The sequence below is a fragment of the Sphaerodactylus townsendi genome, linkage group LG06 (assembly GCF_021028975.2).
Source record: "Sphaerodactylus townsendi isolate TG3544 linkage group LG06, MPM_Stown_v2.3, whole genome shotgun sequence".
Classification (NCBI taxonomy): Eukaryota; Metazoa; Chordata; class Lepidosauria; order Squamata; family Sphaerodactylidae; genus Sphaerodactylus; species Sphaerodactylus townsendi.
In genome coordinates, this window is record NC_059430.1 from 128,800,008 (window position 1) to 128,869,795 (window position 69,788).

A 69,788-nucleotide genomic window follows, 5' to 3' on the forward strand; every position below is an offset into this window, starting at 1 on the left:
CCGAACCAGAGCAGCGGTTTGATTTCCGAACCACAGCTGGGGGAGCACCAAACCGGCAGGGCCTGCCAGTTACTGATTAATTGGAAGGGCTGCTTAAACAATTATTCCATTTTGTGCACCCATTCTCTCCTTCTCTGGACGAACCAGCCTTCCAGCATAGAGAGGGGGATGCAAAACACTGGGGGGGAAAAGCCCCTTGGAACCATCTATGCTTGTCTGTTAATGTTTCTGAACAGGCCTCGGTGGATCAGGAACCAGCATTTATGTTCTTAGGGATCTGCCTCTTCCCTTTGCCGGTTCCAGCTTCCCTTTGGACGAGACACAGAGGTGAATAACATTTCCTCGGGCTCTTCCTCTTTCCCTCGATCTCCCCCCTCTTGCCTTCCTCCCTCCCCCCCAATCCTTTTTTTTTCTTTTGATCTCTTTTCAAATTCTTTCAGGGCATTAGGACCAGGTGGAAACCGCTTTCTCTCTCTTCCTTTTTCAGCTTTGGAGTCTGCTTTCTCTCCCCCCCCCCTCTCCCCCAGCTTGTGGCCCTGCATCATCCGTGCAAGAAACCCATTCTGAGCACCCAGGTGTCTGGTTAGTATCCGGCCGGGCCCCTGAAGCAGTTCTGAACAGGTGCAGGGAGGGGAAACCAGTAGGGCTGGTGGACTGGGCAGAGGTGGGGAAAGGGAGCAGGGGGGTGGGGATTGAAGCGGGGGGGGGGGGTTAGGAGGCGATTCTAATTTCTACAAGCTGGAAAAATGGCTGCTTAGTTTCTCATCTTTATGGTGATGGTGACAGTCTTTATCATATATTTATCAATAAGACCTATGCATATCTCTATATGCGCCTTGAAATTTTGAATAATGGGGACGGGAGAGTCTGCCAGGGTGAAATGGCAACCCGTTGGCAATAACGGACAGCGATTCACAGTGAGTCATTCTTTTGATATATCTTTTTTTTATTCACCACCCACCCCTCCTGTGAAAATTAGAGGTGGGGGGGTGAACGGGCGTCTTCTTTCTGAAAGAACGAGATGTCATTTTAATTTACAGCGTTGGAGAGGGGGAGAGAAACGTCCCCTCCATTCATAAAAAAAAAATCCCTTGCATGTTTTTAAAACCTATCTTTGGCACGCTTTAATATTTCTTTTCTCTTTTTTTAAATCTCTGCCTGACAGCTGTAACTGCATCCTTTCCCTTTTTTAAGTGATGTTTTGTGCATCTGTGCATCTGTCTGTGTGTGTGTGTGTATATATATATATGTGAGAGTGTGTGTGTGTTTTCTTCAATGAGGCTTGGTTTTTCCTGACCGTGATGGTGGGTCTTTTTTATGAATGAAATTCAATCCCACCAAAAAAAAAAAAAAGAGGGTGGGGGTCTATTTGTTTGTGAATCAGTGCTATTTGCATCGGGAGTCATTCATAAAAAGGCGAGCTGGAGCGATAAGATTCATCATGGTGGGCTACATTTTCTCTTTCCTTGCCAGTCAGTTTTGATGGGAAGGGGGCCAGAGGGGGGGGGGGTCTGTTAAGCCTGTTGTGTCATAGTGTGTGTGTGGGGGGGGGGACTGGGCATGTCTTTTTCTGTCTTTTTTTTAAGCTGGGGGGAGGGGGAATAAGATCTTCTGTTTTTCTGCATATTTTCCCCCTTCGGTCTTGTATTTGCCATATCTTATATCTTATATCTATATGATATGTGTATGACACACATATTAACCCCCCCCCCTCCTGTTCACCTGTTGTTTATTCAAGAGACAGGGACAAAGAACCTAGTCTGGGTCATGTGACCCTCCATTCACAAAAATCCAGCCCAGGGTTTCCATTGAGATGGGCTGAAGGAACAGGCAGTTGGGGCCATAGAGAATCTTACCTTTTGCAAAGCCAGAGCACTGGCAACGGAGGCGATTGGGGGGGGAGGGCTGGGGGGGGGAGAGAGAGAGAGAAGGGTGGGTGGACTTGCAGATTCTAAGCAGACTGTTAACAACCGGCATCCTGAGTGGGGGGGTGCAAAGAAAGGGGGGGTGCAGAGATTTTTTTTGAATTCTCATTTTGCAGATTCGATACCATTGCACCCCCCCCCCCACCGACTGCACTTCTGCAAAAAGGTTTGAAATTGGAAGTATGTATTTTGAGACGAACCGTGTCACCTTTTTTCTCGCGCGTGTGCGTGCGTGGAGTGGGGGGGGGGGAGGTTGCCTCCGTGTTTCTCCCGAGGACGGTTGGGATGTGATGTTATTTCATGTTCTTTTCCTCCCACCTAAGCTTATGAATGAGGGGAGGGGTTGTGCGTGTGGAACGGTCTCCAGGATGCTGCGCTGATGAGCGCTTGGCAGGGAATGGGTGGGTGGGTTGCAAATCGGTTCTGAGTCCCCCCCCCTCCCCCCTGGAATCCTTGCCTGTGACAAGGCCACAGAGAGACAGGTGTGTGCCCCTTAGATTTCTTCTATGGCGTGTTTTATATCTCCCGTTGTGGGCTTCGCTGTGAAAGGTGCGTTGGGGAACTGCTATAATTTGAAAAGTCTTCTTCTTGCATTCTCCCCCCCCCCCCCCAATGGTGGCAGGGTTTTTTTTCTCCTGAATTCGTGTTTGCGTTACCTTGAGATGATCTCCAATTATTCGGGTTTTTTAGTTGTGTGTTTTTGTGGTGTGGTGTGTGTGTGTGTGTGTGTACAAACTTTGCATTGAATGCATTCAATGTTTTCTTCTTTTTGGTTAAAAAAAAAGAGGAGGCATATGTAAGGTTACAGCGGGGAAGAAGAAAAATGTGTTGCACTGGAAAATGGGGGGTTGATTCTGGTGTTTGTGCATTTTCGTGGCAAGGGGATCGTTCGGGTTTCATTTTTAAAAGTCTCTTCTTTTTTGGAAATTTTTTTTGTCAATTATTCTCTTTTTTCTCACCCCCCCCCCCAAAAAAAACTTGGCTTCCAAAACGGAGAATATGTGTCTCGACTTTGCTTCAACATCTTTGATCTTGTAATACATAATGTCGTTTTCCATGGCAACGCGTTGTGATGTCACCTGTATGTTGAAAACACTTTGTGCTATTTTTAATATATATATATATATGGGGGGTTGATGCTTCCTGCCTTTGACTTTTGTAGCAAAGATCTCTGTGTTTGCGAGGAGGGGGTTAGAAAATAAATCTCCGTTCATATCCTGGATAACGGGGCGCCACTGTAAATTCTCAGTGGTGTGGATCAGGGACAGATATGGGTCTGTTGGTGGTTATGTAGTTGCTCCACCTGTCTCGTTTTTCTCCTTCTTGCGACGCAAACCACCTTTTGCGCCATTAGAACAGAAAGAAAAGGGGGGATCTGGAAAGGGGAAAGCAAAAAAAAATTGAGATTTTGTTTTATTTTACATTAAATGTCCAGTTTGGGTGCTTCGAAATTTGGGTATTTTCTTTCAGTGGACAGATTGGAAGGCCTGACAGGTTGTGTGGCGGTGGGGCGGGGGGGAGCAGTTTGATAGGATTGCAGAATGGTCAAGCAATAGGGTGCTCAGGAGATATGCTTTTGTGAGTCGGAGGTTCAGAAAATGGAAGTGGTTCAGTAGTTAGAACCGAGATTGGAATGGGAGGAATGTGAGGGTCTAGGCAAGCGTTTGGTAGTTAGGCTTGAGACGATCAGGATCATAGCTACACCACACAGACTTCAGTTGGCCACACACTCATTCCTTTGCCCTATGGGGACCCAGGGAATTGAAGCTCGGGAAGAATTTGTTCCCAGGATCCTTTGGGAGGAAGCCATGACTGCTGATATGGTATAGAACCTAGGATCTGCTGGTGTGGTAGATAACCCCTCAGCACTGCTGACTCATAGCGTGGTCTTCGCCAGCCGTTCCTTTTGGTTCCATCGTCTTTAGCTCCGGGCTGCCAGCCGCAGTCGATTAATCAGTTGGATTTCGGTGATCGATTTCAACCAAACCTGCCTGATCAATGAACCAAAAAAAAAATCATCCTTAAAGAATAACAGCTGAATTTTCAACAAATTAAATTGTTACCCATTTTAGGTCAAGGATTTGCAAAAGCCGCATGCGGTGGGAGCCATCTTAGGAGAAACATCTCCTCTCCGTCCCTCGTCCAGGAAAGAATAGCCATCTTATGCCTCTTGTTTATGAAACCTTTCTCTTTGACTGGATCCAGTTCATGGGCTTTTCTTGACTTTTGTAACAGGAAACAGGCTGCCTTTTTAAAAAAAAAATTCTAGAGATGTTGCTTTATATCTGCAAGGCCTTCGTTGCGACCGAACCGGCTTCCTGCGTGCTCCGAACTGCCTCTCTCAACAGATAGAAGCACCCTTGGTCTTGGACGAAGATATCATAAGAGACCCGTCAGGGCAGACCACAAACGGGGTCCATCGTTCGGTTTCCAAACATGAAAACTGCTGGCCCCTCCCTGTTTCTCCTCAGTAGCCACAGCTAGACTGCCTCTGGATATGGAGGCTTCATTGAGGCATGTGAAAATTGTAAGGACAGGGTAGCTGCTTCCATGGGCAGCGGCCGGAGAGTCAGTGGGGAAGCTCTTGGCTCCTTCTATAGCAGTGGTGGCGAACCTTTGGCACTCCAGATGTTATGGACTACAATTCCCACCAGCCCCTGCCAGAATGGCCAATTGACCACGCTGGCAAGGGCTGATGGGAATTGTAGTCCATAACATCTGGAGTGCCACAGGTTCGCCACCACGGTTCTATTGCATCTCGTGTTTCAGGAAAGGCATTTCTCTGCCTGAGACCCTAGAACCGTGGTGGCGAAACTGTGGCGCTCCAGATGTTCATGGACTACAATTTCCATCAGCTATGCTGGCAGGGGCTGATGGGAATTGTAGTCCGTAACATCTGGAGTGCCAAAGGTTCGCCACCACGGTTCTATAGCATCTCGTGTTTCAGGAAAGGCATTTCTCTGCCTGAGACCCTGGAACCGTGGTGGCGAACCTGTGGCGCTCCAAATGTTCATGGACGACAATTTCCATCAGCTATGCTGGCAGGGGCGGATGGGAATTGTAGTCCATGAACATCTGGAGTGCCATAGGTTCGCCACCACTGCCCTAGAAAGTCATGACCAGACAGGAGCCAGCGAGGTAGTGATGAAGGTTGCCAACCCCCAGGCAAGGGCTGGAGATTTCCGTGAATTACAAGTAATCTCCACGCTATGCAAATCGCGTTTATTTGAAACGTTCATTCCACTTCTCCTGGAGAGAATGGCTCTTTTGGAAGGTGGACTGCATGACATTAGACCCTATCAAGGGCCCTCCCTTTCGGTCAACCCTGCACTCCCAGGTTCTACCGGCAAACCGCCAGGTAGGTCCCAACCGGGAGTTGGCTGCTCTCATTTAGCCTGCTTTGGGATTAAGCAATTTGGTGTGTTCATTTAACACCACAAGGGAGAGGTCATGGCTTAGCCGTCGATGCACCTGGTTGGAATGTTCTAAAACAGCCCCAAATCTTGACTTACACACACACGCACACACACACACACACACACACACACACACCTCCAAATATCTCTACACCAAGAAGCTTCCCAAGCTTTATGTTCTGTCACCTGAGGTTTTGTGATTGGGCCGAGGACAAGATTTCTTGACTCCCTCACTGAGTTATAATTCCCAGAGCTGATCGGAGTTGGTTGCCACGCTATGCCCGGTGTCGCTAAAGTCCTGATGCTGAGGTCCGGGGTCTGTGGTTTTTTTTATTAAAAAAACGTTATTGCTTTCCTTGGAATTTCTCTGACAGTGATGGTGAACCTTTTCGAGGCCGAGTGCCCGGCTTCCTGCGTGCTCCGAACTGCAACCCAAAACCCGCTTATTTATCGCAAAGTGCCATCACGGCAATTTAACCCGAATACTGAGGTTTTAGTTAAGAAAAAATGGTTGGCTCCGAGGCGTGCGTTACTCGGGAGTAAGCTTGGTGGTAGTCGGTGGCTTTACTTTGAAGCAACCGTGCAACTCTTCCAATGGGTGAATCACAGCCCTAGGAGGGTTTACTCAGAAGCAAGCCCCATTGCCAGCAACCGAGCTTAGTCCCAGGTAAAGGATCGCGCTTTAGCTCTTCGCATGAAAATCAGTGGGGTTTAACAGCACTTAACAGGGTTACCGACACTGCTTCCCCAAAACTAGGTCTTAGGTTTAATGGTAATATTTGAGCCCAGCGGCCCAGGCCAGCCTAGATGTGGGGGGGGGGGCGACTCTGTTTGCTCGTGCCCACAGTGAGGGCTCTGAGTGCCACCTCTGGCACCCATGCCATAGGTTCGCCACCACTGCTCTATGAAGAAGAAGAACAGTTTGGATTTATACGCCGCCTTTCACTCCTGTAAGGAAGCTCAAGACAGCTCACCATCTCCTTCCCTTCCTCTCCCCGCAACAGACACCTTGCGAGGCAGGTGGGGCCGAGTGTGTTCAGAGAGAACAGTGACAGGCCCAAGGTCACCCAGCAGGCTTCATGCGAAGGAGTGGGGAAACAAACCCAGTTCACCGATTAAGTCTGCCGCTCATGTGGAGGAGTGGGGAATGGAACCCAGCTCTCCAGATTAGCGCGCACCGCTCTGAATCACCACACCACATTGGCTATGTGGGCACTGTTAAGAGCTCGTGTATCTACCCTGTTTTCCCGAATATAAGACATCCCCGGAAAATAAGACATAGTAGAGGCTTTGCTGAAGTGCGAAATATAAGGCATCCCCCGAAAGTAAGACGTAGCAAAGTCTTTGTCTGGAAGCATGCCCGACGAACAGAACACAGAAAAATAAGACATTCCCTGAAAATAAGACATAGTGCATCTTTGGGAGCAAAAAATAATATAAGACACTGTCTTATTTTCGGGGAAACACGGTAATCTGGAGGAACCGGGTTTGATTCCCCGCTCTGCCACCTGAGCTGTGGAGGCTTATCTGGGGAATTCAGATTAACCTGTCCACTCCCACACACGCCAGCTGGGTGACCTTGGGCTAGTCACAGCTTCTCGGAACTCTCCCAGCCCCACCTACCTCACAGGGTGTTTGTTGTGAGGGGGGAAGGTCAAGGAGATTGTCAGCCCCTTTGAGTCTCCTGCAGGAGAGAAAGGGGGGGATATAAATCCAAACTCTTCTTCTTCTTTAGGAACCTGTTTTCTGAAGTCAACCCCATATGTTTGGATGTGGGAGCGAAATAGTCAGCAAGCAGCAGTGGCTGTCGTCACGATTGCTTATTACAGTGGTTCCCAACCGGAGGTACAGACACCCCCTGGGGTGCACGCCAGAGTGTTTGGGGGCACATGAAAAAAAAGATGCAATGATTTGGCTTATAATATGGGGGTACAATTTTAGGGAAATTTTTTGTGGAAGGGCCCATGAGTGAAAAAATGGTTGAGAAGTGCTGGCTTCTTGAATTTGTGATTTTCCTGACTGGTGGGTTGGGGGCGGGGGGTTCTGAAGACTCAAATCTCCTAAGGCAGTGATGGCGAACCTATGGCATGGGTGTCAGAGGTGGCACTCGGAGCCCTCTCTGTGGGCACACGCAAACAGAGTTCATCATTTGGGGGACGGAAAATCACACACCCCACACACACATCTAGGCTGGCCTGGGCCACTGAGCAGGACGTGCGTGCACCGCGGTGAGCACGGAGGACTCGGTTGGCGAGCCTGGTGCCTGTGCTCCGGGTAGCTGTTGCCCAAGGGGGGAGTGTGCAGAGGAGACAGAGATGCTGGAGAGGCACAGGGGAAGTGGTGTGCAGTGGAAGGACTTTCTGGAGGCTACAGCAGGCTGACCCCTGCTCGAGTGGGTGGGGCGGAGGAAGAGGGAGCCAACCAGTTTTTTTCTAAACCAAAACCTCAGCATTCAGGTTAAATTGCCGGGTTGGCACTTTGCGATAAATAAGTGGGGTTTGGGTTGCAATTTGGGCACTCGGTCTCAAAAAGGTTCGCCATCACTGTCCTAAGGTCTTAACATTCGGATCCCAAATCCTCAGCCGAACGCTCCGAGTCTGAGGCAGATATCCATCTCCATCACATTTGTTTACTCCGCCCTTCCTCTGAGCAGTTTGAGGGGACATTTGTGGTTCTCACACTGGTTCTGCGAGGTCGGGTAGGCAGAGAGGTTCTCACATGGCCAAGCATCCATTCCCTCCTTGGGTTCGTTTTTGTTTCTTTGTTCTGGTTGCTGTATTTCTAAATGTGTGCAGAATTAGTTATCCTACCTAATATGGAATAACTGCAAAGGATTTTTAATTCTGTGTAAAGGAGAGAAAGAGGGGATATAAATCCAAACCAGCAGTGGTGTAGGAGGTTAAGAGCTTGTGTATCTAATCTGGAGGAACCGGGTTTGATTCCCAGCTCTGCCGCCTGTGCACTCCCACACACGCCAGCTGGGTGACCTTGGGCTAGTCTCAGCTTCTCGGAGCTCTCTCAGCCCCACCTACCTCACAGGGTGTTTGTTGTGAGGGGGGAAGGGCAAGGAGATTGTAAGCCCCTTTGAGTCTCCTATAGGAGAGAAAGGGGGGATATAAATCCAAACTCTTCTTCTTCCTCTTCTTCTAAATGGTTTACGGCAGTGATGGCAAACCTATGGCACGGGTGCCAGAGGTGGCACTCAGAGCCCTCTCTGTGGGCACACACACACATCTAGGCTGGCCTGGGCTGCTGGGCTAAATTATTAGTCCTAAATCTAAGACCTAGTTTTGGGGAAGCAGTGTCCGTAACCCTGTTAAGCGCTGTTAAACCCCACTGATTTTCATGCAAAGAACTAAAGCGCGATCCTTTACCTGGGACTAAGCTTGGTTGCAGAGCTTGCTTCTGAGTAAACCCTCCTAGGGTTGTGATTCACCGGCTCAAAGAGTGGCATGGTTGCTTCAAAGCAAGCTACCACCAAGCTTACTCCCGAGTAACGCATGCCTCAGAGCCAACTGTTTTTTCTAAACTAAAACCTCAGTATTCAGGTTAAATTGCTGTGTTGGCACTTTGCAATAAATAAGTGGGTTTTGGGTTGCAGTTTGGGCACTCGGTCTTGAAAAGGTTCGCCATCACTGGTTTACGGGCTTGGTTCCTTCCACTCCTTTTGCGACCGAAGCAGCCGTGAACATGTAGCCCCAGAAATGCTTGCTTTTAACAGCCTTTTAGTCACAAGCCACGAGGACTAGCAACTTGCTTCGGTTTTTCTTTTGAATACAAAACTATCTGGAAGCTAAGATTCCTGGCACCCACCACAGTTTCCCAATTGGGAGGCCATATTCTGTGTTCTGTCGTTGCAAGCACGACAGTTGGGTCCGCTCTTTCCCGGCTTCTATTCATGCTTTCGTATCTGCACCTGCTGCTCTTTCGGTCGAGGACTGCTTCTTTCGCTGTCCCCGGGCTGACACATCCCTCCTTCGTGGGCTGTCTAGTGTGATTTGCTCCATAAACCACACACGTGTGTGTGTGTTTTCTCCCCTTTGACCGCGCAGACAATCTTTCCCTAATAGCTGGACCACTCTTTGCCTTCCCTTTGACTTAAATATATATATATAAAAATATATATAAATTATCCAGCTAGATATATATATGTGTGTGCATCATTTGCTGACTACCAGAAACGCAATCCCCTTTAAAACATGCCTGGGCGTATAGCTGTATACGAAGGGGAGGATAGAGAGGAAGAGGAGAAAATGGTGTACGTCGTGGCTGTGTAAGAAAATGGCTCCATCGGCTGGGTGGTTCAAAATTCTGAAAAGTTGGTGGTGGGGACATTGAGACAGGGAAATCACGCAGGAAGAAAAGTGACCGTGTACTCCTGGACTTAAAATGTAAAAATAAACATTTATAAATCCTCGCCAGCAAAAGAAGAGTCAGGTGTGCGTGAGCTCGGGCAAAAGGTAGTGCAAGACATCGGGTGAACGAAACGTCTGTGGCTGGAAATTCGGTGCCTGTTTTGTGCCGAATAATTTTTTGTTGTTGAGAGTGTCGAAATTCGGCAGATTGCTCAGGTGAACCTTCATTGGATTAATTGAGGGGAGCAATGTTCAAGTGGTGGCATTTTGAGGCTCAAGCCGCACGCATTGGGTCACAGAGATAGTCTTGGCTTCGCACGTGTTGCTGTAACGTGGTCTAGGAGAGGGAACGTTTTTCAAGACGGCCTTTCCGTCTCATGCCGAAGGGTATATTTTCTTTCTGGAATCGTGAGTTCTTCGGTGTCTTGGAAAGGAACACGTGTCGTTGGGGTTGATGTGCAAATTATATTTAAATGTAATCGCTTGCGACCCAGGCAGTGGATCAACTAAAAATTCTTTAATCGCAAATGGGGAGGAGGGGGCAGAATTACCGACGATGCTGACTCCCAGCCCTGCATAGAAGAAATCAAATCCTTTTTGGCTGCCTCTGAGACAGACCCCAAACCACTTCCAGGTACCCCAGCAGCGGTGATCTGCACCCGGGATTTGTCTCCTGTCTGGATCCCGCATTTCAGCATGTAGCTGCTTACAAGCCGGCTGGCTCAGCTCCTTCCTTTATTGCCATGGAGCTGACGTACAGCCGATCCTTGGATCCGAGTCTGTTGCGGGTGATGCATTGAAGGAGACATCCTAGCAGGTCAGCGGAACAGGTGAGCTCCACTCGGCAAGCGGAGCTAGAAAATGTGAGCGTAGGTTCTTCCGGACTTGGGTCAGGGACGAAAGAGGTACGTCTGCCTTTCACCACGATGGCATGTGCTTGTTGTGTTTTTTTACTTGGGTGTAAAGGCCTCCAAGCATGAACCGGATTCGTGACGTTCCAACAGAGTAGTTACTTACGGTGGGTGGGAGAAATGTCTCCTGGATTAAGGAGGGGCAGGTTACGTTTGGACAGGAAAAGGTTTCATGGGAGCAGCAGTGGCGTAGTGGCTAAGAGCAGTGGCTAAGAGCAGGTGCACTCTGATCTGGAGGAACCGGGTTTGATTCCCAGCTCTGCCGCTTGAGTTGTGGAGGCTTATCCGGGGAATTCAGATTAGCCTGTGCACTCCCACGCACGCCAGCTGGGTGACCTTGGGCTAGTCACAGCTTTTCGGAGCTCTCTCAGCCCCACCCACCTCACAGGGTGTTTGTTGTGAGGAGGGAAGGGCAAGGAGATTGTCAGCCCCTTTGAGTCTCCTACAGGAGAGAAAGGGGGATATAAATCCAAACTCTTCTTTGGTGGTGTGTACAGGCCCAATGGTCGGTGGACTATGCGGAGGGTCAGATGAGAAAGCCACACAGTCCACTGCTGGGACAAAACTGTTAGGCCAGATTAAGCAGGTTTATTCTACTGTCTGTCTTTCCGGTTGCCAGAAGGCTGCCAGCAAAAGCTGCAATACCACTTGATGGCCACAGATCGTGATGGCGCTGCATAGCATCTGAGAGCAGGCTAACATGTCCTGTTGTTTGCAAATGGCCGCACTAGCAAAGGAAGGGAAGTACCAGGAAAGAAGGGAAGAGAGCCAGTGTGGTGTCGTGGACGAGAGAGGTGGGCACTAATCTGGAGAACCGGGTTTGATTCCCCACTCCGCCGCATGAGTGCGGACTTTAATATGGTGGACCGGGGTTTGTTTCCCTGCCCCTCCATATGAAGCCTGCTGCGTGACCTTGGGCCAGTCACAGTCCTCTTCAAACTCTCAGCCCCACCTGCCTCACAGGGTATCTGCGGTGGAGAGAAGGGGAGGAGTTGGAAGCCACTTTGAGGCTCCTTAATGTTGAGAAAAGCGGGGTATGAATCCAAACTCTTCTTCCTCTTCCGCCCAGGTCCCAGCATTTTATGTCATGATGCTGACGGCATGTGGGTAGCAGTGGCGTAGGAGGTTAAGAGCTCATGTATCTAATCTGGAGGAACCGGGTTTGATTCCCCGCTCTGCCGCCTGAGCTGTGGAGGCTGATCTGGGAAATTCATATTCGCCTGGGCACTCCCACACACGCCAGCTGGGTGACCTTGGGCTAGTCACAGCTTCTCGGAGCTCTCTCAGCCCCACCCACCTCACAGGGTGTTTGTGGTGAGGGGGGAAGGGCAAGGAGATTGTCAGCCCCTTTGAGTCACCTGCAGGAGAGAAAGGGGGGATATAAATCCAAACTTCTTCTTCAAAGCCTCGTGGCTTCATTCCCGTGCATAGTGAACATTTGAGACCCAGCGCATCAGGAAAGCTGCTCGGCGCAAGGCGTGCTGAAATGATTGGAAGTGGCAGGAAGGTCTTTACCATTCCGTCTCTCCCCCATCAACTCCGGGGCCTTAGAGCTTTGTGCTCACAATTCTTCAGCTGAAAATATGCATCAGTTGAAAATAGGCCTCGGCATCGATGCTGTTATTGTGGAATATGCGATACATTTCTGAGGTAGGACTCGTGTGCAGCATTAGCATAAGTGGGGGATCCATTTTCAGAAACGAGCCACATAATTTGGGGTTTTTCATAGAACCATAGGGTTGAAAGAGACCCCCAAGGGCCATCCAGTCCAACCCCCTGCCTTGCAGGAACACACAATCAAAGCACTCCCGACAGATGGCCATCCAGCCTCTCTTTAAAAACCTCCAAAGGAGGAGACTCCCCCTCACTCCGAGGCAGCAGATTCCACTGTCCAACAGCCCTGACTGTCGGGAAGTTCTTCCTGATGTTTAGGTGGAATCTCTTTTCCGTCACCTTGAACCCATTACTCCGGGTCCTAGTCTTTGGAGCAGCGGAAAATAAACTTGCTCCCTCACCAACGTGACATCCCTTCAAATATCTAAACACGGCTATCATGTCACCTCTTAACCTTCTCTTCACCAAACTAAACATGCACAGCTATCTAAGTCTCTCGTAGGGCATGGATTCCAGACCTTTTACCATTTTGCTTGCCCTCCACTGGACCCCTTCCAGCTGGTGCTCAAATCCTTCCTGAATTGCAGTGCCCAAAACTGCACACAATATTCCAGGTGAAGTCTAACCTAGCAGAATAGAGAGGTACAATTACATTCCTCGATCTAGACACTATACTGCTATTGATACAGCCCAGAATCGCATTGGCTTTCTTGGCTGCCGCATCACACTGCTAACTCATGTTCAGTTTGTGGTCTACTAAGACTCCCAGATCCCTTTTGCATGTAGTGTTGTCAAGCCAGGTGTTACCCATCCTATATCTGCGCATTTCATTTTTTTCTGCCTAAATTTTACATTTATCTCTGTTGAAATTCATTTTGTTTGTTTTGGCGCAGCTGCTGAGGTCACTGCTGAGGTTGTGTGTGGCAGTCAGGGAAACTTAATGCCTGTTTTGACCTTGACCATGTTTTGTGAGCCACTAAAAAAACTGGATGCCCAGTGAGGTATGTGGGGTTGAGAGAGTTTGGAGAGAAGTGTGACTAGCCCAAGGTCAACCAGCAGTCTTCAATAGTAAGGAGGTGGAGGCCATGGGAATTAGGAATCACCCTTTACTTTCAAAGTGGGAGGCTAATTAGGTTGTCGGGTGATCTGGGAGAGTGGGACAAACAGTGGGTTCTTCAGATTAGGAATCTGCCACCTCAATGCTTGGAGGAGTAGGGAATTAGGTTCCTTCAGATTACGAGATCTGTGGGAGGTAAAAGGGGAAACAAGTGGGTTCTTCAGATTAGAATGTGCCACTCACATGAAGTATTAGGGAAACAAATTCGGTTCTTCAGATTAGAATCTGCCACTTATGTGGAGGAGTAGGGAAACAAATTCGGTTCTTCAGATTAGAATCTGCCACTCACGTGGAGGAGTAGGGAAACAAATTCGGTTCTTCAGATTAGAATCTGCCACTTATGTGGAGGAGTAAGGAAACAAATTCGGTTCTTCAGATTAGAATGTGCCACTCACGTGAAGTATTAGGGAAACAAATTCGGTTCTTCAGATTAGAATCTGCCACTCACATGGAGTATTAGGGAAACAAATTCGGTTCTTCAGATTACAATCTGCCACTCACGTGGAGGAGTAGGGAAACAAATTCAGTTCTTCAGATTAGAATCTGCCACTCACGTGGAGGAGTAAGGAAACAAATTCGGTTCTTCAGATTAGAATCTGCCACTCACGTGGAGGAGTAGGGAAACAAATTCGGTTCTTCAGATTAGAATCTGCCACTCATGTGGAGGAGTAGGGAAACAAATTCGGTTCTTCAGATTAGAATCTGCCACTCATGTGGAGGAGTAGGGAAACAAATTCGGCTCTTTAGATTAGAATCATTGGGCCAGCTGGTCAGAATCCATGTGGGAGGAGTAGGGAAACAAATTCGGTTCTTCAGGATTAGGAATCTGCCAAAACTCATGTGGAGGAGTAGGGGAAACAAATTCGGTTCTTCAGATTAGAATCTGCCACTCATGTGGAGGAGTAGAGAAACAAATTCGGTTCTTCAGATTAGAATCTGCCACTCACGTGGAGGAGTAGGGAAACAAATTCGGTTCTTCAGATTAGAATCTGCCACTCATGTGGAGGAGTAGGGAAACAAATTTGGTTCTTCAGATTAGAATCTGCCACTTATGTGGAGGAGTAGGGAAACAAATTCGGTTCTTTAGATTAGGATTTGCCACTCATGTGGAGGAGTAGGGAAACAAATTCGGTTCTTCAGATTAGAATCTGCCACTCATGTGGAGGAGAAGAGAAACAAATTCGGTTCTTCAGATTAGAATCTGCCACTCACATTTAGGAGTAGAGAAACAAATTCGGTTCTTCAGATTAGAATCTGCCACTCACGTTTAGGAGTAGAGAAACAAATTCGGTTCTTCAGATTAGAATCTGCCACTCACGTGGAGGAGTAGGGAAACAAATGCGGTTCTTTAGATTAGAATCTGCCACTCATGTGGAGGAGGAGGGAAACAAACCCGGTTCTTCAGATTAGAATCTGCCACTCATGTGGAGGAGGAGGGAAACAAACCCGGTTCTTTAGATTAGAATCTGCCACTCATGTGGAGGAGGAGGGAAACAAATTCAGTTCTTTAGATTAGAATCTGCCACTCATGTGGAGGAGTAGAGAAACAAATTCGGTTCTTCAGATTAGAATGCGCCACTCATGTGGAGGAGTAGGGAAACAAATTCGATACTTCAGATTAGAATCTGCCACTCATGTGGAAGAGTAGGGAAACAAATTCTATTCTTCAGATTAGAATCTGCCACTCATGTGGAGGAGGAGGGAAACAAATTTGATTCTTCAGATTAGAATTTGCCACTCATGTGGAGGAGGAGGGAAACAAATTCGGTTCTTTAGATTAGAATCTGCCACTCATGTGGAGGAGTAGGGAAACAAATTCGGTTCTTTAGATTAGAATCTGCCACTCATGTGGAGGAGGAGGGAAACAAATTCGGTTCTTCAGATTAGAATCTGCCACTCACGTGGAGGAGGAGGGAAACAAACCCGGTTCTTCAGATTAGAATCTGCCACTCATGTGGAGGAGTAGGGAAACAAATTCGGTTCTTTAGATTAGAATCTGCCACTCATGTGGAGGAGTAGGGAAACAAATTCGGTTCTTCAGATTAGAATCTGCCACTCATGTGGAGGAGTAGGGAAACAAATTCGGTTCTTCAGATTAGAATCTGCCACTCATGTGGAGGAGGAGGGAAACAAATTCGGTTCTTTCCAACGATTTAGAATTTGCCACTTATGTGGAGGAGGAGGGAAACAAATTCGGTTCTTTAGATTAGAATCTGCCACTCATGTGGAGGAGGAGGGAAACAAATTCGGTTCTTTAGATTAGAATCTGCCACTCATGTGGAAGAGTAGGGAAACAAATTCGATTCTTCAGATTAGAATCTGCCACTCATGTGGAGGAGTAGAGAAACAAATTCGGTTCTTTAGATTAGAATCTGCCACTCATGTGAAGGAGTAGAGAAACAAATTCGGTTCTTCAGATTAGAATCTGCCACTCATGTGGAGGAGTAGAGAAACAAATTCGGTTCTTTAGATTAGAATCTGCCACTCATGTGGAGGAGTAGGGAAACAAATTCGGTTCTTTAGATTAGAATCTGCCACTCATGTGGAGGAGTAGGGAAACAAATTCGGTTCTTCAGATTAGAATCTGCCACTCATGTGGAGGAGTAGGGAAACAAATTCGGTTCTTCAGATAAGAATCTGCCACTCATGTGGAGGAGTAGGGACACAAATTCGGTTCTTCAGATTAGAATCTGCCACTCATGTGGAGGAGTAGGGACACAAATTCAGTTCTTCAGATTAGAATCTGCCACTCATGTGGAGGAGTAGGGAAACAAATTCGGTTCTTCAGATTAGAATCTGGCGCTCATGTGGAGGAGGAGGGAAACAAATTCGGTTCTTCAGATTAGAATCTGCCACTCATGTGGAGGAGTAGGGAAACAAATTCGGTTCTTCAGATTAGAATCTGCCACTCATGTGGAGGAGTAGAGAAACAAATTCGGTTCTTCAGATTAGAATCTGCCACTCACATTTAGGAGTAGAGAAACAAATTCGGTTCTTCAGATTAGAATCTGCCACTCACGTTTAGGAGTAGAGAAACAAATTCGGTTCTTCAGATTAGAATCTGCCACTCACGTGGAGTTGTAGGGAAACAAATGCGGTTCTTTAGATTAGAATCTGCCACTCATGTGGAGGAGTAGGGAAACAAATTCGGTTCTTCAGATTAGAATCTGCCACTCATGTGGAGGAGTAGAGAAACAAATTCGGTTCTTCAGATTAGAATCTGCCACTCATGTGGAGGAGTAGGGAAACAAATTCGGTTCTTCAGATTAGAATCTGCCACTCATGTGGAGGAGTAGGGAAACAAATTCGGTTCTTCAGATTAGAATCTGCCACTCATGTGGAGGAGTAGGGAAACAAATTCGGTTCTTTAGATTAGAATCTGCCACTCATGTGGAGGAGTAGGGAAACAAATTCGGTTCTTTAGATTAGAATCTGCCACTCATGTGGAGGAGTAGGGAAACAAATTCGATTCTTCAGATTAGAATCTGCCACTCATGTGGAGGAGGAGGGAAACAAACCCGGTTCTTCAGATTGTAAATCTGCCACTCGTAATGGAGGAGTAGGGAAACAAATTCGGTTCTTCAGATTAGAATCTGCCACTCATGTGGAGGAGTAGGGAAACAAATTCGGTTCTTCAGATTAGAATCTGCCACTCATGTGGAGGAGTAGGGAAACAAATTCGGTTCTTCAGATTAGAATCTGCCACTCATGTGGAGGAGTAAATGGAGGAGGTAGGGAAACAAATTTGGTTCTTTTAGATTAGAATCTGCCACTCATGTGGAGATGAGTAGGGAAACAAATTCCGGGTTCTTCAGATTAATAGAATCTGCCACTCATGTGGAGTGAGTAGAAACAAAGTCGGTTCTTCAGATTAGAATCTGCCACTCATGTGGAGGAGTAGGGAAACAAATTCTGTTCTTCAGATTAGAATCTGCCACTCCTTATGTGGAGGAGGAAGGAAACAAATTCAGTTCTTTAGATTAGAATCTGCCACTCATGTGGAGGAGTAGAGAAACAAATTCCTGTTCTTCAAGATTAGACTGCCACCATGTGGAGGAGTAGAGAAACAAACCTCTGCCTTCAGGATTGAACCTGCCACCATGTGGAAGAGTAGGGAAACAAATCATTCAGATTAGAAATCTACACTCATGTGGAGTGAGTAGAAACAAATTCGGTTCTTCAGATTAGAATCTGCCACTCATGTGGAGGAGTAGAGAAACAAATTCGGTTCTTCAGATTAGAATCTGCCACTCATGTGGAGGAGTAGGGAAAAAAATTCGATTCTTCAGATTAGAATCTGCCACTCATGTGGAGGAGTAGAGAAACAAATTCGGTTCTTCAGATTAGAATCTGCCACTCATGTGGAGGAGTAGGGAAACAAATTCGATTCTTCAGATTAGAATCTGCCACCAAGTGGAGAGGATAGGGAAAAATCTGATTCTTCTAGATTAGAATCTGCCACTCATGTGGAGGAGTAGAGAAACAAATTCGGTTCTTCAGATTAGAATCTGCCACTCATGTGGAGGAGTAGGGAAACAAATTCGATTCTTCAGATTAGAATCTGCCACTCATGTGGAGGAGGAGGGAAACAAATTCGGTTCTTTAGATTAGAATCTGCCACTCATGTGAAGGAGTAGGGAAACAAATTCGGTTCTTTAGATTAGAATCTGCCACTCATGTGGAGGAGTAGGGAAACAAATTCGATTCTTCAGATTAGAATCTGCCACTCATGTGGAGGAGGAGGGAAACCAATTTGGTTCTTCAGATTAGAATCGGCCACTCATGTGGAGGAGTAGAGAAACAAATTCGATTTTTCAGATTACAATCTGCCACTCATGTGGAGGAGTAGGGAAACAAATTCGGTTCTTCAGATTAGAATCTGCCACTCATGTGGAGGAGTAGGGAAACAAATTCGATACTTCAGATTAGAATGCGCCACTCATGTGGAGGAGTAGGGAAACAAATTCGGTTCTTCAGATTAGAATCTGCCACTCATGTGGAGGAGTAGGGGGACAAATTCGGTTCTTCAGTTTAGACTCTGCCACTTATGTGGAGGAGTGGAGAAACAAAACCCAGTTCATCAGATTAAAATCTCGCACTTACATGGAGGAGTAGGGAAACAAGCCCAGATCTTCAGATTAGAATGCTCCACTCATATGGAGGAATAGGGAAACAAACCTGGTTCTTCAGACTAGAATCCTCCATTCTGCCGGGCCAGTGGATGACTGATCTCCAGGCAACAACGAGGCGTTCCCCTGGAGAAAATGGCTGCTTTGGAAGATGGGCTCAGTGGCCTTAAATCCCACTGACGCCTACCCACTCGAAAAAACCCTGTTCTCCTAAGCCCCCTCCCCTCAAGAAAATTGTCAGGCATTTCCCAACCTGGAGCTGAAATCCCTAGTCTGAACTGAGAGAAAGCATTCACTTTCCAGATATTTAGAAAAATCTGGAACGAAGCATCCCCTTGGAGACTGAGGAACACAAAAGGGAAGCCATCTTGCCAGACAGGTCGTTGGCTACCAGTTCTTGAATGGGACCACAGTAGTCTCCACGTGGTGTGGCTGAGCTGTAGGGGAAGAGGTGGCCAGCCAGAGCAACAGAGGGAAATACACCACTCTCCTCTCGAGGCCATGAAGAGTGGCTCAGCAACGGACCCTTTTCGATTCTCCACACAACCTCAGAGCCCTGTCTGGCTCCTCGACTTGTGCAGAGAAAGGGGGATAGAAACTGCAGGCTGGAAAAAGATTTGTCTGGGCGCAGGGCACGTTTCAGACTTACACCGATGCCACACTGGCAGCTGTGTCAAAGACACTGGGTTCAGAACCACGGGCCACCCCACAGCCAGACACAGGGGAAAAGGCCATTTCAGGAAGGTTCACTGGCCATTTTCTTTGAACCTTCTTTGGCTGCTTTCAGCCAGTATCCCATTTTTGACTACCATAAGAAGAAGAAGAGTTTGGATTTATATCCCCCCTTTCTCTCCTGCAGGAGACTCAAAGGGGCTGACAATCTCTTTGACCTTCCCCCCTCACAACAAACACCCTGTGAGCTAGGTGGGACTGAGAGCGCTCCGAGAAGCTGTGACTAACCCAAGGTCACCCAGCTGCCGGGTGTGGGAGTGTACAGGCTAATCTGAATTCCCCAGATAAGCCTCCACAGCTCAGGCGGCAGAGCGGGGAATCAAACCCGGTTCCTCCAGATTAGATACACGAGCTCTTAACCTCCTTACGCCACTGCTGCATAAGTCTTCATGTGCAAACTAATGGTTTGGCGCACTCACTCACAGCCCCCACCCCCTTTCGCTGTCTAATATCGAGGGCAATCCAGTTGTGCTAGGAGGGTGGCTTTTGCAGGCCTCAGAGGGCAGCTTGCAAAAGATCGAAACCCACAGCCTCGGGCCCCCCTCCTCACCCCCCCTCCCCAGTTTAATGATTGTGCCCAAGGTATTGAAAAGCATCTGCTTCCTGTCAAAAATCAGATTAGGCCGGTGTTTGCTTAAAACTTGGCAACTGAGGCAACCGGGCTGGTTGAGGACGAGAGGGACGGTGGAGGTTCTGTGCGTGGGAGTGGTCGTGTTTCTCGTTCAAAGAGATATTGTTTATTTTTTACAAACTTGGGGCCGGCCGGCCCACTGTGTGGATTTTGCTACCTCTATTTGCTACCTCTATATACTAGAAGGTGCCCCTTCTACTCTATTCCTCCAGTTTTCGGAGTCCTCCTGTCATCTAGGGGACCCACTTTTGTTACTGTCTTGTTCCCCCTTTTTTGGGAGGGTTTAATCTGGGGTATTGCTGACGCCATTTTACTGAATTACTGCTGCGTTTTAAATATTTAAACTTTTAAACTTACATTTTAATTTAATGGGGTTTTGTTTATATACTGTATGTGGAATCCATGTTGTACACCGCCCAGAGCCCTTTGGGGATTGGGCGGTATGGAAATCCCATAAATAAATAAATAAATAAAAATATTGTGGGGGGGGGGAGGTTTGCACCACAGAATTTGATACAGTGCGGGTTTGCCAACCTCCAAGTGAGGCACGGAGATCTGGAATTCTGATCTCCGTACAACAGCAAATCAGTGCTGTGGATCATATAAAAGGGCTAATGGATAATCAGCAGTTGGTTTCTGTAACCTTTGCTTGCTGGGAGCCTACGAGTGCTAAGCAAGACTGTCGGGTACGCAGTGATGTGCAACAGGTAATTAAACATGGTGAAGAATGTCTCTGACGTGTATGTTAGTGTATAACAGACGAAAACCAATGAGTTTGTGACACGATTGTCAATAACTTTATATGGAATAGCATCCTCATACCCTTATACAAGGGTATAAATGCTTTGCTTTTAGAATAACTCATTGGAGAAACGCCTAGTGGGCGTGAGCCCCGTTTCTCCCGCTGGGATAACCATAAAGCTTTATTTCCTAGAACCGTATCTGGTGGTCTTCTTGTATGTTTGACAGTTCCCCTGGAGGAAATGGCTGGTTTGGAAGGTGGACTCTATGGCATTATATCCTGATAAGGTCCCTCCTTAGGTTCCACACCCCCTCGCAAATCTCCAGGAATTTCTCAACCCAGAACTGACAACTCTAACAGTGCTAAATGTGGAGAAAGCAGATGTTGCCAGCTGCTAGGGATCGAGGTTTTCTGGGCAGTCGATTTTGGAGGCATCTGTTCTGAAGCATGTACCATGCTAGCTAGTGGCTAGTTTTAAATTTCTGGGCGTCATGATTAAAGAGGACCTGACCTGGGGCGTACAGACTGCCACGGTGGTTAAGAAGGCCCAGCAAAGACAGTACTATCTGAGACTTTTAAGGAAACAACAACTGAATGGAAAACTCCTGGTGTCCTTTTACCGTTGTGCTATAGAGAGTGTCTTAACCTACTGCATCTGTGTATGGTTCTCCAGTTGCACAGTGGCAGATAGGAAGGCGCTCCAAAGGGTGATCACTACTGCTCAGGGGATTATCGGCTGCCCTCTCCCCTCCTTGGAAGAACTCTATAATTCCCGAAGCCCAAAATATTCTGAGAGACCCGTCTCATCCAGCACACTCTCTTTTTGAACTGTGACCATCCGGCAGACGATACAGATCGATCAAAACTAGGACAAAGAGGCTTAGAGACAGCTTCTACTCTAGAGCTGTGGCTATGCTAAACTCTGCGGCTTCATGTTGATGTGTTTGGGGCTGTGTAGGGATGGGTGGAGGAAGGGGAAAGTGAGGATGGGGTATGAGTCTGAAATTGTGTGCATCGAGGAATGCTGCTGTAAATTTCGTTGTGCGTGCTCAATGACAATAAAATGCTTATGCTTATGCTTATAAGGAACTGGGACTCAGTCTGTTGACAGCCATGATATCTGCCCTGGGAAACCCCCACCTCCTTCCCTTCATTACACATTCTAGGGCAGGGGTAGGGAACCTTTAACATTCAAAGAGCCATTTGGACCCGTTTTCCACAGGAAAAGAAAACACTTGGAGCCGCAAATAATTTTTGACATTTAAAATAAAGATAACACTATATATGTAGGGGGTTTTTTTGCCTTTTACTCTGCTCATTCTGAGAAGCACATGGATGCGCCCGCCCTGCTGCCTGCAGGGCGGGCAAGGATGAAGCCGGCGGCTCGGCTCGTGGAGCCACAGTGCAAGGGCAGAAGAGCCGCATGCGGCTCTCGAGCCTCAGGTTCCCTACCCCTGTTCTAGGGGGGAAAATCGACTGTAGTGCAGCTCTTTGCATGTGCACAGAGGCACTCTTCTCATTTGCTTAGCAAAATTATGTGATTCGTTGTTGATTGACTGAAATGCTTCCATTCTTTCCGGGCTGAATTAAGTCCTACTGATGCCATAGGCCACAGGTGTCAAACTCTTTTGCCCTCCAGATGTTATGGACTACAGTTCCCATCATCCCCTGCCAGCATGATGCTGGCAGGGGATGATGGGAAATGTAGTCCATAACGTCTGGAGGGGCAAGAGTTTGACACCTATGCCATAAGCGGAGGCCAAACTTGGTGCCTCGGCCCTTCAGAATTCAGAATTCAGTTTACTTGCAGGCCAATCTGACCAGATTTTGCAATTTATATTCCCCAACAGAGCCTGTTTTTTAAAATTCATTTAACATTTTATAGCAAAAAAACAATTTCTAGGTAGCAGAAAAACACAGTTTTTTGGTAACTTATATTTTAAATTGCCATAAGGAAACAAGGCAAATTAAAAAAAGTTAAACCTTATAATTTCAACTGTTTCAAGTTAGAACATTTTTCCGAACCTTGTGAAAGAAAACTTGTGCCACCATGTACTGTTTTTCCACGACAGGGCACAGATAGGCAGGCACACAAATATACAGATACTGACCATTATTAGATACATAAACAAACCATCTTTTATTCCGTTGTTTCCTGAAACCTTAAAGATACATAGCGTTTTAACATTCAGGGATGAAAAGATCATTCTTGTCTGCTTATTTACACTTTGAAGGGGTTTTTCCCCTATTTTTTTCAAATTGAAAAGTCTCAAATTGAAAAGAGCAGCAGTGGCGTAGGAGGTTAAGAGCTCGTGTATCTAATCTGGAGGAACCGGGTTTGATTCTCCGCTCTGCCACCTGAGCTGTGGAGGCTTATCAGGGGAATTCAGATTAGCCTGTGCACTCCCACACACGCCAGCTGGGTGACCTTGGGCTAGTCACAGCTGCTCGGAGCTCTCTCAACCCCAACTAGCTCACAGGGTGTTTGTTGTAAGGAGGGAAGGGCAAGGAGATTGTAAGCCCCTTTGAGTCTCCTACAGGAGAGAAAGGGGGGATATAAATCCAAACTCTTCTTCTTCTTTTCTTCCTATCAAGTCCCTCAAATTAATCTGGTGTAACAAATCTGCTTCTATTCTAAGGGGAGACAAGGCATCAAGTCGCATCGTTATTCCGGCGACACTAAGACAGGATAGAGACATGTCGATCTTTGTGCATTTTAGTTAAGGATATTGGCTGCAATTCTATCTGTTAAATGTACATGTCTGTTACTTTACTGTGGGACCCTGGTCAACCTGACATTGAACTAATTTTATTTTTTGTGGTGGTGCTCAGAGGTGGGATCCAGCAGGTTCTCCCAGGTTCCCGTGAGTGGCGTAGGAGGTTAAGAGCTCGTGTATCTAATCTGGAGGAACTGGGTTTGATTCCCAGCTCTGCCGCCTGAGCTGTGGAGGCTTATCCGGGGAATTCAGATTAGCCTGTACACTCCCACACACGCCAGCTGGGTGACCTTGGGCTAGTCACAGCTTCTCGGAGCTCTCTCAGCCCCACCTACCTCACAGGGTGTTTGTTGTGAGGGGGGGGAAGGGCAAGGAGATTGTAAAGCCCCTTTGAGTCTCCTGCAGGAGAGAAAGGGGATATAAACTGTGCCAAACTCCCTCCTCCTCCTCCTCCTCCTCCTCCTCCTCCTCCTCTTCTTCTTCTTCTTCTTCTTCTTCTTCTTCTTCTTCTTCTTCTTCTTCTTCTTCTTCTTCTTCTTCTTCTTCTTCTTCTTCTTCTTCTTCTTCTTCTTCTTCTATATTGCCTCCCTCCTTCCCATATTTCTTTCCCTCCCTACTTTCTACTTCCCCTTCAGATTCCTATAACTACTTTATCTATTCCACTTGAAAGAAAACTAACAGAGGGAGAGATCCAAAATCCTTAATCAAAAGAGTAGTTTAAACTCCTCTCTTTCCAATATAAATTTCAAGGGGAAAAAAGAAAATGAAAAATCTTTACCTATAATACTTTCCCAACCTTTATACCAACGAACAAAAAAAATTAGAATTACTATATATTGTATTATTTCATACAGTTCATACACACATGGGAGAGGTGCCTAGGGGGGCGCAGGGGGCCCTGGGGGCAATTTTGCATCCCCCACTTGATGAGATTTGTTGTACCCAGGGACAGAGATTACCCCCTTGTCCCTAGTGGAGTTAATCATTAATAACCGGCTTTCCGAACTCACAAAATTTTAGTAACCGGTTCTGCTGAATAGGTGTAAATAGGCTGCATCCCACCTCTGGGGATATCAGATAACGTTGGAGACAGGAATGCCCCTTAAGGGATTCCACACACCCAAGGGGGTTGTGCAACCGCAGAGAACCATCGCCTGTTCAAGCAGACAATGTATACCTTGGTGGACCAAGGGTGTGAGTCAGTATAAGCCTGCCCTCCTGTGAGCGTTCCCACATGATGGAGTACACAGGTGGGGTCGGGGGGCTCCCAGCCCCCGTATTAGGCGTGCGTTCGGAATTCCCTGCGCCAGAGTTGGCACACCAGCATTGACTGCTTCTCTTTCCCCCTCTCTTCCCACCCAGTTACATGGTTCGGGTGCGGGCTGTGGTGATGATCCGAGACGACTCGAGCGGAGGTTGGGTGCCCATGGGCGGCGGCGGCCTGAGTCATGTGATGATCTGCAAGGTTCGGTGCCCGGAAGAGGGGCGGCATCGGCAGTACCTGATCAGTGGGGAGCGCCTGCGGGACCAGACGGTGAGGCTGGTCGGCGGGGGTGGGTGGGTTGACAGCTTCCAAGCAAGAGCCAGTGCTGATGGGAAGGCAGTGATGGCAATTCTGTGGGGAGCATCAGCTTTAGTGGGGGAGCTTTTGATTATGGGGGACAGGGCTTCTCTCACCTAGGGGTGGAGGTGGCATTCCTTCTCCACCCAGGGTTGCCAACATCTTTAATGTGTCTTCTAAAGATGGCACCCAGGAAAAGCATTGAGCTGCGCTCCTGCTAACCCCTTCAGCTCCATGTAGAGTGGGGGGGGGGGGCGTGGTTCACAGCTTGATTGGGTCCTGTTTTAAACTACAGGCATTGCCTCCAAAGCCCGCAGTTTAAAGCTGCACCCAACCAGGCCAAGCCCAGCCTTGATCTGCAGGCTCTGCCGTGGCTGGGTCCAGCTTTATGCTGCTGGCTTTGCCTCCCCAACTCTGCCTTCAGAGTTACATGGACTTTGAAGATGGAGCAGGGGTGGAGCGAGGGGAAACTGCACCCGGGGCACGCATGCGCCCTGTGCCCCTGCTGCAGCGCCACCTGCCCCCGCACTGGGGCACGCCCAGGGTGTTGCACACACACCCCGGCCCCATTGACCCTACGCCACTGAGGTGGATCCAGCAGCATAAAGCTGGCCAGATCCAGTATAGAATTGTGGCTGCTCCCCCAAATTCCACATTGAGTGAATCGAGGTGCAGTTCATTGGGGGGGGCAGAGCTTGTGGAAGGGCTCCGGGCTCCTCTCCCCCCACCCAGCAGCACTGGGGAACAACCCCTGGCTTGCCAAACCTTGCCGCCGGTGTTGCTGGGAGTTCTCCTGGAATGGTGACTGATCTCCAAACATCACAGATCCGTTCCCCTGGAGGAAAAGGCAGTTTCTGCTGGTGGACAATGGAATGACATCCCTCTGGAGCTCTCGTTGCACGTGAAACTCTATCCTTCCCAGCCACTAATTCAGATCTCCAGGAATTGGCCAAGCTGGAGTTGGTAACACACACACTCACACCCATCTATCTATGACAGTACTGGGCAGTACTGGGTTGGCTGCCTCCGGGTAGGGCCCAGAGTTATCTTGGAATTACAGCTAATTGCCAAACGACAGAAATTTATTCCCCAGGAGGAAAGGACTGTTGCAGAAGGTGGACTCTATGGTATACCATAGAGGCTCGGGGAAATGGAACTAGAGTGACATGAAGTTCCCACTGAGCTCCCTTTTATCCCCAAACTCCACCCTCCCTAGGCCCCGCCTCACAAATATTCAGGGATTCCCATGCCCTTGTTGGCAATCCTATCAGGGGACCTCCACAAAAGTTTTAAACCACCGTCGTCTGCTGGGCCTTTATACTTCTCCCTTGCCTCCTGCAGACCATCTTGGAATGCACGCTGAAGAGGGACCTTGTCTACAACAAGGTGAACCCCATTTTCCACCACTGGAAAGTTGGGGACAACAAGTTCGGCCTCACTTTCCAAAGCCCTGCCGATGCCGTGGCCTTTGAAAAGGGAGTGCAAGCTGCCCTGGAGGAGATCGCAGAAGGTAAGGGGGAGTGAGTGGGGTTGCTGAGGTGCATAGAGGCACGTGAGGAGTAGTCGGGGGGGGGGGTTTGCTATTTTTGAAGCCTGTGCAGAGAGTCTACCATACAAGAAGGAAGAGGAAATTAGCAGCCAAGGAGTCTCACCATTTAAATCTCTCCTCGGCTACGGATTGACCAAGTGGCCTTAAAAATGGAAATATTTGGCCTGCCTGTGGTACCAGTAGCCTACCTTATAAGGTTGTTGTAAGGATTACGGAGGCAAAATGAGACATCACAGATCTACGATTACGTCTCTTGTCTGTAACAGACTTCTCTCTGTGATACACCTCTGAAGATGCCAGCCACAGATGCAGGCAAAACGTTAGGAACAAGATCTACCAGACCACAGCCACATAGCCCGGGAAGCCCACAACAACCAGTTGAATCTGACCATGAAAGCCTTTGACAATACATTAAACACTTTATTTATTTGTTCCTTGTGATATACACAGGGTTATATTAGCATTTCTATTTTGATGAATACATAAAATACATTAACGCTATTTAAATTTGCTGTTATTACTATTACCAGCAGTAAAGCCCGTTGTACGAACAAATACAAGATCTAGAAAACTGGACCTCTCCTGCCTTTTCCTAGTGCTTGGCCCCACAATTTACCACAATGAAAACTGAGCCTAAATATTCAATGAAAAATCTCCTTTCTCAGATTCCACCCCCCACCCCAACACACACACACACAGACAGGTTCCCTTAACTTTGCAAATGGGCTCTTCCAGCTCAGCTGCAGCTTGACAGAGTTTGCCCTGTGTTCCCAGGCAAGAAGTTCTTCAGAGTTCACCACAATGCTCAGTCCTGGTAGGGAGAATCACACTGTGGGTGAAGGCAAGGAGGATGGCTTTCTACAGCAAGGGCTGCTAGGAAGTGTAGTCCTTGTCCTCCATGAGGAGCTGAAATCTGGGCCCTCCCAGTTGGTTGAGAACTACTCTTACCAGCAGCCCACATTTTTTCTGGGTTGACATCAGGAACACACTGCTCACTTCTATAGTAAGATTATCAGCACTATTCCTACTATGCCTGGTCAGTGCCCTGCCTTACGGGAAGCATGCCCAGGATACATCCCAGAATTCTTTGAGGTGTTTCAGAGCATCTGAGGTCACACTGAGTTAAATTGGTCCAGCCAATTTAGAGCCCTGTGCAAGTTTCACTAAAAAGCCAGCAGGGTGCAGCAGATAAAGCGTCAACTATGACCCCAAAGCTGTGAAACTCATTGAGCCACTCCTTTTTCTATCCCAGCCTAGCCTACCTTGCTGAGCTATTGTGGAGGTAACATGGATGCTGAGATAAATGCATACGCCACCTTGCGCTCCTTGAAGGAACTGCAGGGTACAAATGTAGTAGATTTTTCAGTGCAGGTATGATTTTTAATTGTAATTTTATTTCTTCTGCTAATATTTTAGGTTCCCTCTCGCCTTCCTCTTCTTCCTCCTCACAGAATGAAGCCAACAGAATGGATGAAGCCCTTGCAGTAAGTCTAAGGTGGCCATTTTCTGACACTTCAGACTCCTCCTGAGCATGCGTGGTGTCTTCCCCTCTGCTTATATAGAAATTCTGCAGAAATGCAGAGAAATCCTCACTTAAAACAAAACCCTTATGTCAGTTCTGGTTGGCAATATAGGATGCATATAACTGAACGTTCGGTTATAAAATCTTACAGGAACCATAAAACTGAATGCACAGTTTCAGAATCTGACTGGAGCCATAAAACAGTTTCAGAATCTGACTGGAGCCATAAAACTGAATATTCGGTTTCAGAATCTGACGAGCCATAAAACTGAATGTTCGGTTTCAGAATCTGACTGGAGCCATAAAACTGAATGTTCGGTTTCAGAATCTGACTGGAGCCATAAAACTGAATGTTTGGTTTCAGAATCTGACTGGAGCCACAAAACTGAATGTTCGGTTTCAGAATCTGACTGGAGCCATAAAACTGAATATTCGGTTTCAGAATCTGATTGGAGCCATAAATCTGAATGTTCGGTTTTAGAATCTGACTGGAGCCATAAAACTGAATATTCGGTTTCAGAATCTGATTGGAGCCATAAAACTGAATATTCAGTTACAGAATCTGACTTGGAGCCATAAAACTGAATATTCAGTTACAGAATCTGACTTGGAGCCATAAAACTGAATATTCAGTTAAAGAATCTGGATAAAACTGTAAATATAAAACTGAATATTTGGTTTCAGACTGGAGCCATAAAACTGGATATTCAGTTACAGAATCTGACTAGAGTCATAAAACTGAATGTTCGGTTTCAGAATCTGACTGGAGCCATAAAACTGAATATTCGGTTTCAGAATCTGACTGGAGCCATAAAACTGAATATTCGGTTTCAGAATCTGACTGGAGCCGAATATTCGGTTTCAGAATCTGACTGGAGCCATAAAACTGAATATTCGGTTTCAGAATCTGACTGGAGACATAAAACTGAATATTCGGTTTCAGAATCTGACTGGAGCCATAAAACTGAATATTCAGTTACAGAATCTGACAAGCCATAAAACTGGATATTCAGTTACAGAATCTGACTAGAGTCATAAAACTGAATGTTTGGTTTCAGAATCTGACTGAACTCACAATTCCAGTGCAAGTTTATTGCAACCTCCATTCTGCCACCTCTGAGCCAACAGGGGGCACTGAGCTGCAGGGGGCTGTATAAGGGAGCCACCTAGGGGCAAGGGTACATAATGCTGTCTCTGCAGTGCTGTCTTTTCTCTCTCTCTTTTTCTCTAGGTGCACACGGACAGCGAGTCTTCATCCAATAGTCGGAAGGAAATGCTTCCCAAGCCTACTACGATTGTGACTAGTGAGTCTTCGTCCAGCTGCTACCTCCGTTCACCTGTCTCAGAAGAGTTCTCCTTTGGCACGGCACAAGGGGCGATGTCTGCCGGACAGGTATGTGGCTGGGGGGCAGTACCCTCCAGCTATGTCAAAGAATCTTCTGCAAAACTGGCAGCTTTGTTCCAGCCTTGCAACATATTCACTTCTAGCGAGCAGAACTTCCCTGTGGCGAGGGGATGCTCTCCGTTTATGCTCAAAAGAGAAGGTGGGTAGCTTTGTGCTCAGGCTCCATAAAGAATAGCTTTTACATATGAATATATTTATTTATTTATTTATTGTTTGGACTTTTATACCGCCCCATCCCCAAAGGGCTCTGGGCGGTGTACAGCATAAAATATCAACATAAATAAGTGGCTAAAACCTTTAAAACAGCGATAACAATAATAATAACAATAGTAGAGGCGTCCAGCCAACTGCATTTTTAAAATTCTCCCCGGAGGAGGGGGACGAGTCCCAGGATGATAGGCCCAGATGTAAAGAGCCGACGAGGGGGCACTTGTAAGCTGCCTTGTACTAAATCAGGGGTCTGCAACCTGTAGCTCTTCAGATGTTCATGGACTACAATTCCCATCAGCCCCTGCCAGCATGGCCAATTGGAATTGTAGTCCATGAACATCTGGAGAGCCATAGGTTGCAGACCCCTGTACTAAATCAAACCATTGGCCTTTCAAAGTCAGTACTGTCTACTCGGACTGGCAGTGTCTTTGGCCTGTCAGTGTCAGTATTGCCTGCTCAGACTGGCAGCGGCTCTCCCAGGGCTCCGATTGTGGTCTTTCACATCATTTGATGTTTTCAAGTGGCGATGCCAGGGATTGAACCTGAGACTTCCTGGATGCCAAGCAGATGGTCTGCCACTGAGCCATGGGCACGATAGTTATCAATTCTGCTGCACTTGTAAGAAACATTGAGCGTGACTATTCTGGAGTAGGGAGCAATGGAGGCAGGGTCACTGGTAGAGCTACCTGGCCCTCTTGCAGGATTGCCATTCCCAAGACTCCCGGGGTCTGGGAAGAGCTATCAAGCCAAAGTGATTTAAGTTTGTGACTGTCAAGACTTAGGCCCCTTCTGCACACGCAAAATAATGCGTTTTCGAACCACTTTCACAACTGTTTGCAAGTAGATTTTGCTATTCCGCACAGCTTCAAAGAGCGCTGAAAGCAGTTTGAAAGTGCATTATTCCACATGTGCGGAATGAGCCTCTGATTCAAGTTCTACTTTGCTTTCGGAAACAAGAAAGAGTATCTTGGGTGCTGTGTCGTTTCCGGGCTGTGTGGCCGTGTTCTAGCAGCATTCTCTCCTGACGTTTCGCCTGCATCTGTGGCTGGCATCTTCAGAGGATCTGATGTTGGGAAAGCAAGTGGAGTATATATATCTGTTGGAGTGTCCAGGGTGGGTGAAGACACATTGTCTGTGAGTAACAAAGAGGGCAACCAGGACAATAGTTGAGGGCATTCTTTGTTACTCACAATTTGTCTTCACCCACCCTGGACACTCCAACAGATATTTATACTCCACTTGCTTTCCCAACATTAGATTCTCTGAAGATGCCAGCCACAGATGCAGGCGAAATGTCAGGAGAGAATGCTGCTAGAACACGGCCATACAGCCCGGAAACCACACAGCACCCCAGTGATTCCGGCCGTGAAAGCCTTCGACAATACAAGAAAGAGTATCATTTCTGCTTTCGCCACCCCGTCTCCTTTTGCAGGTCCAGCCCCAGGTCCTGCAGCAGCTGACCCTCCCGGATGAAGAAGATCTGGAGAGCATCACCCCCTGCAAAGATCTCTGGATCACCAAAGGGTACGAGGATTATCGGCGGGCTGTGGTGCAGAAGCACCAGCCTGACCCTGACAAGATCGACATCTGCGTGCACTTTGAGAAGGCCGGAGGAAGTGGCAGCAAGTCCCCACGGGAGAAAGAATATTGCTTCCCACCTGGGGCTGAAGGGCGGCTCAAGGACCCCAAAGCTTCTCCGTCCTGTCGCATCCACAATGCCCCGTCGCCACCCAAACACAAGTCTCTGAAGGACCAGCAGCAGCATCAGGGGTCTGGGGGGTTAGAGGAAGACACGGTGCCGTCGCGCTGTGTCTACTGCCGGGACGTCTTTAACCATGAGGAAAACGGGCGTGGGCAGTGCCAGGATGCCCCCGACCCGATTGGCCGTTGCGTCTACCAGTTCACTTGTATGTGGTGCGCTGAGAGCATGCTGTACCACTGCATGTCAGACTCGGAAGGAGAGTATTCGGACCCTTGCTCCTGTGACACCGGCCACCCCCACTTCTGCATCCGCTGGATGGCCTTGGTCACTCTGTCCCTCGTGGTCCCTTGCATGTGTTGCTACTTACCCCTCCACGCCTGTCACTGGTGCGGCGAGCACTGCGGCTGTTGCGGTGGGAAGCACAAGGCGGTGCGGTGAACCCAGCCGGATCGGAAGGTGGGTGCTTGGTTAGAGCCATCGGGGCAACAGGCAGGCGCCAGATGGCTTGCACGGAAGCCGGAGGCTTGCTGGGGATACTTCCCTCTGATCTCTCCCCCCTCTCCTCTTGCGTCTCTTTTGGGAAAGAGGGTGTTGTGTTCGAGGCCCGGTCGATGGGATTTTTGTTTTTCGTTTTCCCATTTTGGAAACTGGGGACCTTTTTAAAAAAAGTAGCTAAACTAAGAGAAAGAGGCAAGAAGGGAAAGGTTGAGGAAATGCCGTTGCAAACCGATTATGGGCTCAGGGGTCCAATACGATAGTGAAGGTAACAGGATAACGCCTCCCTCCTTTTTCTGTTACCACACGAGGGATGGAGATGAAATATAAATATATATATGCACATACACACATACATATATTGTTTGGGGGGATTAATGCACAGCAGGGAAGGGAACCAATGTTTACCTGTGAACATGTAACCCAAAATTGGAATGCTACCTGTGATATCCATGAAATCTGTGAAATCTCACATTCCTCCGTCTGTAGAATTGCGACCACGTTTAGGCCACGCTGATGCAGGCCTGCGTGGTGTGTTAACACTGTTTGCGACCCTCTAGCCAAGTATAAATGGGAGACACGACTGGTTCACCAGCGCCCCCGATTGGCAGTCCCAGGTAGGAAGAAAAAGAGAGGGAAAAAACCACCCAGGAAGTTGTATGGACCAGTGGCATGCCACCGTGCATGGCTTTATTCAGTTTGGTAGATCCTGTGTAAAATATTAATCGAGACAAACTGATTCTCTGATCTTCACCTCCTAAACTCTTACACAAACACTCCCATCACTTAACACTAGCTTTATTCTCCTGGGGTCGTTTTGGCTTATATTATCCAACTGTCCACCAAAAATTCTTTACCTGGTCAGCTTATCCTTCCAGGCCTGGCTTCCCATGATGCCATCGCTTCCTGTAGCATATTCCAGAGGATGCTCCATTTTCCTGCCCTTAAACTTTGCCTCTGCAGCAGAGGGGTCAAACCAGGGCTTAAGACGGGAACGCCGCATGGTTTGTTGGCCTGCTGGACTTCAGCCTCAGCTGGCAGGCTGATGCTCCCCCAAATGTGCTGAAGAGCTCAACAGCTGAGGTCTGTTGGGAATGGAAGAGAGAGCCACCCCTGGATGTCTGCTTGGTTCTGAGGGCTTGGAACTGGATACTAACTCTCCCCATTTCCAGCGAGAACATCTTTTGAAAACAAAGTGAACTCATGTCAGGCACAAAACAGCTAAGCCCACTGCTAGTATTCTTTATTATTATTATTATTTATTATATTTATAAACCGCCCTCCCCTGGAGGGCTCAGGGCGGTGAACAAAACATACAGATAGAGCACAAAATAAAAACAATAATATCAAATTAAATTAAATAGCATTAAATAGTGGCTCTATATATGTTAAAATACTACCCCGTTAAAAGCAGCGTTCAGTCAAATAAATAGATGGCGTCCTACTAACAGATCCCCTAAAAAGAAAAAAAAGGGAAGGGACGGTAGGATCCACAGATGTTATAAAAGGAGAAAGATTCTTGAGAATCATAGAGTTGGAAGAGACCCCAAGGGCCATCAAGTCCAACCCCCTGCAATGCAGGAACACACAATCAAAGCACTCCAGACAGATGGCCATCCAGCCTCTCTTTAAAAACCTCCAAAGAAGGAGACTCCACCACACTCCGAGGCAGCAGATTCCACTGTCCAACAGCCCTGACTTTCAGGAAGTTCTTCCTGATGTTTAGGTGGAATCGCTTTTCCTTCACCTTGAACCCGTTACTCTTTCACCAACATGACATCCCTTCAAATATCTAAACATAGCTATCATGTCACCTCTTAACCTTCTCTTCACCAAACTAAACATACCCAGCTCCCCAAGTCTCTCCTCGTAAGGCATGGATTCCAGACCTTTTACCATTTGGGCTGCCCTCCTCTGGATCCATTCCAGCTTGTTCTCAAATCCTTCCTGAATTGCGGTGCCCAAAACTGCACACAATATTCCAGGTGAAGTCTAACCAATGCAGAATAGAGAGGTACAATTACATCCCTCAATCTAGATACTATACTGCTATTGATACAGCCCAGAATCGCATTGGCTTTCTTGTCCGCCGCATCACACTGCTGACTCATATTCAGTTTGTGGTCTTCTAAGACTCCCAGATCCCTTTCACATGTAGTGTTGTCAAACCAGGTGTCACCCATCCTATATCTGTGCATTTCATTTTTCCTGCCTAAGTGTAGTATCTTACATTTATCTCTGTTGAAATTCATTTTGTTTGTTTTGGCCCAGCTCTCTAATCTGCCCAGGTCATTTTGAATTCTGTCCTCTGGGGTATTAGCTATCCCTCCTAATTTGGTGTCATCTGCAGAACTGATTAGCATGCCCTCTAGTCCGTCATCCAAATTGTTGATAAGAATCAGGGAAGAATCAGTTTATACTGTCTGCCCCAGAGCAGAGACCTTTGGGAGTAAGTGAATACCTGAATGAGGGGACATCTGATAACCTGGTAGTTGATCAACCTCATGTTTGGCTGTTGTGGGTTTTCCGGGCGGCGTGGCCGTGGTCTGGTAGATTTTTGTCCTAATGTTTCACCTGCATCTATGTCGGGCAGCTTCTGAGGCATGTCACACCAAACCACAGCCACGCAGTCCGGAAAACCCGCAACATCCTGGCGATTCCAGCCAAGAAAGCCTTCGACAATATGTCCTCATGTTTTTATCCCTGCCTGAGCATGGCACAATGAACAAGTTGGCACTCGGGAATATCTGGCTCTAAGGCAGTGTTTACCAACCTTTTCGATGTCACGGTACCCTTGACCTCACTCTTCATATCTCACGGTACCCCTGCCATCCCCCCACCTTCCCCTCCCAGTGCCCCTGCTTGCACCACCCCCCACCTTCCCCTCCCAGGGTGAAGGGAAGAACTGGGGGGGGGGCAGGAAGTGGCTGCTGACCTTGTGGCAGGCCCTGCCACGAGCCAGCTCCATGTCCTTTCTGGCGCCGGCAGGAGACACCGCAAAAGTGAGGGGGGGGTTAGCATTGCCACGGTACCCCTGGGACATGCTCACGGTACCCCAGGGTACCACAGAACCCTGGTTGAAAATCACTGCTCTAAGGGCTGCATTTGAGGAGGTGGGTCAAAAGCGTGAGTCTGGTGCAGAGCATGTGTTTGTGCATGCTGTTGTGATGGACGTAGACCACTTTGCAGCCAGGCAAAAGTCACACAGGCACAATTACCTGCAGGGAACACAATTCCCACTCAAGCTTAGTCCCCAGCCGGTCTATTTGCCACATCCTGTCCTTGTGTCTCTCTTTTACCCCTTGCTGCCTGGGACCCAAGGGGTCCTGATTCCAATAGAGCTAGCTTGGCACCCCCAGCATCACACTGGGCTATTTGGAATCGCAACGTGTCCCCCAGGACAGGATGGGCAGCTCCCCTTTCCTCATTCACACCTGCCCTTCAGAACACACCTTTTCAATTTGGGAGACCAGTGACATGGAATTTATTTATTTATTTATTTGATTATTCGACTTATATACCGCCCTCCCCCGAAGGGCTCGGGGCGGTTCACAACAGACAAACAGCAACGTCAAGTAAATAATAAACAAACACCGTACATGTAGTACTGGTGTGCATTAAAACAGCATTCCAATCTAATACAACATTTCAAGCAGGGGATAGTGCCCAACAACTAAAATGCCTCTAAGGGCCCCAGTTGTTGAAAAAAGGGGGGGGGGCAGCAGCGGCTGGCCTCCCCAAAAGCCCGGCCTCCCCAAAAGCCCGGCGGAATTCTTTTCTGAGTGCTTGCTTTATCCATCGGCAACTGAGCACCCGGCTCAAATCCACCACCCCCCACCTTTAAAAAGCAGATTTTCCACCTGGTTCAGTGGGCTTTGAGTAAGAGAAGAAGAAGAAGAGTTTGGATTTCTATCCCCCCCTTTCTCTCCTGCAGGAGACTCAAAGGGGCTGACAATCTCCTATCCCTTCCCCCCTCACAACAAACACCCTGTGAGGTAGGTGGGGCTGAGAGAGCTCCGAGAAGCTGTGACTAGCCCCAGGTCACCCAGCTGGCGTGTGTGGGAGTGTCCAGGCTAATCTGAATTCCCCAGAGAAGCCTCCACAGCTCAGGCGGCAGAGCTGGGAATCAAACCCCGTTCCTCCAGATTAGATACACGAGCTCTTAACCTCCTATGCCACTGCTGCTCTAACCATTAGAAATCCATTTGTGTCTGGCTTGGGGTAAATAGTTTTCATTTCTTTTTGAAAGACTCTATGCTTCTACATTATCAGTCTTTCAGCTGGAAATATGAAGGAACAGATGAAAAGCTCAATTTTTTTGTTTTTTGAAAGGGATTTAACTTTTTGCTCTACCTTTTTGCTATGGGAATCAAAAGGGAAGTCAGGACAGGAATCCAGTGGCTAGGTGTATGGAGGGCGGGGTGGGGTGTTTTCTATTTGCAAGTATGCAAAACCAGTCAAAACTATTTCAAAAGGAGAGTATTCAACTCACCAATTATTTGCTTTGCGGACACAGAATAAACAGCAACTCATTATATACTTAATGGCTTGTGACCCCAGATTTATCACAACCTCTATAATAGTGGTGGCGAACCTTTGGCACTCCAGATGTTATGGACTACAATTCCCATCAGCCCCTTCCAGCATGGCCAATTGGGGCTGATGGGAATTGTAGTCCATAACATCTGGCGTGCCAAAGGTTCGCCACCACGGCTGTATATGTCTGGAGTTTTAAAGAATATGCAAAATGGGGGGAAATGATGCATTTCCTGGTATGCTTTGAGTAGACACTTAGGAAGTGTATTGTGAGGTATGTAAATCCATCTTTCTGGAGGATCACCCTAGTAGAGAATGAGGGCTACATTCCTCACTATGTGCTTATTTTGACATGCCACATTGTCCTTAACATACGCAGAGGGTGCTTGTGTGTGCGTGGGGAGGGGGTGGGATCTTTACTACCGGAATAGTATTTTAGGATGGTTATGGTTTGCTGTAGAATACAACAGCGCTCTTTAAATAAGGGTGCTTATCCGTACAGGGTTCGGTTTACAGGGTACATGGCTGCCAACATCCCCTTTTGCTCTTCTGTGTAGGTGTGTGTATACCTTCTTAGGGTTTGAATTCTGAGACCGCCTTGGCGAAAAGAGAAACTGTCCCTTGGGTGAAAAGACATGAATAAACAGGAAAGCGGAGGCTGCCGTTCACCTGTTGAACTGTAGGCCTTCCCTGGTTGTGGTAGCGAATAACCGTATGAGACCTCTCAAATATCCCGTTGCTGACGCCATACGCAGATCGGCAAGCACAGGCAAGCCCTGCAGCTATCTGAGCTGCCTTTTTTCAAAGTGTTCCGTTTCAGCAAACCTCCTAGATGTGACTGCCTCTTCCTGAGCGTACCCACCATCCCTAGTCCCAGACATGATGTGAACCTTTATTTTGAAGGCTGATTCTGCATGGGCCAAAAACAGCAGTGTGAAAACGGTGTGAAAATGGTGTAAAAGGATTTAAAACTGTGGCCCTTTCCGCACACGCAAAATAATGTGTTTTCAAACCACTTCCACAACTGTTTGCAAGTGGATTTTGCCATTCCGCACAGCTTCAAAGAGCACTGAAAGCAGTTTGAAAGTGCATTATTCTGCATGTGCGGAATGAGCCTGTGTAAAAGGGTTTATACTGTTTTCACACCGCTTTCACACCGCTGTTTTTGGCCCATGCGGAATCAGCCTAAGTAAGAAACTGATTTAGGAGAAAGCACCAGTGGTGGAATTCAAAGAATTTAACAACCGATTCCGGTGGTGGGAATTCAAATAATTTAACAACCGATTGTTTACAAGCACCATTTTAACAACCGGTTCTGCCGAAGTGGTGCGAACCGGCTGAATTCCACCACTGGAAAGCACCATTTAAAAAAAAACAAACCCTCACTGAGCCATTTCTCCCCACTCCAGTAGAAAATCCCAACTCCATCTTGTAATAAACCCTGTCTTGAACACATGAATCTACCGTATACTGAATCACAGAGATGCAAGAGACCAGAAGGGCCACCCAGGCCAATTTCCTGCCATGCAGGAACACACAATCAAAGCACTCCTGACAGATGGCCACCCGGCCTCTGTTTCACAGCCTCCAAAGAAGGAGACTCCACCACCCGCCGAGGCCGCGTATTTCACTGTCGAACAGCCCTGCTGACCATCAGGCAGTTCTTCCTAATGTTTAGGTGGAATCTCTTCTCCTGTGCTTTGAATCCAAATACTGCCAACTGAATCAGACCTTTAGTCCATCAAAGGTAAAACTATCTGCCAGACTGGCAGCAGCCCTAGGGTCCGAGGCTCTTTCCCGTCACCCGCTGCCAGTTTCTTTAACCAGCGATGTCAGAGATTGAAGCCAGGACATTCCACGTGCTGAGCAAAGCCTCTGCCACTGAGCCACGGCCTTCCTCTGCATCCGTGGAAGGTCAAAACTAAATCTGGCCAGTAAATCTCTTTCCAGAGGATCCGTCGAGGAATTTTTGTGCCAAGGGCAGACCATAAGAGCACAGCTGGGCCCTTTCTCTGTCCCTCGCTGCTGGAGATGCAAACGCCTGGATGCGGACCTTGGCTTCATGTTAAAGGAGATGGCGTTTCAAAAGAGCGCTGCTCTGGTGTAAAGCAAGGCATGTCTTGTAAAAGCCATGGTCCCTGCAGGCACCTAACAGTTGGGCCCAGTGGTGGGATCCAAAAAATTTAGTAACAGGTTCCCATGGTGGTGGGATTCAAACAGTGGCGTAGCGCCAATGGGGCTGGGCGGGGAACGACGGTGGCATGGCGGGGCATTCCTGGGCAGGGCTGTGGCAAGGACGCAGCCGCTGCGCCGGTCCATGGGCGGGAAACGAATGCACGCAGGCGCAGGCTGCCACACATGCCGGTGCACCTCCTGCTAGACTGCTTCAAGTTTTGCGCGCTACTGCTGAGAGGAGGGGCGTAACTAAGGCAAAAATCACGTGGCAAAATCACCACTTAGTAACCCCCTCTCGGCACACACAAATAATTAGTAACCTACTCTTGGGAATCTGTGAGAACCTGCTGGATCCCACCTCTGGTTGGGCCGTCACACTCTGTGGTCCCTTCCCTCTGATGGGCTGCTCTGCTAGGAAGCAAATGTGAAGGACCCAGCAGTGTTTCTTTCTGTACAGTGGCAATTTTAAGCACAGTCACAAACAAATAAGCGGGGGACGGTGGGTGGGTGGGTATATGCCTCCTTCACTATGCTAAGGAGCAGGGCAAGGCTGACCTAAGATGTTTTGGAAATGGCTCATGTGTGGCCGAGTTGGACATTTACCTGAGCATTAAAACTGGTCCAAGTCCTGTTCCTCGTGTCAATCGTATACCCCTGACCGAAGAACGGTACACTCCTATGTGGAATGGTCGTCCTCTTCCACTGAGCGCACAGCTTCCGGAGGGACTCACAAGGAGTAGTGAGGGAGGTAGGGGACACCCGTCTAGCCAGCCAGATCAGCCAAATATTGCTCTGGTTGGCCCTTAGGACTTCCCCCCCATCCCCCAAATGCCTCAGTTTTCACAGTACAACCTCCTAGATGCTCAGAGAAAGCGTAAGAATATTCTGGGTCTGAACCGTCCCATTTTTTCCAAATTAAGGGCTCACTGGGGGGTGTCCATATGAGGCCCACTCCCCAATCCAGGTGCTCCTAATGTTACCACCTTCTCACTCATTCGCCAGGGACCCCATCTGCCAGGAATTTCTCCTGTGCACACCTCATTGGAGTGGACAGTGCTGCCATTGAATCTCCCAGCACCCTGCATGGGGGTGCCCAAAGTTGAATCTCCCCCCCTTCCCCCGCCAGCATCCATCCTCACCATTTTGTCGATGGGCTCTTGAAAGGTACTCAGCGATAATACATCGGCAGTCTGTCTGTCTGGCTCTTGGTTACATTGTGTTAAGAGTGTAAAATCTTCGCAAGGGAGCCCGTGGTTGTGGGTCATTTGCATTTTGCACACTAGTGACGTCACTGAGACAGCAACACCGCAGGGAAACACAAAACTCCGCCACCGAAGGCGGGGATGTTTCATTAAAAAAACAAACAAAAGAAGCAGGTGTATATTGTTGCCCAAGATGATTTTCATTCTCTTTTATATATTTTTTAAAATTGGGGTGGGGGGAGGCGGCAAAGGATTAGCGAAAAACCAAAATAGGGGAGGGAAGGAGGTTAATATGGCAGGAATATTTTGGGGGAGTGGTTGCCGATCTGTTTTTTTTTTCCATGTTTTAAGTATTTTATCAGATTTGTATATTCAATATTGTAATTTTCTCTGTATTTAAAAAGAGAGAGAAAAGTACAGAGAACTCTTGAAGAGAATGTTCTATTATTTAAAAAAATGTACGTTGTAAATTAAAATATGGAAACATTCTGTCTCCTGTCCTGTTCATTTCCTATCTTTTTTGGGGAACCCACCCAATCGCTTCTATTTTTTAAATTTTCAGATTGGTGATAATCTATCACCTATATGTTTGATTTTAATCTGTCTGTCCACTAATCATGCCAACTTCTGCCTTCGGGGATGGGGCGGTATAAAAGTTTCAAAATAAATAAAAAATAAATAAATTTAAAAAATGCAAAGTGGTTTGACAGAGAGAATTTTTTCTCTCTTTCTCACAATACTAGAACCAGGGGGCATCCATTGAAAATGCTGGGGGGAAGAATTAGGACTAATAAAAGGAAACACTTCTTCACGCAACGTGTGATCGGTGTTTGGAATATGCTGCCACAGGAGGTGGTGATGGCCACTAACCTGGATAGCTTTAAAAGGGGCTTGGACAGATTTATGGAGGAGAAGTCGATCTATGGCTACCAATCTTGATCCTCCTTGATCTGAGATTGCAAATGCCTTAACAGTCCAGGTGCTTGGGAGCAACAGCCGCAGAAAGCCATTGCTTTCACATCCTGCATGTGAGCTCCCAGAGGCACCTGGCGGGCCACTGCGAGTAGCAGAGAGCTGAACTAGATGGACTGGTCTGATCCAGCTGGCTTGTTCTTATGTTCTTATGAGTTCATGCTCACAAGGCATGGAAGACCTTTCAAAGAGCTATTCGTCAATCATGTCTGGAGCATCTGAAATCTCGTGCCTGGGTGTTGCCATTTTGTGCACCGAGCATGTGTCTCAACAGAAGCACACAAGGTTATGCAAAGCCAGCTGTCAGAACAGGTAGGTGGTGTAGTGGTTGTAATGTTACCACGCTGCCTGGTAACTTTTAATAACTCCAGACCAACCAGCTCTCGGCAGCGCAGGGGAACCGAAACGGGACCCAACACAGCGAGTATAGTGAAATAATTAAAGGTTCTATTGAGATGCCGACCTACGTGTCAGCACCTCCACACCACGGCAACTGCGCTGCCTAGCAGCTTTACAACAGCTTATATGCACTTTCTCCCGCCCGGGAGTCCGGGGGAATACAGGACAACCTACAACCATTCATTCACAAAATACATAGTAACCAATCATACATCTGCAATACATGGGAACCAATTAGAGTCCGGTAGGCAGTCCCTTCTTGAATTTCGCAGCAGAGGCTGGGCGAGGCGATGACGTAGGCACTGGCGGGAAGAACACAAAAGAGTCCTTTGGGTGCTTGGGGTCAGGAAACAAAACTTAACGATGCTGGCACCCTTATCTGCCTGCTGGTGGGATTAGGCAGATGGAGGCGCTTCTTCCGGGGTCCCTTTTGTCAACATCCATTCAGGGTTTTTACAAATGAAAGGGACATGCCCAGGTGGAGCAGGGGTGGATTCCTGCCTTGAGCCAAGGAGGTCCCATGCAGACGCAAATACAAAAGATAGCTATAATTCCCACTTTCTATCTAATATCTTGGCTCAAGAGCAGCAGTGGCGTAGAAGGTTAAGAGCTCATGTATCTAATCTGGAGGGACTGGGTTTGATTCCCAGCTCTGCCACCTGAGCTGTGGAGGCTTATCTGAGGAATTCAGATTAGCCTGTGCACTCCCACACACGCCAGCTGGGTGACCTTGGGCTAGTCACAGCTTCTCGGAGCTCTCTCAGCCCCACCCACCTCACAGGGTGTTTGTTGTGAGGGGGGAAGGGCAAGGAGATTGTCAGCCCCTTTGAGTCTCCTGCAGGAGAGAAAGGGGGGATATAAATCCAAACTCTTCTTCTTCTTCTTCTAAGACAGTTTGTTCCTACCTAATTTATACAGAAATAATACACAGTTCCATCTTTATTTAAAAACAAGATCAGAAATGGAATAAAATCACTTCTGACTCCACTATCAGTAACTTTGGCAGCGATGTGCTTTTGAGGTGGGTGGACCAACCATCCTTCCTCACTGGACTACTTTTCTGACATCCAGGACAAAAAGAATTTATCCTTTTAGGGGAAAGGTGATAGGGTAACACTCACAGGGCAGGTGACAGGTCCCAGGTTGTCAACATCCAGGTAATGCCTGGAAATCTCTCAAAAGTACAACTGACCTTGACTGCAAAGATTGGTTGCCCTCAGTGGTGTGTACCTGCCAAAAATGATGCCTGGATCAAGTACTGAAATTTTGCCTCCCCAGTTGTCCCCTCTTCCAAGTTCTGGCCACTAACCTAGGGATTGCCATCTTCCAGGAGAGACTTGGAGATCTTCTGGAATCACAGTTGATCTCCAGATGATAGAGAGATCAGAAATACAGAATTTGGCCGATTTGGAGAGCGGCTTGCATGGCATTATTTCCACCTGAGCCTTGCCACCCTCAAATCTCCAAGAATTTCCCAACCAAGGTTTGGCAACCCTACTTGACTGGCCCCTCCTTGGCTGAGGCATAAATTTGGAGAACTGTCGAAGGCTTTCATGGCCGTGTGGTTTCCGGGCTGTCTGGCCGTGTTCTAGCAGCATTCTCTCCTGGTGTTTCGCCTGCATCTGTGATTGGCATCTTCAGAGGAACACCTACCTGTTCTGACAGATCCTCTGAAGATGCCAGCCACAGATGCAGGCGAAACACCAGGAGAGAATGCTGCTAGAACACGGCCAGACAGCCCGGAAACCACACAGCACCCAATTTGGAGAACTATCTGCACACGCTCGGGGACGGTATTGCCATGGGTCCTTTTCTATGGGAAACCTTATTTATCCCCCTACAGGAGAAAAAGGTCTCTGAGCAAACACAACCCAACTTCTCTGGGGCTTCATTGACAGGATTCCGTGCCTGAAGTAGATGAACAACCCAAGGAATGGCTTACTACAACATTATGTTGATTCCAATAGTTGACCAAGCAACGGTTACAGCCTCTCCAATGGTCTCTGCTGCCAATTCACCAAGCGGCTTTAGGCAGCCTCAGAACTCTGCAATATGGAGATAAGGCAGGCAGACTTGACAAGTTGATTACTATGAGAATGTATGCCATAAATAAACCAAATAAGTAGGGTTACTTATTTTTTTTACTCGCATTTATATGCCACCTTTCTTACTGGGATGCAAGGCAGATTGCACAGCAAGTTGCTCCGCTGGAGAAGACAGGATCGGGACTTGGGTTGCAGAATCAACCAGAAGTCTAGAAAATGGTACTGAAGCAAAGGCCAGGGGTTAATATCACACATTAAAATGGTGCAAAATTGCCCGACGGGAGCCAACCGGCAGCAAGCTACACGCAGGAACGCACACGGTGGTCCCCAATAATTTATCCAGAAAACTTTGTGAAACCTTTTGTACAATCCGGTCCTATTACCTTTGTAGAAACGCTCTCTAGGGCTTATTCCACACATGCAGAATAATGCACTTTCAAACTGCTTTCAGTGCTCTTTGAAGCTGTGCGGAATAGCAAAATCCACTTGCAAACAGTTGTGAAAGTGGTTTGAAAATGCATTATTTTGTGTGTGCGGAAGGGGCCTAGGAGGGTTCAGTTTTGTATAGTTTGGGAGCACCCATTCCCCAATGGAGAAGGCTCGTGTACGGAAGTTGTCGCTTTGGGTCATTTTCAAGATGGGTACGTGCAGAAAATGATGCATTGGGGGAGGCAGTGGGTGTTTGGGTCCGGTTTTATCCAAGCAAATGGGCAAAAGGATATTTCATGCCATGTCAAGCACTTCAGAAACAGCCAGTGCGGTGAAGTTGTTAAATTGGCCGGCTGGGATCATCTGGGAGACCCAGGTTCGAATCCCCATTCTACCATCCTCGCAGGGTTGTTGTGAGGATAGGTAGGGGTGGAGTAAGTTTCTTTGGGCACCCATTAGGGAGGAAGGTGGGATATAAATTAAGTAAATAAGTGCATAAAATAAGAAAGGCATCAAGACAGGTAATATCAGGTGCGCGGGGGAGGGGCTGGGCCTCCAGTGGGCGTTTGCTATCAACGGCTGCCTGGCTGGTTGCCATGGAAACGAGGAGCGGGGCCTGCCCGCAGCGACTTTCACTGGTTGAGGCGAGGTTACGCGAAGAAACTCTCGATTGGTCAGGAGGCTGGGCTTCTACCGGTTGCTATGAGAGCTCGTAGCCAATCGGAGACGCCTGGCCGTGACGGACGCTTTCGAGATTTGCGTGCGGGCGAGAGGAAGAGTCGAGGGGGCGTGATTATTTCGGAGCAAGATCATTGGCGGAGAGGCGGGGCTTCTCCGGCGGCGATTGGCTAACATTCAGCCAATAAAAAAGACCCCTTCAGATCAGGGCGTGGCGTGCGCTTGGGCCAATCGAGGCCATGCGGAAGAGCAGGCCGGTTGGGGACTTAACCAATGCGCATGCGTGGTCAGAAGACTGGGCGGCAGGTGGATTTTGCGGCAGGCATGGAAGGCGCTGGAGTCGAAGGGTGAGAAGTTTAGGGAGGGGTCCGTTTAGGAATCTGGGGAAGGGGAGAGGCTGACAATAGGTTTGCCATCCTCCAGGCGAGGCCTGGAGATCTCCCAGAATCCTACTTGGTTTGCAGAGGATAGAGATCAGTTCCTGGAGAAACTGTACAGTGGGCTGTATGGCAGGGGTCTCCAATCCTTTTTGAGCCTGCGGGCAGAGGTGGGATCCAGCAGGTTCTCACCAGTTCCCGAGAGTGGGTTACTGATTATTTGTGTGTGCCGAGAGGGGGTTGCTAATTGGGTCTGCTTTTCCGTTAGAAATTCCACTAGGTCCCAAAACCATCAAGTCCTGTTGTTTCCTATGTGGCTGGTTAGCGGAGGCAGAAAACGGGATCATTCTCCCTGTTGGGGCTGTTTTAAAAACATGTTTGAGAAATATGGTAAAGTTCCTGGTTTAAGGAAAGTCTCCTCCTTTTGATTTCTAGAAACAAAATTAAGTATTTGAAAGTATTACGTATTTGACAGGCAGTCCATTAGAGGAGAAGTAGTTGTTTCTGTTGGCAGTAGACGATAGGACTTGCTACAATGAGTTTAAATTATGGACAGGAAGATACCAGCTGGAAATTGGGAACTTTTTTTTTACAGTAAGAGTTTTTTACAGTAACAGAGAAATTATTAATGCCCCGCCCCCGGAATGCCCGGCCACGCCCCCGTCGTGCCCCGCCCAGCCCCATTGGCGCTACACCACTGTTTGAATCCCACCACCATGGGAACCTGTTACTAAAATTTTTGGATCCCACCACTGCCTGCGGGCACATTTGCCATGCAGACAGGGACCCCTGAAAACACTTAATGGGCACCAGTAAAGTTGCCCGTTGGGTCCATGGTGCCTTGTTCTGTGGCACTGCACCCAGCCGAAGTTCTTCTGCACCCCAAACTCCACCTACCCCACTTTCCATCTCCAAACAACCATGAGTTTGCCAGTCCAGAGCTGGCAAGCCTAGTTGGGGGAGGTTCATGAAGAGGGGCAGAGAAGTGGGGGGTGGGGGGCTTAAGTTTGTTTGACTTGTATCATGTTCTTCCTGCCAAAGCAGGCTCAGAGCAGCTACCAACACAGTGATGGCGAACCTTTTTGAGACCGAGTGCCCAAATTGCAACCCAAAACCCACTTATTTATCGCAAAGGGCCAACGCGGCAATTTAACCTGAATACTGAGGTTTTAGTTTAGAAAAAATGGTTGGCTCTGAGGCATGTGTCATTCGGGAGTAAGCTTGGTGGTAGTCGGTGACTTTGCTTTGAAGCTACCGTGCAACTGTTCGAATGGGTGAATCACGACCCTAGGAGGGTTTATTCAGAAGCAAGCCCCATTGCCAACAACCGAGCTTATTCCCAGGATCATGCTTTAGTTCTTCGCATGAAAAGCAGTGGGGTTTAACAGTGCTTAACAGGGTTACCTACACTGCTTCCCCAAAACTAGGTCTTAGGTTTAATGCTAATAATCGAGCCCAGCAGCCCAGGCCAGCCTAGACGTGGAGGGGGGGGGCACTCTGTTTGCGTGTGCCCACAGAGAGGGCTCTGAGTGCCACCTCTGGCACCCGTGCCATAGGTTTGCCACCACTGTACCAACATGTTCATACAAAGTGCAGTACAATATAAAACCAATAAAACTCCCCGCAATAAGATCCAACGTGACACATAAGTAACCAGGTAGAGGGGGGGGAAAGGAAAGAAAACTAGGGAGGCAGAGAGGTTTGGGGAAATAGGTTTTGGGGTCCGTTCGCTGCTCTGGCTGGGTGTGGCATGCCAAGTTCAAGAGTGTAATTGTGAAGGGATTGGACTGCACCTGGAAAGGGTGGGTCATGTTTGTGTAACAGAACAAGCTGTGTAATGCAAATAAGGGAGACGAAGGTGGAAAGGAGTGTTGTGCTGTGGAGTGACAGCTGGAAGCCTTCATTTTCCTTTCGGAGACCAAGGGTGGTATGGTTGTTGTAGAGTCCCAAATCCTTATCCCTCTGTGAGACTGAATTGCTTTTTCTCAACGTCTCCCATCTTGTATTGTGTGCTAAGTGCTGTCAGGTTACTTCCAACTTCTGGCAATCCTGTAAACTAGTGCCAGCATGGTGTAGTGGTTAAGAGCAGTGGAGTCTTATCTGGTGAACTGGATTTGTTTCCCTGCTCCTCTACATGAAGCCTGCTGGGTGACCTTGGGCCAGTTACCATTCTGACCAGACTCCTTCAGCCCCACCTACCTCACAAGGTGTCTGTTAAGTACATAAGAACATAAGAACAAGCCAGCTGGATCAGACCAGAGTCCATCTAGTCCAGCTCTCTGCTACTCGCAGTGGCCCACCAGGTGCCTTTGGGAGCTCACATGCAGGAGGTGAAAGCAATGGCCTTCTGCGGCTATTGCTCCTGAGCACCTGGACTGTTAAGGCATTTGCAATCTCAGATCAAAGAGGATCAAGATTGGTAGCCATAAATCGACTTCTCCTCCATAAATCTGTCCAAGCCCCTTTTAAAGTTATCCAGGTTAGTGGCCATCACCACCTCCTGTGGCAGCATATTCCAAACACCAATCACACGTTGCGTGAAGAAGGGTTTCCTTTTATTAGTCCTAATTCTTCCCCCCAGCATTTTCAATGAATGTCCCCTGGTTCTAGTATTGTGAGAAAGAGAGGAAAATTTCTCTCTGTCAACATTTTCTACCCCATGTATAATTTTATAGACTTCAATCATATCCCCCCTCAGACGTCTCCTCTCCAAACTAAAGAGTCCCAAACACTGCAGTCTCTCCTCATAAGGAAGGTGCTCTAGTCCCTCAATCATCCTCGTTGCCCTTCTCTGCACTTTTTCTATCTCTTCGATATCCTTTTTGAGATGTGGCGACCAGAACTGAACACAGGACTCCAAGTGCGGTCGCACCACGGCTTTATATAAGGGCATGACAATCTTTGCAGTTTTATTCTCAATTCCTTTCCTAATTATCCCCAGCATAGAGTTTGCCTTTTTCACAGCTGCCATGCATTGAGTTGACATTCCCATGGAACTATCAACTAAGACGCCCAAATCCCTTTCCTGGTCTGTGACTGATAGCACTGGTCCCTGTAGCGTGTATGTGAAGTTTGGATTTTTTGCCCCTATGTGCATCACTTTACATTTTGCTACATTGAACTGCATTTGCCATTTCTTAGCCCACTCACCTAATTTATCAAGGTCCGCTTGGAGCTCTTCGCAATCCTTTGTGGTTCTTACCACCCTACATAATTTGGTATCATCTGCAAACTTGGCCACCACACTACCCACCCCTACTTCCAGGTCATTAACGAATAAGTTAAAGAGCACTGGTCCCAAAACGGATCCTTGGGGGACACCACTCCCTACATCTCTCCATTGTGAGAATTTCCCATTTACACCCACTCTTTGTTTCCTGTTTCTCAACCAGTTTTTAATCCATAGGAGGACTTCCCCTCTTATTCCTTCATTGCTGAGTTTTCTCAGCAGTCTCTGGTGAGGAGAGGGGAGAGGAAGGGAAAGGAGCTTGTCAGCCACCTTGAGACTCCTTAAAGGTAGAGAAAAAGCAAGGCATGAAAACCAGCTCTTCTTGTAATGGTCTCTGAAATGTCCTATTCTCAACAGCCTTGCTCAGATCCTGCAAACCGAAGGCTGTGGCTTCCTTTATTTGAGTCAATCTATCCAGTCCTTCTATTGCAGAACTTGAGTCTCACCGTGATAGAAACAAACTGTCCCTTTTTCCCCTAAGAAACATGTTTGCAAGCATTCTGTTTTCCAATCCAATCCAATCCAAAAACCTTTATTAGGCATAAACCAGAAGTACCATACATTCCAAGTACAAAAACAGGATCATTGTTATATATCGTGTAGAGTGTGGATTAAAAATGTAGCAACTGCTTCAGAAATTTCTACATTAGGGCTGTTTAACAGCTTAGACATTTTTAGTTTGTCTGAGAGAAACATAAATTCTAGAGGTAGTAAAGCTCCCAGATCGGTTCTAATATCATTATAACTCAAACAGTAAAGCAGGATATGAGGGATTGAGTCCATAGCGCTGGGACAGTACCGACAGCAACACTCACTTTGTGGGATGTTAAGGAAACGACCTTGAAGATAGACAGAGGGGAATGAGCTGCACCTTGCTCTGGTCATGACCCATCTGCACTTATAATTAACAAGCTGTTCTAAGTATATAGCAGGGCTAGATTTCGGGGGGGGGGGGTGATCCCAAAATATAGAGGGGAACAGAAGCTTTGTGCAGCACTCAGGAGAGATTGGTATTCCTGGTCATACAGTCTGATCTTTAGATGATGGTAAATTTCCGTGGCGGTAAGCATATGAAGAGACTCCCAACATGGTGCCAAGACACCCACAGCCACCTTTTCTGGTCTCTGCCTAATATTTTTAAGAAGTGAGCAAGATCAGATAGAGCTTTTGCCCATCAAGGCTTCTGATTGACTGGCTGTGTGTATTTTTTACAGTGTTGCATTGACAAACAGCTCCACCACAACACAAGGATCTGCATTGTGTTACTGAAGTTACGCTGCGGCAGCCATTTTGTTGTGGCGCCCCCCTGTCATGTTGGAATTCCAAATGTTCTGGCTCAAAAAGCTTGGGTGAAGGACATAAAAACCGCAGCAGTATTGCTGTGGGAGGGGTGTGTGTATGTAAATTTTATCGCTGTAGCTTTAATGGATAATCCTTGGCAGTTTAGAAGGGAAAGGTGCCTCAAAGGCTGTCGCTGGTGGGCAGGAGGAACAGAGAAACAGGAGAAAGGCTGAGGCCAGTTATGATGAACCTATGACACACAGATCAAAGGTGACAAGCCACAATATTTTAGATGACAAACCAGTATTCACCAACACCTGACAAGTATCCTTCCTGTTTGAATGCGAGTCATTTTTGTAATGATTTCAGTCTAGCCCAGGGGTCTGCAACCCGCGGCTCTGGAGCCGCATGCGGCTCTTTTGTTCTTGTACTGCGGCTCCGCATGGCTTGGGTCCTCTCAACCTCCTTCGGAGAGTCGCCCTAAGGGTTAATGGGAAAGAGTCCCCATTCCTAGAGAGGCACAGCTTGAGACAGCTATCCCAAGCCACTTCCGACTTTCCTGTCCCAGTTGCCTGGTTGGCTGATGACAGTGATGGAACACTTCTTGGATTTCATAACACACTATAATGGTTTATACAAAGTGTAAAGGTAAAAAAACAATATATACAGTCGGAATAATACCGGAACAGGGGCACATAGCCAAATATCTTGAATTATTAACTGAACCCCAACAGAGATGGATTATCACAAGGGCCAGATCCAATACCTTCCCATCAGCCATTACAAAGGGTCGTTACTTATCCATCCCTCTCCAGGATCGGGTTTGTCCACACTGTAAAAACCAAGTGGAGACTCTTGCTCACATTATTCTTGACTGTCCGAGATATGTGGGCATCAGGAATTTCTCTCCCAGGCTGGCCCTAGACAAATCTAAAAGTGACTCTGACTGTTCTGTTGTGGAGCTTCTGTTAAACAGCACAGATGTCATGCTCTTGGAAAAAGTAGCAACATTTCTTTTACAAGTGACAGAACTTTCTAAGTAATGTATACTGCTATATAGTCTTCCTGTCTGCGCTTTGAATGTACTCTTGATTTGTATTTCAAAAATGTCTGGCAGTGCTCTAGAACCTATTTTTAAATGCCAAATAAAGGTTGTTGTTGTTGTTGTGTTATCTTCATTTTAAATGTCAAAAAGTATTTGCGGCTCCAAGTGTTTTCTTTTCCGTGGAAAATGGGTCCAAATGGCTCTTTGGGTGTTAAAGGTCGCCGACCCCTGGTCTAGCCTATCAGGGTTGATGGTGGGAGTATAGCCTATTGTGGCTGGGAAATGCAAGAATATGAATGTAATACGGAAAGAATATTTATAAAGTGCTGGTCTCTTTGGCTGTTCCTCTTCCTTAGACCTGATCTATGTTTTGTTCCCAGGTGCCTGTCTATAGAGACCTTTGCCGAGGTGGCTGAAGCTGGCGTATCCAGCCCCCGATTCACCTCCCTTTGCACTTGGCTTGTTTCGGAGCTCCGAGCCCTTTGCCCTTTAGAGGAGGACATCAGTCCCGCTTGTGGTAGGAAACCAGAGCTAGATGTGGTGTGCAACAACTGAAGGGTATTTGGGGGGCTGTTGAAGAGTACCATGCAGGGGATTTAGCATTATCATATGACTGCTAGTCTTTGAAAAGCAACAGACAAAACACAACCTAGCCCGATATCTTTGGGGTTCAGTTGGCAGGATTATGTGTCTGCATTGGATGGATAACCTGTGGAACTGCTTGCCACTATATTTTATTGATTCAGGTAGTCACTTGAAGGAGGAGGATTTTGGAATTAGTACTGCCAAAGGAGCTGCCAGGCCTTTAAGAACATAAGAACTAGCCTGCTGGATCAGACCAGAGTCCATCTAGTCCAGCACTCTGCTACTCGCAGTGGCCCACCAGGTGCCTTTGGGAGCTCACGTGCAGGATGTGAAAGCAATGGCCTTCTGCTGCTGCTGCTGCTCCTGAGCACCTGGTCTGCTAAGGCATTTGCAATCTCAGATCAAAGAGGATCAAGATTGGTAGCCATAGATCGACTTCTCCTCCATAAATCTGTCCAAGCCCCTTTTAAAGCTATCTAGCTAATTGGCCATCACCACCTCCTGTGGCAGCATATTCCAAACACCAATCACACGTTGTGTGAAGAAGTGTTTCCTTTTATTAGTCCTAATTCTTCCCCCCAGCATTTTCAAAGTATGCCCCCTGGTTCTAGTATTGTGAGAAAGAGAGAAAAATTTCTCTCTGTCAACATTTTCTACCCCATGCATAACTTTAAAATGGGGAGGGGGAAGAAAGCAATAAACCGGTGTTGGGGGGGGCGTGTTTTCCTGTGTGAACAGCAAAATTGGCACAGTTGTGCCTTCTCATCTCAAAAGTCAGTTAAATTCTAATTTTCTAAAATTGCAAGATGCGCCGTTCATTTACCTACAGTAGAATCTGGTTTAAGTCTCAGTGAGAACTCTGAGTTGATTTATTTAGAACATTTGTTAGCCACCTTTCTTCCTTATGAAGCTTAACGTGGCTTGCAACATAGATTATATCAGCGATGGCGAACCTTTTCGAGACCAAGTGCCCAAAATGCAACCCCAAACCCACTTATTTATCGCAAAGTGCCAACATGGCAATTTAACCTGAATACTGAGGTTTTAGTCTAGAAAAAACGGTTGGCTCCAAGGCGCGCGTTACTCGGGAGTAAGCTTGGTGGTAGTCGGTGGCTTTGCTTTGAAGCAACCAAACACTACCCCAGGTAAAGCTGATGGAGTGCTTTTAGTTCTTCCCATGAAAATCAGTGGGGTTTAACAGAGCTTAACAGAGTTTACCTACACTGCTTCCCCAAAACTAGGTCTTAGGTTTGATGCTAATAATCTTCCTGAAATTTATTTATTTATTTATTTATTTATTTATTTATTTAGTTATTTATTTAGTTATTTATTTAGTTATTTATTTATTTATTATTTCGATTTTTATACCGCCCTATCCCCGAGGGGCTCCAGGCGGTGTACAACAAAATTAATACAATAAATTAGGGCAAACCATACAAATAGAACAGCAGCCCATAAAACTCCAACTTTAAAATATACTGAGTTTCATTAAAACAGTGGTAATTTCATAATAAAGGCACCCGGAGAATCCTTTCCTTTAAAACCCTCCCCTAGGGAGCAATCGGACTCCTCCATAGGAGGATAATCTTGATGGAATCGAACAGGGGCGCCATACTCAGCGGCTGGTTACTCCAAAGGCCCGTAGTATAACAGTATAAATAAAAACAGTATAAATAATTATACTGTTATCACATGATGAACCCTGTGCATGCGTGCCCACAGAGAGGGCTCTGAGTGCCACCTCTGGCACCCGTGCCATAGGTTCGCCACCACTGGATTATATGCATACAATATACAAATACATAAAAACCAAAAATTAACATTAACCCAGTGCAATTCTAAATAAAGCCATTCTCAGGGGTTGTTCCCTAACTGTGGGGCTGCCCCCCCCCCAAAAGACCCCTTTTCTGTACCTGCCAAATGACCTTGTTTGATGGGGTAGTTGGGAGGGCCTCTGTCTGGAGATTTTAATTCCTACGCGGCAACATATGAATAATGTACGTAAATAAATATCATAAAAAGTTCCTTGTTGATGGGCTGGTTCCGTCAGGTCCTGAAGATGCGGAGACGTTCCAGATCGAAATGAGCGGCCTCCTTGGTGAGCTGCGTTGCCCGTATCCGGCACTGACAACGGGAGATGTGACTGCCAGGCTCCGCACGCCGGAGAATTGCCTCCAGCTTCTCTGTGAGTACCGGCAGGAATGGGTCATTCAGACTTTTTCTGAGCAGAGAATGGGCAGGTGGATGAAGGTGAGGGGTTAGCAGCTAAGCAGGGCTTGTTTTGGGGTCACGTTACTGCTCGGTGTAGCGCATTAGGGAGGTGAACATAAGAACATAAGAACAAGCCAGCTGGATCAGACCAGAGTCCATCTAGTCCAGCACTCTGCTACTCGCAGTGGCCCATCAGGTGCCTTTGGGAGCTCACAAGCAGGATGTGAAAGCAAGGGCCTTAAGAACATAAGGAAGAGCCTGCTGGATCAGACCAGAGTCCATCTAGTCCAGCACTCTGCTACTCGCAGTGGCCCACCAGGTGCCTTTGGGAGCCTCACGGGCCAGGAGGTGAAAAGCAAGGGCCATTCTTCCTTTTAGAGAACATAAGGGAAGAGCCTGGGCTGGATCGGGTGGACCAGAGTCCATCTAGTCCAGCTCTCTGCTAACTTGCGATTGTGGCCTATCAAGGTGCCTTTGGGAGCTCACATGCAGGATGTGAAAGCAATGGCCTTCTGCGGCTGTTGCTCCCGAGCACCTGGACTGTTAAGGCCTTTGCAATCTCAGATCAAAGAGGATCAAGATTGGTAGCCATAAATCGACTTCTCCATAAATCTGTCCAAGCCCCTTGTGCTTGGCTTGCTTTTGGTTGTCAGTAGCAGACTAGCGCTTCCTACTGGGCCAACACCACCCTCTGTATGCCACCCCAAGCTCTTTTTGAAAGATTGGCAGGAGGAAGGATAGGCATGCGTCTGTCTCTGATAAGCCCATTCCCCTTCTGTAGGGACAGCAGTCTAGATTGAACTAGTGTTCCCGCAGGAATCTGGCCTAAACTTGCTACAAACATTTGGAGCAGAGATGGGATCTAGCAGGTTCTCACAGGTTCCCGAGAGCAGGTTACTAATTATTTGTGTGTGCCGAGAGGGGGTTATTGGTGATTTTGCCACCTGATTTTGGCCTTAGTTACGCCCCTCCTCTCAGCAGTAGCGCACAGAACTTGAAGCAGCCTAGCAGGAGGTGCACTGGCATGCGTGGCAGCCTGCGTGCATTCGTTTCCCGCCCAAGGACCGGCGCAGCAGCTGCGTCCTTGCCACAGTCCCGCCCAGGAATGCCCCGCCCCCGGAATGCCCGCCCCCGTCGTGCCCCGCCCAGCCCCATTGGCGCTACGCCACAGTTTGAATCCCACCACCATGGGAACCTGTTACTAAAATGTTTGGATCCCACCACTGGTTTGAAGTCAGAACGGGCTAATAATGTGCATGCCCTCTTCCCCTCTCTCAAGATTTCTTGAGTTCAGAGCTCCTGTCAGCCCGGCTCCAAGTCCGGAAAAGACCCCCTTCACCAGACCGAGAAAAGCGATCCCAGGAAGCCGTGTGTGAGCTGCAGCATATCTGCCGGGCCTTGGGAATACCAGAAGCGGATCCAGACTGCCCCGTTTCTCAACTGATGGCCGACATAAAAGCCAAGGTGGGAGTAGATGATTGGATGCTATAAAACAGTGGTTCTCAACCTGGGGGTCGGGACCCCTTTGGGGGCCGAACGACCCTTTCACAGGGGTCGCCTAAGACTCTCTGCATCAGTGTTCTCCCCCCACCCCCCCCCCCCCCACCCCCCGAGCACCCCCCCCCCCCCCCCCCCCAACCTCTCCGCTCCCCCCCCCCCCCCCCCACTCCCCCCCCCACACCCCCCCCCCCCACCACCCCCCCCCCCCCCCACCCCCCCCCCCCCCCACCCCCCCCCCCCCCCACTCCCCCCCCCCCCCACCCCCCCCCCCCCCCACCCCCCCCCCCCCCCACCCCCCCCCCCCCCCACCCCCCCCCCCCCCCACCCCCCCCCCCCCCCACCCCCCCCCCCCCCCACCCCCCCCCCCCCCCACCCCCCCCCCCCCCCACCCCCCCCCCCCCCCACCCCCCCCCCCCCCCACCCCCCCCCCCCCCCACCCCCCCCCCCCCCCACCCCCCCCCCCCCCCACCCCCCCCCCCCCCCACCCCCCCCCCCCCCCACCCCCCCCCCCCCCCACCCCCCCCCCCCCCCACCCCCCCCCCCCCCCACCCCCCCCCCCCCCCACCCCCCCCCCCCCCCACCCCCCCCCCCCCCCACCCCCCCCCCCCCCCACCCCCCCCCCCCCCCACCCCCCCCCCCCCCCACCCCCCCCCCCCCCCACCCCCCCCCCCCCCCACCCCCCCCCCCCCCCACCCCCCCCCCCCCCCACCCCCCCCCCCCCCCACCCCCCCCCCCCCCCACCCCCCCCCCCCCCCACCCCCCCCCCCCCCCACCCCCCCCCCCCCCCACCCCCCCCCCCCCCCACCCCCCCCCCCCCCCACCCCCCCCCCCCCCCACCCCCCCCCCCCCCCACCCCCCCCCCCCCCCACCCCCCCCCCCCCCCACCCCCCCCCCCCCCCACCCCCCCCCCCCCCCACCCCCCCCCCCCCCCACCCCCCCCCCCCCCCACCCCCCCCCCCCCCCACCCCCCCCCCCCCCCACCCCCCCCCCCCCCCACCCCCCCCCCCCCCCACCCCCCCCCCCCCCCACCCCCCCCCCCCCCCACCCCCCCCCCCCCCCACCCCCCCCCCCCCCCACCCCCCCCCCCCCCCACCCCCCCCCCCCCCCACCCCCCCCCCCCCCCACCCCCCCCCCCCCCCACCCCCCCCCCCCCCCACCCCCCCCCCCCCCCACCCCCCCCCCCCCCCACCCCCCCCCCCCCCCACCCCCCCCCCCCCCCACCCCCCCCCCCCCCCACCCCCCCCCCCCCCCACCCCCCCCCCCCCCCACCCCCCCCCCCCCCCACCCCCCCCCCCCCCCACCCCCCCCCCCCCCCACCCCCCCCCCCCCCCACCCCCCCCCCCCCCCACCCCCCCCCCCCCCCACCCCCCCCCCCCCCCACCCCCCCCCCCCCCCACCCCCCCCCCCCCCCACCCCCCCCCCCCCCCACCCCCCCCCCCCCCCACCCCCCCCCCCCCCCACCCCCCCCCCCCCCCACCCCCCCCCCCCCCCACCCCCCCCCCCCCCCACCCCCCCCCCCCCCCACCCCCCCCCCCCCCCACCCCCCCCCCCCCCCACCCCCCCCCCCCCCCACCCCCCCCCCCCCCCACCCCCCCCCCCCCCCACCCCCCCCCCCCCCCACCCCCCCCCCCCCCCACCCCCCCCCCCCCCCACCCCCCCCCCCCCCCACCCCCCCCCCCCCCCACCCCCCCCCCCCCCCACCCCCCCCCCCCCCCACCCCCCCCCCCCCCCACCCCCCCCCCCCCCCACCCCCCCCCCCCCCCACCCCCCCCCCCCCCCACCCCCCCCCCCCCCCACCCCCCCCCCCCCCCACCCCCCCCCCCCCCCACCCCCCCCCCCCCCCACCCCCCCCCCCCCCCACCCCCCCCCCCCCCCACCCCCCCCCCCCCCCACCCCCCCCCCCCCCCACCCCCCCCCCCCCCCACCCCCCCCCCCCCCCACCCCCCCCCCCCCCCACCCCCCCCCCCCCCCACCCCCCCCCCCCCCCACCCCCCCCCCCCCCCACCCCCCCCCCCCCCCACCCCCCCCCCCCCCCACCCCCCCCCCCCCCCACCCCCCCCCCCCCCCACCCCCCCCCCCCCCCACCCCCCCCCCCCCCCACCCCCCCCCCCCCCCACCCCCCCCCCCCCCCACCCCCCCCCCCCCCCACCCCCCCCCCCCCCCACCCCCCCCCCCCCCCACCCCCCCCCCCCCCCACCCCCCCCCCCCCCCACCCCCCCCCCCCCCCACCCCCCCCCCCCCCCACCCCCCCCCCCCCCCACCCCCCCCCCCCCCCACCCCCCCCCCCCCCCACCCCCCCCCCCCCCCACCCCCCCCCCCCCCCACCCCCCCCCCCCCCCACCCCCCCCCCCCCCCACCCCCCCCCCCCCCCACCCCCCCCCCCCCCCACCCCCCCCCCCCCCCACCCCCCCCCCCCCCCACCCCCCCCCCCCCCCACCCCCCCCCCCCCCCACCCCCCCCCCCCCCCACCCCCCCCCCCCCCCACCCCCCCCCCCCCCCACCCCCCCCCCCCCCCACCCCCCCCCCCCCCCACCCCCCCCCCCCCCCACCCCCCCCCCCCCCCACCCCCCCCCCCCCCCACCCCCCCCCCCCCCCACCCCCCCCCCCCCCCACCCCCCCCCCCCCCCACCCCCCCCCCCCCCCACCCCCCCCCCCCCCCACCCCCCCCCCCCCCCACCCCCCCCCCCCCCCACCCCCCCCCCCCCCCACCCCCCCCCCCCCCCACCCCCCCCCCCCCCCACCCCCCCCCCCCCCCACCCCCCCCCCCCCCCACCCCCCCCCCCCCCCACCCCCCCCCCCCCCCACCCCCCCCCCCCCCCACCCCCCCCCCCCCCCACCCCCCCCCCCCCCCACCCCCCCCCCCCCCCACCCCCCCCCCCCCCCACCCCCCCCCCCCCCCACCCCCCCCCCCCCCCACCCCCCCCCCCCCCCACCCCCCCCCCCCCCCACCCCCCCCCCCCCCCACCCCCCCCCCCCCCCACCCCCCCCCCCCCCCACCCCCCCCCCCCCCCACCCCCCCCCCCCCCCACCCCCCCCCCCCCCCACCCCCCCCCCCCCCCACCCCCCCCCCCCCCCACCCCCCCCCCCCCCCACCCCCCCCCCCCCCCACCCCCCCCCCCCCCCACCCCCCCCCCCCCCCACCCCCCCCCCCCCCCACCCCCCCCCCCCCCCACCCCCCCCCCCCCCCACCCCCCCCCCCCCCCACCCCCCCCCCCCCCCACCCCCCCCCCCCCCCACCCCCCCCCCCCCCCACCCCCCCCCCCCCCCACCCCCCCCCCCCCCCACCCCCCCCCCCCCCCACCCCCCCCCCCCCCCACCCCCCCCCCCCCCCACCCCCCCCCCCCCCCACCCCCCCCCCCCCCCACCCCCCCCCCCCCCCACCCCCCCCCCCCCCCACCCCCCCCCCCCCCCACCCCCCCCCCCCCCCACCCCCCCCCCCCCCCACCCCCCCCCCCCCCCACCCCCCCCCCCCCCCACCCCCCCCCCCCCCCACCCCCCCCCCCCCCCACCCCCCCCCCCCCCCACCCCCCCCCCCCCCCACCCCCCCCCCCCCCCACCCCCCCCCCCCCCCACCCCCCCCCCCCCCCACCCCCCCCCCCCCCCACCCCCCCCCCCCCCCACCCCCCCCCCCCCCCACCCCCCCCCCCCCCCACCCCCCCCCCCCCCCACCCCCCCCCCCCCCCACCCCCCCCCCCCCCCACCCCCCCCCCCCCCCACCCCCCCCCCCCCCCACCCCCCCCCCCCCCCACCCCCCCCCCCCCCCACCCCCCCCCCCCCCCACCCCCCCCCCCCCCCACCCCCCCCCCCCCCCACCCCCCCCCCCCCCCACCCCCCCCCCCCCCCACCCCCCCCCCCCCCCACCCCCCCCCCCCCCCACCCCCCCCCCCCCCCACCCCCCCCCCCCCCCACCCCCCCCCCCCCCCACCCCCCCCCCCCCCCACCCCCCCCCCCCCCCACCCCCCCCCCCCCCCACCCCCCCCCCCCCCCACCCCCCCCCCCCCCCACCCCCCCCCCCCCCCACCCCCCCCCCCCCCCACCCCCCCCCCCCCCCACCCCCCCCCCCCCCCACCCCCCCCCCCCCCCACCCCCCCCCCCCCCCACCCCCCCCCCCCCCCACCCCCCCCCCCCCCCACCCCCCCCCCCCCCCACCCCCCCCCCCCCCCACCCCCCCCCCCCCCCACCCCCCCCCCCCCCCACCCCCCCCCCCCCCCACCCCCCCCCCCCCCCACCCCCCCCCCCCCCCACCCCCCCCCCCCCCCACCCCCCCCCCCCCCCACCCCCCCCCCCCCCCACCCCCCCCCCCCCCCACCCCCCCCCCCCCCCACCCCCCCCCCCCCCCACCCCCCCCCCCCCCCACCCCCCCCCCCCCCCACCCCCCCCCCCCCCCACCCCCCCCCCCCCCCACCCCCCCCCCCCCCCACCCCCCCCCCCCCCCACCCCCCCCCCCCCCCACCCCCCCCCCCCCCCACCCCCCCCCCCCCCCACCCCCCCCCCCCCCCACCCCCCCCCCCCCCCACCCCCCCCCCCCCCCACCCCCCCCCCCCCCCACCCCCCCCCCCCCCCACCCCCCCCCCCCCCCACCCCCCCCCCCCCCCACCCCCCCCCCCCCCCACCCCCCCCCCCCCCCACCCCCCCCCCCCCCCACCCCCCCCCCCCCCCACCCCCCCCCCCCCCCACCCCCCCCCCCCCCCACCCCCCCCCCCCCCCACCCCCCCCCCCCCCCACCCCCCCCCCCCCCCACCCCCCCCCCCCCCCACCCCCCCCCCCCCCCACCCCCCCCCCCCCCCACCCCCCCCCCCCCCCACCCCCCCCCCCCCCCACCCCCCCCCCCCCCCACCCCCCCCCCCCCCCACCCCCCCCCCCCCCCACCCCCCCCCCCCCCCACCCCCCCCCCCCCCCACCCCCCCCCCCCCCCACCCCCCCCCCCCCCCACCCCCCCCCCCCCCCACCCCCCCCCCCCCCCACCCCCCCCCCCCCCCACCCCCCCCCCCCCCCACCCCCCCCCCCCCCCACCCCCCCCCCCCCCCACCCCCCCCCCCCCCCACCCCCCCCCCCCCCCACCCCCCCCCCCCCCCACCCCCCCCCCCCCCCACCCCCCCCCCCCCCCACCCCCCCCCCCCCCCACCCCCCCCCCCCCCCACCCCCCCCCCCCCCCACCCCCCCCCCCCCCCACCCCCCCCCCCCCCCACCCCCCCCCCCCCCCACCCCCCCCCCCCCCCACCCCCCCCCCCCCCCACCCCCCCCCCCCCCCACCCCCCCCCCCCCCCACCCCCCCCCCCCCCCACCCCCCCCCCCCCCCACCCCCCCCCCCCCCCACCCCCCCCCCCCCCCACCCCCCCCCCCCCCCACCCCCCCCCCCCCCCACCCCCCCCCCCCCCCACCCCCCCCCCCCCCCACCCCCCCCCCCCCCCACCCCCCCCCCCCCCCACCCCCCCCCCCCCCCACCCCCCCCCCCCCCCACCCCCCCCCCCCCCCACCCCCCCCCCCCCCCACCCCCCCCCCCCCCCACCCCCCCCCCCCCCCACCCCCCCCCCCCCCCACCCCCCCCCCCCCCCACCCCCCCCCCCCCCCACCCCCCCCCCCCCCCACCCCCCCCCCCCCCCACCCCCCCCCCCCCCCACCCCCCCCCCCCCCCACCCCCCCCCCCCCCCACCCCCCCCCCCCCCCACCCCCCCCCCCCCCCACCCCCCCCCCCCCCCACCCCCCCCCCCCCCCACCCCCCCCCCCCCCCACCCCCCCCCCCCCCCACCCCCCCCCCCCCCCACCCCCCCCCCCCCCCACCCCCCCCCCCCCCCACCCCCCCCCCCCCCCACCCCCCCCCCCCCCCACCCCCCCCCCCCCCCACCCCCCCCCCCCCCCACCCCCCCCCCCCCCCACCCCCCCCCCCCCCCACCCCCCCCCCCCCCCACCCCCCCCCCCCCCCACCCCCCCCCCCCCCCACCCCCCCCCCCCCCCACCCCCCCCCCCCCCCACCCCCCCCCCCCCCCACCCCCCCCCCCCCCCACCCCCCCCCCCCCCCACCCCCCCCCCCCCCCACCCCCCCCCCCCCCCACCCCCCCCCCCCCCCACCCCCCCCCCCCCCCACCCCCCCCCCCCCCCACCCCCCCCCCCCCCCACCCCCCCCCCCCCCCACCCCCCCCCCCCCCCACCCCCCCCCCCCCCCACCCCCCCCCCCCCCCACCCCCCCCCCCCCCCACCCCCCCCCCCCCCCACCCCCCCCCCCCCCCACCCCCCCCCCCCCCCACCCCCCCCCCCCCCCACCCCCCCCCCCCCCCACCCCCCCCCCCCCCCACCCCCCCCCCCCCCCACCCCCCCCCCCCCCCACCCCCCCCCCCCCCCACCCCCCCCCCCCCCCACCCCCCCCCCCCCCCACCCCCCCCCCCCCCCACCCCCCCCCCCCCCCACCCCCCCCCCCCCCCACCCCCCCCCCCCCCCACCCCCCCCCCCCCCCACCCCCCCCCCCCCCCACCCCCCCCCCCCCCCACCCCCCCCCCCCCCCACCCCCCCCCCCCCCCACCCCCCCCCCCCCCCACCCCCCCCCCCCCCCACCCCCCCCCCCCCCCACCCCCCCCCCCCCCCACCCCCCCCCCCCCCCACCCCCCCCCCCCCCCACCCCCCCCCCCCCCCACCCCCCCCCCCCCCCACCCCCCCCCCCCCCCACCCCCCCCCCCCCCCACCCCCCCCCCCCCCCACCCCCCCCCCCCCCCACCCCCCCCCCCCCCCACCCCCCCCCCCCCCCACCCCCCCCCCCCCCCACCCCCCCCCCCCCCCACCCCCCCCCCCCCCCACCCCCCCCCCCCCCCACCCCCCCCCCCCCCCACCCCCCCCCCCCCCCACCCCCCCCCCCCCCCACCCCCCCCCCCCCCCACCCCCCCCCCCCCCCACCCCCCCCCCCCCCCACCCCCCCCCCCCCCCACCCCCCCCCCCCCCCACCCCCCCCCCCCCCCACCCCCCCCCCCCCCCACCCCCCCCCCCCCCCACCCCCCCCCCCCCCCACCCCCCCCCCCCCCCACCCCCCCCCCCCCCCACCCCCCCCCCCCCCCACCCCCCCCCCCCCCCACCCCCCCCCCCCCCCACCCCCCCCCCCCCCCACCCCCCCCCCCCCCCACCCCCCCCCCCCCCCACCCCCCCCCCCCCCCACCCCCCCCCCCCCCCACCCCCCCCCCCCCCCACCCCCCCCCCCCCCCACCCCCCCCCCCCCCCACCCCCCCCCCCCCCCACCCCCCCCCCCCCCCACCCCCCCCCCCCCCCACCCCCCCCCCCCCCCACCCCCCCCCCCCCCCACCCCCCCCCCCCCCCACCCCCCCCCCCCCCCACCCCCCCCCCCCCCCACCCCCCCCCCCCCCCACCCCCCCCCCCCCCCACCCCCCCCCCCCCCCACCCCCCCCCCCCCCCACCCCCCCCCCCCCCCACCCCCCCCCCCCCCCACCCCCCCCCCCCCCCACCCCCCCCCCCCCCCACCCCCCCCCCCCCCCACCCCCCCCCCCCCCCACCCCCCCCCCCCCCCACCCCCCCCCCCCCCCACCCCCCCCCCCCCCCACCCCCCCCCCCCCCCACCCCCCCCCCCCCCCACCCCCCCCCCCCCCCACCCCCCCCCCCCCCCACCCCCCCCCCCCCCCACCCCCCCCCCCCCCCACCCCCCCCCCCCCCCACCCCCCCCCCCCCCCACCCCCCCCCCCCCCCACCCCCCCCCCCCCCCACCCCCCCCCCCCCCCACCCCCCCCCCCCCCCACCCCCCCCCCCCCCCACCCCCCCCCCCCCCCACCCCCCCCCCCCCCCACCCCCCCCCCCCCCCACCCCCCCCCCCCCCCACCCCCCCCCCCCCCCACCCCCCCCCCCCCCCACCCCCCCCCCCCCCCACCCCCCCCCCCCCCCACCCCCCCCCCCCCCCACCCCCCCCCCCCCCCACCCCCCCCCCCCCCCACCCCCCCCCCCCCCCACCCCCCCCCCCCCCCACCCCCCCCCCCCCCCACCCCCCCCCCCCCCCACCCCCCCCCCCCCCCACCCCCCCCCCCCCCCACCCCCCCCCCCCCCCACCCCCCCCCCCCCCCACCCCCCCCCCCCCCCACCCCCCCCCCCCCCCACCCCCCCCCCCCCCCACCCCCCCCCCCCCCCACCCCCCCCCCCCCCCACCCCCCCCCCCCCCCACCCCCCCCCCCCCCCACCCCCCCCCCCCCCCACCCCCCCCCCCCCCCACCCCCCCCCCCCCCCACCCCCCCCCCCCCCCACCCCCCCCCCCCCCCACCCCCCCCCCCCCCCACCCCCCCCCCCCCCCACCCCCCCCCCCCCCCACCCCCCCCCCCCCCCACCCCCCCCCCCCCCCACCCCCCCCCCCCCCCACCCCCCCCCCCCCCCACCCCCCCCCCCCCCCACCCCCCCCCCCCCCCACCCCCCCCCCCCCCCACCCCCCCCCCCCCCCACCCCCCCCCCCCCCCACCCCCCCCCCCCCCCACCCCCCCCCCCCCCCACCCCCCCCCCCCCCCACCCCCCCCCCCCCCCACCCCCCCCCCCCCCCACCCCCCCCCCCCCCCACCCCCCCCCCCCCCCACCCCCCCCCCCCCCCACCCCCCCCCCCCCCCACCCCCCCCCCCCCCCACCCCCCCCCCCCCCCACCCCCCCCCCCCCCCACCCCCCCCCCCCCCCACCCCCCCCCCCCCCCACCCCCCCCCCCCCCCACCCCCCCCCCCCCCCACCCCCCCCCCCCCCCACCCCCCCCCCCCCCCACCCCCCCCCCCCCCCACCCCCCCCCCCCCCCACCCCCCCCCCCCCCCACCCCCCCCCCCCCCCACCCCCCCCCCCCCCCACCCCCCCCCCCCCCCACCCCCCCCCCCCCCCACCCCCCCCCCCCCCCACCCCCCCCCCCCCCCACCCCCCCCCCCCCCCACCCCCCCCCCCCCCCACCCCCCCCCCCCCCCACCCCCCCCCCCCCCCACCCCCCCCCCCCCCCACCCCCCCCCCCCCCCACCCCCCCCCCCCCCCACCCCCCCCCCCCCCCACCCCCCCCCCCCCCCACCCCCCCCCCCCCCCACCCCCCCCCCCCCCCACCCCCCCCCCCCCCCACCCCCCCCCCCCCCCACCCCCCCCCCCCCCCACCCCCCCCCCCCCCCACCCCCCCCCCCCCCCACCCCCCCCCCCCCCCACCCCCCCCCCCCCCCACCCCCCCCCCCCCCCACCCCCCCCCCCCCCCACCCCCCCCCCCCCCCACCCCCCCCCCCCCCCACCCCCCCCCCCCCCCACCCCCCCCCCCCCCCACCCCCCCCCCCCCCCACCCCCCCCCCCCCCCACCCCCCCCCCCCCCCACCCCCCCCCCCCCCCACCCCCCCCCCCCCCCACCCCCCCCCCCCCCCACCCCCCCCCCCCCCCACCCCCCCCCCCCCCCACCCCCCCCCCCCCCCACCCCCCCCCCCCCCCACCCCCCCCCCCCCCCACCCCCCCCCCCCCCCACCCCCCCCCCCCCCCACCCCCCCCCCCCCCCACCCCCCCCCCCCCCCACCCCCCCCCCCCCCCACCCCCCCCCCCCCCCACCCCCCCCCCCCCCCACCCCCCCCCCCCCCCACCCCCCCCCCCCCCCACCCCCCCCCCCCCCCACCCCCCCCCCCCCCCACCCCCCCCCCCCCCCACCCCCCCCCCCCCCCACCCCCCCCCCCCCCCACCCCCCCCCCCCCCCACCCCCCCCCCCCCCCACCCCCCCCCCCCCCCACCCCCCCCCCCCCCCACCCCCCCCCCCCCCCACCCCCCCCCCCCCCCACCCCCCCCCCCCCCCACCCCCCCCCCCCCCCACCCCCCCCCCCCCCCACCCCCCCCCCCCCCCACCCCCCCCCCCCCCCACCCCCCCCCCCCCCCACCCCCCCCCCCCCCCACCCCCCCCCCCCCCCACCCCCCCCCCCCCCCACCCCCCCCCCCCCCCACCCCCCCCCCCCCCCACCCCCCCCCCCCCCCACCCCCCCCCCCCCCCACCCCCCCCCCCCCCCACCCCCCCCCCCCCCCACCCCCCCCCCCCCCCACCCCCCCCCCCCCCCACCCCCCCCCCCCCCCACCCCCCCCCCCCCCCACCCCCCCCCCCCCCCACCCCCCCCCCCCCCCACCCCCCCCCCCCCCCACCCCCCCCCCCCCCCACCCCCCCCCCCCCCCACCCCCCCCCCCCCCCACCCCCCCCCCCCCCCACCCCCCCCCCCCCCCACCCCCCCCCCCCCCCACCCCCCCCCCCCCCCACCCCCCCCCCCCCCCACCCCCCCCCCCCCCCACCCCCCCCCCCCCCCACCCCCCCCCCCCCCCACCCCCCCCCCCCCCCACCCCCCCCCCCCCCCACCCCCCCCCCCCCCCACCCCCCCCCCCCCCCACCCCCCCCCCCCCCCACCCCCCCCCCCCCCCACCCCCCCCCCCCCCCACCCCCCCCCCCCCCCACCCCCCCCCCCCCCCACCCCCCCCCCCCCCCACCCCCCCCCCCCCCCACCCCCCCCCCCCCCCACCCCCCCCCCCCCCCACCCCCCCCCCCCCCCACCCCCCCCCCCCCCCACCCCCCCCCCCCCCCACCCCCCCCCCCCCCCACCCCCCCCCCCCCCCACCCCCCCCCCCCCCCACCCCCCCCCCCCCCCACCCCCCCCCCCCCCCACCCCCCCCCCCCCCCACCCCCCCCCCCCCCCACCCCCCCCCCCCCCCACCCCCCCCCCCCCCCACCCCCCCCCCCCCCCACCCCCCCCCCCCCCCACCCCCCCCCCCCCCCACCCCCCCCCCCCCCCACCCCCCCCCCCCCCCACCCCCCCCCCCCCCCACCCCCCCCCCCCCCCACCCCCCCCCCCCCCCACCCCCCCCCCCCCCCACCCCCCCCCCCCCCCACCCCCCCCCCCCCCCACCCCCCCCCCCCCCCACCCCCCCCCCCCCCCACCCCCCCCCCCCCCCACCCCCCCCCCCCCCCACCCCCCCCCCCCCCCACCCCCCCCCCCCCCCACCCCCCCCCCCCCCCACCCCCCCCCCCCCCCACCCCCCCCCCCCCCCACCCCCCCCCCCCCCCACCCCCCCCCCCCCCCACCCCCCCCCCCCCCCACCCCCCCCCCCCCCCACCCCCCCCCCCCCCCACCCCCCCCCCCCCCCACCCCCCCCCCCCCCCACCCCCCCCCCCCCCCACCCCCCCCCCCCCCCACCCCCCCCCCCCCCCACCCCCCCCCCCCCCCACCCCCCCCCCCCCCCACCCCCCCCCCCCCCCACCCCCCCCCCCCCCCACCCCCCCCCCCCCCCACCCCCCCCCCCCCCCACCCCCCCCCCCCCCCACCCCCCCCCCCCCCCACCCCCCCCCCCCCCCACCCCCCCCCCCCCCCACCCCCCCCCCCCCCCACCCCCCCCCCCCCCCACCCCCCCCCCCCCCCACCCCCCCCCCCCCCCACCCCCCCCCCCCCCCACCCCCCCCCCCCCCCACCCCCCCCCCCCCCCACCCCCCCCCCCCCCCACCCCCCCCCCCCCCCACCCCCCCCCCCCCCCACCCCCCCCCCCCCCCACCCCCCCCCCCCCCCACCCCCCCCCCCCCCCACCCCCCCCCCCCCCCACCCCCCCCCCCCCCCACCCCCCCCCCCCCCCACCCCCCCCCCCCCCCACCCCCCCCCCCCCCCACCCCCCCCCCCCCCCACCCCCCCCCCCCCCCACCCCCCCCCCCCCCCACCCCCCCCCCCCCCCACCCCCCCCCCCCCCCACCCCCCCCCCCCCCCACCCCCCCCCCCCCCCACCCCCCCCCCCCCCCACCCCCCCCCCCCCCCACCCCCCCCCCCCCCCACCCCCCCCCCCCCCCACCCCCCCCCCCCCCCACCCCCCCCCCCCCCCACCCCCCCCCCCCCCCACCCCCCCCCCCCCCCACCCCCCCCCCCCCCCACCCCCCCCCCCCCCCACCCCCCCCCCCCCCCACCCCCCCCCCCCCCCACCCCCCCCCCCCCCCACCCCCCCCCCCCCCCACCCCCCCCCCCCCCCACCCCCCCCCCCCCCCACCCCCCCCCCCCCCCACCCCCCCCCCCCCCCACCCCCCCCCCCCCCCACCCCCCCCCCCCCCCACCCCCCCCCCCCCCCACCCCCCCCCCCCCCCACCCCCCCCCCCCCCCACCCCCCCCCCCCCCCACCCCCCCCCCCCCCCACCCCCCCCCCCCCCCACCCCCCCCCCCCCCCACCCCCCCCCCCCCCCACCCCCCCCCCCCCCCACCCCCCCCCCCCCCCACCCCCCCCCCCCCCCACCCCCCCCCCCCCCCACCCCCCCCCCCCCCCACCCCCCCCCCCCCCCACCCCCCCCCCCCCCCACCCCCCCCCCCCCCCACCCCCCCCCCCCCCCACCCCCCCCCCCCCCCACCCCCCCCCCCCCCCACCCCCCCCCCCCCCCACCCCCCCCCCCCCCCACCCCCCCCCCCCCCCACCCCCCCCCCCCCCCACCCCCCCCCCCCCCCACCCCCCCCCCCCCCCACCCCCCCCCCCCCCCACCCCCCCCCCCCCCCACCCCCCCCCCCCCCCACCCCCCCCCCCCCCCACCCCCCCCCCCCCCCACCCCCCCCCCCCCCCACCCCCCCCCCCCCCCACCCCCCCCCCCCCCCACCCCCCCCCCCCCCCACCCCCCCCCCCCCCCACCCCCCCCCCCCCCCACCCCCCCCCCCCCCCACCCCCCCCCCCCCCCACCCCCCCCCCCCCCCACCCCCCCCCCCCCCCACCCCCCCCCCCCCCCACCCCCCCCCCCCCCCACCCCCCCCCCCCCCCACCCCCCCCCCCCCCCACCCCCCCCCCCCCCCACCCCCCCCCCCCCCCACCCCCCCCCCCCCCCACCCCCCCCCCCCCCCACCCCCCCCCCCCCCCACCCCCCCCCCCCCCCACCCCCCCCCCCCCCCACCCCCCCCCCCCCCCACCCCCCCCCCCCCCCACCCCCCCCCCCCCCCACCCCCCCCCCCCCCCACCCCCCCCCCCCCCCACCCCCCCCCCCCCCCACCCCCCCCCCCCCCCACCCCCCCCCCCCCCCACCCCCCCCCCCCCCCACCCCCCCCCCCCCCCACCCCCCCCCCCCCCCACCCCCCCCCCCCCCCACCCCCCCCCCCCCCCACCCCCCCCCCCCCCCACCCCCCCCCCCCCCCACCCCCCCCCCCCCCCACCCCCCCCCCCCCCCACCCCCCCCCCCCCCCACCCCCCCCCCCCCCCACCCCCCCCCCCCCCCACCCCCCCCCCCCCCCACCCCCCCCCCCCCCCACCCCCCCCCCCCCCCACCCCCCCCCCCCCCCACCCCCCCCCCCCCCCACCCCCCCCCCCCCCCACCCCCCCCCCCCCCCACCCCCCCCCCCCCCCACCCCCCCCCCCCCCCACCCCCCCCCCCCCCCACCCCCCCCCCCCCCCACCCCCCCCCCCCCCCACCCCCCCCCCCCCCCACCCCCCCCCCCCCCCACCCCCCCCCCCCCCCACCCCCCCCCCCCCCCACCCCCCCCCCCCCCCACCCCCCCCCCCCCCCACCCCCCCCCCCCCCCACCCCCCCCCCCCCCCACCCCCCCCCCCCCCCACCCCCCCCCCCCCCCACCCCCCCCCCCCCCCACCCCCCCCCCCCCCCACCCCCCCCCCCCCCCACCCCCCCCCCCCCCCACCCCCCCCCCCCCCCACCCCCCCCCCCCCCCACCCCCCCCCCCCCCCACCCCCCCCCCCCCCCACCCCCCCCCCCCCCCACCCCCCCCCCCCCCCACCCCCCCCCCCCCCCACCCCCCCCCCCCCCCACCCCCCCCCCCCCCCACCCCCCCCCCCCCCCACCCCCCCCCCCCCCCACCCCCCCCCCCCCCCACCCCCCCCCCCCCCCACCCCCCCCCCCCCCCACCCCCCCCCCCCCCCACCCCCCCCCCCCCCCACCCCCCCCCCCCCCCACCCCCCCCCCCCCCCACCCCCCCCCCCCCCCACCCCCCCCCCCCCCCACCCCCCCCCCCCCCCACCCCCCCCCCCCCCCACCCCCCCCCCCCCCCACCCCCCCCCCCCCCCACCCCCCCCCCCCCCCACCCCCCCCCCCCCCCACCCCCCCCCCCCCCCACCCCCCCCCCCCCCCACCCCCCCCCCCCCCCACCCCCCCCCCCCCCCACCCCCCCCCCCCCCCACCCCCCCCCCCCCCCACCCCCCCCCCCCCCCACCCCCCCCCCCCCCCACCCCCCCCCCCCCCCACCCCCCCCCCCCCCCACCCCCCCCCCCCCCCACCCCCCCCCCCCCCCACCCCCCCCCCCCCCCACCCCCCCCCCCCCCCACCCCCCCCCCCCCCCACCCCCCCCCCCCCCCACCCCCCCCCCCCCCCACCCCCCCCCCCCCCCACCCCCCCCCCCCCCCACCCCCCCCCCCCCCCACCCCCCCCCCCCCCCACCCCCCCCCCCCCCCACCCCCCCCCCCCCCCACCCCCCCCCCCCCCCACCCCCCCCCCCCCCCACCCCCCCCCCCCCCCACCCCCCCCCCCCCCCACCCCCCCCCCCCCCCACCCCCCCCCCCCCCCACCCCCCCCCCCCCCCACCCCCCCCCCCCCCCACCCCCCCCCCCCCCCACCCCCCCCCCCCCCCACCCCCCCCCCCCCCCACCCCCCCCCCCCCCCACCCCCCCCCCCCCCCACCCCCCCCCCCCCCCACCCCCCCCCCCCCCCACCCCCCCCCCCCCCCACCCCCCCCCCCCCCCACCCCCCCCCCCCCCCACCCCCCCCCCCCCCCACCCCCCCCCCCCCCCACCCCCCCCCCCCCCCACCCCCCCCCCCCCCCACCCCCCCCCCCCCCCACCCCCCCCCCCCCCCACCCCCCCCCCCCCCCACCCCCCCCCCCCCCCACCCCCCCCCCCCCCCACCCCCCCCCCCCCCCACCCCCCCCCCCCCCCACCCCCCCCCCCCCCCACCCCCCCCCCCCCCCACCCCCCCCCCCCCCCACCCCCCCCCCCCCCCACCCCCCCCCCCCCCCACCCCCCCCCCCCCCCACCCCCCCCCCCCCCCACCCCCCCCCCCCCCCACCCCCCCCCCCCCCCACCCCCCCCCCCCCCCACCCCCCCCCCCCCCCACCCCCCCCCCCCCCCACCCCCCCCCCCCCCCACCCCCCCCCCCCCCCACCCCCCCCCCCCCCCACCCCCCCCCCCCCCCACCAACGAATGCACGCAGGCGCAGGCTGCCACGCACCCCGGTGCACCTCCTGCTATGCTTCAAGTTCTGCGCGCTACTGCTGAGAGGAGGGGCGTAACTAAGGCAAAAATCACGTGGCAAAATCCCCAATTAGTAACCCCCTCTCGGCACACACAAATAATGAGTAACCTACTCTCGGGAACCTGTGAGAACCTGCTGGATCCCACCTCTGGGCACAAAAGCCCCGACAGACCTCACTCGCTTTCTATAAACCAGGGGACTGCAACCTGTGGCTCTCCAGATGTTCATGGACTGCAAATC

At 57.6% G+C, this 69,788-nt stretch overlaps 2 protein-coding genes across 4 annotated transcripts; both read left to right on the forward strand.

Annotated features, from left to right (window-relative positions):
- Nucleotides 1–517: 517 nt before the first annotated feature.
- Nucleotides 518–33,066, forward strand: SPRED3 (sprouty related EVH1 domain containing 3). 3 transcript variants are annotated; one of them, XM_048499364.1, is made up of 6 exons: nucleotides 518–582; nucleotides 24,652–24,823; nucleotides 26,192–26,360; nucleotides 27,816–27,883; nucleotides 29,153–29,314; nucleotides 30,969–33,066. In XM_048499364.1, the coding sequence occupies exons 2-6, from the start codon at nucleotides 24,656–24,658 to the stop codon at nucleotides 31,674–31,676; spliced, it is 1,275 nt and encodes a 424-aa protein (XP_048355321.1). In that variant the 5' UTR covers nucleotides 518–582; nucleotides 24,652–24,655; the 3' UTR covers nucleotides 31,677–33,066. The 3 variants fall into 3 exon arrangements, with proteins under 3 accessions (XP_048355321.1, XP_048355323.1, XP_048355322.1); XM_048499366.1 differs by lacking the exon at nucleotides 518–582 and adding an exon at nucleotides 840–917; XM_048499365.1 differs by lacking the exon at nucleotides 518–582 and adding an exon at nucleotides 1,978–2,105.
- Nucleotides 33,067–44,410: 11,344 nt separating this feature from the next.
- FAM98C (family with sequence similarity 98 member C) lies at nucleotides 44,411–54,403 on the forward strand. The gene is made up of 4 exons (XM_048501288.1): nucleotides 44,411–44,516; nucleotides 50,482–50,618; nucleotides 52,737–52,871; nucleotides 54,177–54,403. Exons 1-4 carry the CDS (start codon nucleotides 44,443–44,445, stop codon nucleotides 54,386–54,388), a joined length of 558 nt encoding a protein of 185 aa, XP_048357245.1. The 5' UTR covers nucleotides 44,411–44,442; the 3' UTR covers nucleotides 54,389–54,403.
- Nucleotides 54,404–69,788: the final 15,385 nt, after the last annotated feature.

What these genes read in the sequence shown, in the direction of transcription:
- SPRED3 (XM_048499364.1), top strand. Translation starts at nt 24,656, where the DNA reads ATGGTTCGGGTGCGGGCTGTGGTGATGATCCGAGACGACTCGAGCGGA. An exon ending in GAATGGATGAAGCCCTTGCA is followed by an intron (nt 27,884 to 29,152) that starts GTAAGTCTAAGG and finishes CTTTTTCTCTAG; the next exon opens with GTGCACACGGACAGCGAGTC. An exon ending in GGGCGATGTCTGCCGGACAG is followed by an intron (nt 29,315 to 30,968) that starts GTATGTGGCTGG and finishes CTCCTTTTGCAG; the next exon opens with GTCCAGCCCCAGGTCCTGCA.
- FAM98C (XM_048501288.1), top strand. Translation starts at nt 44,443, where the DNA reads ATGCGCATGCGTGGTCAGAAGACTGGGCGGCAGGTGGATTTTGCGGCA. An exon ending in GAAGGCGCTGGAGTCGAAGG is followed by an intron (nt 44,517 to 50,481) that starts GTGAGAAGTTTA and finishes TTTTGTTCCCAG; the next exon opens with GTGCCTGTCTATAGAGACCT. An exon ending in GAATTGCCTCCAGCTTCTCT is followed by an intron (nt 52,872 to 54,176) that starts GTGAGTACCGGC and finishes CCCTCTCTCAAG; the next exon opens with ATTTCTTGAGTTCAGAGCTC.